Source organism: Triticum aestivum, chromosome 1D, assembly GCF_018294505.1.
Source record: "Triticum aestivum cultivar Chinese Spring chromosome 1D, IWGSC CS RefSeq v2.1, whole genome shotgun sequence".
Taxonomy (NCBI): Eukaryota; Viridiplantae; Streptophyta; class Magnoliopsida; order Poales; family Poaceae; genus Triticum; species Triticum aestivum.
In genome coordinates this window covers 6,752,810-6,823,615 of record NC_057796.1, presented here as the reverse complement: position 1 = coordinate 6,823,615, position 70,806 = coordinate 6,752,810, and the positions used below count along the sequence as shown (strand labels likewise).

The following is a 70,806-nucleotide window of genomic DNA, read 5'->3' as shown; positions in this document are numbered from 1 at the left end:
CACTTTTGAGAAGCATTTAAATTTTGTATTTTTCATTACTTACATTATAGCAAACCCATCGTTTGCTTGTGTTGTATGCATGCCTGCTGATTTCAGTGCTCGAGAGTCTAGAATTCAGAGTATAAAAGAGTACCGAAACCTATCAGTTAACAGTGTTTTGGCTGATGGTGTGCATGAGTTTGAGCTATTTATTATTGTGTAGTTTTAACTTTAGAACCATGGAAGATGTCCCTTTTTTGTAAATAACTTCATGTGGAAAAGTAGTCTTTTCGAGGGAAACAAGGTCAAGATTTTGCATTAGTGGTTGGCAGTGATAATATAATAAGTTCGCATTTTATACCAGCTAGCAAGACTTCACAGAAATTTGTTAGGGGAATTGCAACACTGTTATCAAATACTCCCTCCGTCCCAAAATATAAGAACGTTCTTATATTTTGGGACGGAGGGAGTATTATTTTTCTTATTCCTTTTTGGTTTTAGACAATAACAATTGGACTGCCCATTAATTCTGCACACAGTTTGCAGGAAATGATGTTATTGCTAAGCATCCCTACTGTATATGCCTTCATTCCAGCCAGATCTAAAAGTGCCTCTAGGAATTACTTCCTTCACAGTTCACAGGCCTTTAATTGTCCACAATTATATCTTTTTAGATAATGGAAGGGATTCTTTTAAGGCCTAATCGTGAGGAGGTTGTTTTATCTCACTGCCAAGTGCCATATTGTGCAACCTCATTAGTTATGTAAATGATGCAGGTCTACATTTTTAGAGCAATCCCAGACTATGAAAGCGACCAAACTTCCGATGACTCTGAGGATGAATAGAAGTGAAGATGTGTGCTTGCAATACAATGTTCGATCGGAGCGCAGGTACATTGTTCTTACCATTATTTGCCTAGGTTGAATACTTGAATCCAATATTTCTTTATCTTTTGCCGAAGCACCGATTTGATAATTGGCCAAGCTCAGTTTGCGGATAAAAAAAAATACAAACCCGCTTGCTTATGAGTTATGACCAAACATAACTGTTTTTCCAGCACTGGAGTTAGATGTTTTCACAAAACGCACTGCTGTTTCTCCCATTTCCGTATTGGTTTGAGATTTCGAGCATGGCAACCTTATTTTGTTACTTCTGCTAGCTATGAAAATACATGGGGAGCTGCAGTTTATTCATGAAGTCTAGGACTTCTGTGTTGCCAAATGCCCAAACTAATCGACCAACATCAGATATGTACTCGTAGAAACTGTCAGGATAGTTTTCCTTGTTGTCTTAAATCCTCTCCTCTTCGCAAGGGCTCTGTTTGTCTTTACGTCAGTCAGCCCCCTTAGACTTGATCAGCAGTTCTGAAGTATACTATATAAAATGCTCTTGTATACAGTTCGGATCTATCCATATAAATGCTGACAGTCAAATATGTTTGTTTCTTTTGCAGTTTGTTAGAGAAGCAATTTCTTCGATGATGCTGGAGACTCGGCTAATGCAGTTTCGTGCTGGTTGCATGTAGAATCGCCGCACTCTCGGTCTCAGTGTAGCAGGATTTTTAACCTAGATAGGAGTAGTAGGTAGCAGATCGTGGTGCAGACCTTGTATGGGTTGAACAATGAACTAATGCATCTAGGCTGATGATGATGGTCTCGAGTGCATTTTTCATGACCGTTCCTGTTTGTTTGAGGTGCCTTTGTCTCTGTCACAGATGGGATGGGTTTTCTCTTCAATGGTGGGTGCTGAACAGGTAAGATCATCATATTTTAAAGTTTCAAAATCTGAAACAAAATATACACATATATATGGATGTATATTACATGTCTGTAAGTTTTCATGATGAGATAAGTTACGATGTGAGCTACGAAAAATAAAATCATGAACTTCCATAGTGAATAGTGTGCCGGCTAGATATACATGATTTTTCATCATGAAACTGCACATACATGTAGTGTACATCCCTACGTACATGTGTTCGTTTTCACAATTTGAAACTTCAAAGTTTTTCAAAATTCTTTATAAATTTCCGAAAATCGGGCTCCTTGGAGCCTTAGATCCAGAAGCAATTTCCTTTTTCACAGAAAGGGAAAATGTGAGTTTAAGGGTATGAGTTCGTTGGTGGATTAGGATTGAGAAGTTGTTTATTTGTCAGAAACCCATGTTTAGTGTTTCATCGCAGTTAGTAGTGGAAATTTTAGAGAGAGTTAATTTCTCACGTACAGAGCACCTTCTTTTCCAGACTCCCCATACCCTATGAAATATCCTGAAATGACATGGTTAACTCGTGGCTGCGCTGGTAGGCTCTTTTTTAACTTTGGACTAAAACCACTACAAGTATTTTGGAATGGAGGGAGTACATCTGCTAAAAACAAGAACATACCATTTTAGAAAGTTTTCTTTTTTGGGGACTTTTGGAATTTGTGGTGCGGATTTTTAGAAATTTGTGTGTCGGCTTTCGGAATTTGAAACTTTTGAAATTTCAGTTTTAGAATCTCGAATTCAAGTTTCAACCTTTTGAAATTTGAGCTTTTAGATCTTTTGACTTTGAGAATTCCAAGCTTTCAACTTTTTAGGAAATCAAAATTTCAAAATCACAAAAAAAGGAAAAAGTTAAGACTAACAGGAAAAATAATGCCAACCGCTGCCTCGAACTTCAGAGAAGTTGGGCATGAATGACTGTTTTGGATATTCCTGTGACAAGTACATGATTGGGGTTTATGATCTGAAAAGTGACACCTTTATTCTAGATGACTGTCAGCTATGGTCGAGGATCGATTATGGTAATTTCGACTCGTAGAAGGGCAGGAGAATCATACCGGGTTGGACTAACAAGACTGACAGTTCTTCAGACGATGTAGCAAAAGCTTGGGCTGGAATCCATGTAAAAAAATCTGCCTCTCATTGGCTATAACTGCTTCATATTGAAATATTGATTTAGCAATCAGTGTAGCAACTTTAACATTTTTTGCTATTAATTTTAGGCAATTCCCGGGACAATTTGGTTAGACAGCCATGGCAAGCAGTTGCTTCACTAGCCAGTTCAAGAGGTCGAGTCCCTTCGAGGAAATGAAATCAACCGTCATGGACTAGAGCTGAAGAAAGGAGGTTTATTTGAGATTAAGGGAGCTGACAGTTTTCAGGTACTTTCCTTTACACAAACAGGCTTGCCTTGGTCATCCAAACAAAAAATTTACCTCAAAAAGTTTCAGGTCAGTAAATGATGCAGGGTCTTCTGAAGTTTATATAGAATTTTACATATTTGGTAACAAAAGGAATGGCATGTTAGGTGTTCTATATATTTTTCAGAGCAACTGTGGCTAATCTGAAGAAGGTTAATGCTTATGGTTTTTGCCTTAATGTTTTATTTATCTCTAAAAATGTCTGAAGAGTAAAAATAAATATTTTCTTTTCTTTTGCACAGTTCTTCATTAAGACTAGGACTATACACACCAGCCTATGGAGGCTTCTTTGAATCTGATCTTCAAAAGGAAAAGAAGATATCTCTGAGAACTCTGGTGAGTTTGGGAAGCTATTTCATTTCTCATGTTGTTCACTTCGCGCACTTTGTGTCAGAACTGAACATGAATGATGTGTCATGCAGATTGATCCATCAGCGGTGGAGAGCTTCGGCGGTGGCAGCAGGGTCTGCATCATGGCCATAGTTTATCCCGTAGAGGTTGTCGACAACGGGGCCCACATGTATGCCTTCAACAACGGCAATACCACGATCAGAGCACATAAATAGGGAAAATATAGCTGCTGATTTCCTTAACCTCTAGGATTGATCATATCTTATAGTTTATTGTCAGTGTTAGTAGGGAACTGCCCGAGTATTGCATATTTAGTTTGTGCAAGTCTGCTAAGGGGCCTCGAGTTATGCGGTGCTAAGTCTCTTTTCTCCCCGTTGCAACGCACAGGCCTTTTTCCTAGTGTTATACATCAAGGTCCTGGACCATCAAATCGAACGACCATTGCTGCCGCTAGAATGAGACACCGACGCGTAGCTGTTGTCGCTTCATAACCGGCCTGACCTTGTCGGGAAGTCTTCAGTGACAAATCTATTCTGCTTGTCTATTAAGTGGAGCAAAAAAATATTCTTTGATAAGTATTCTTTTTTATTTTCTTTTATAAGTTCGAAGTTTAGGACTAAACCTGATCTAATTGTAGTATTTGTTTCATCTTTACATTCCCAATTTTGAAAATGGAAAGGGAAAGAAGAGATGTTTCTTAAGAAAAGCTGGTGTCGGGGGCTAGAGAATGCAATTTATTCGGGCCGGCTATTCTTCTCTTGTTATTTACTATTGCAATTACCGAAAAAGGGTTTCCTTCGCTTTGTATACAAAGCAATCAACCGAGACAATCAACGATAGGTGCTGGGGTAGAAGCAGCACAGTCACGCCCAAAAAAATGAAAGAGAAAATATAAGAGAAACAAATGCCGACAGCGGCGGATCGACAAAAAACGAAGAAGCCTCGTGGCCGCTGCATCCACCGGAGATCGCCCACGAAGCTCCGAGCCTCCAAAGCGCCGGTACCAATCAACTCCTCCAAGAAGGGTCGCGACGATGACGACGCTGCTGCCAAGGGTTTCCCCCGGTACCGTGTGAGGAGAGAGGAAGGGTAGCCTCGACGCCCTCCAGGAAGGTCCGGCGGCATCATCATGCGCCACCGCGTCGGTGTCGGCCAAGCCAACAGGGATTTCTCCTGATCCCAACCTTCACCTCAGGCACTCCGGAGCTCACCATCAAACCGACCACCACCCTGCGCCAACCCGGACATGAAGCTTCCTACGCTGTCTCACCACGGCACCGCGAAGCATGGCCTGCACAATGAAGAAGAGGAGCCGGGACTAGGGCAGCGGCACCATCGGCACGCGGGAGGGCCCCACCTCCACCGTCGATGACGGTAGCTGACCGGACACAATAGCAGGAACATACCAGGCCCGTGGCCGCACAGGCCCGTAAAGTTCCCGCCTTCGCGCTGCAGCCGGCACACCGTCGGCGTCGCCGTCCCCGTCCAAGCCGCTCCCCTGCCTCCCGGCACAGAGAGCCGCCAAGTGGAAGCACCACCACCACGTGCACCGCCGGCCACCACCACCAGGTCGCCGGACCGCCACCGTCCAAAGCACCACCGCTGCACGCCCGCGACGGAGAGGAACCATCGCAGCCGCCGAGAGCCCGAAGCCGGACCCCAGCCGCCGCCCACACCGCCCACGGCCAGCGCCGCCTGGCCAGATCCGCCGCCGAATCACGCCCACGCACGCCCCACCAAGTAGTCGCCGCGCCACCACGAAGCACCAGCGGGGCCGACACGCCGGCACCACCAGGAGCTCCCGGATTCGCGCCGCCGAGCCCCGCCACAGCCTGACGCCTCCTGCAGCCCGCCGTCCCGCGCCGGCCGGGAGCTCCGCGAGGAGGAGAGGGAGCGACCCCGCCGCCGCCCACGCCGATCGGGCTTTGCCCGGCGGCACCCCTAGGCGGCGGCGAGGGAGGAGGAGGCCGAAGGAGGGGAGGCTGGGGGCGGAGCTAGGTTTCCCCGGCCCGCTCGTGGAGCGGCGGCGGGGGTGGGGGAAGGGCAAGAACTTTGGATGTCTGTAGGTTACTATTGCAATTTATTCGGGCCGGTTATTCTTCTCTTGTTATTTACTATTGTAATGCCCGTGAGGATATAATAATCTATATTATATTAGATTGTGATTTATCTGCCTATATTAATACAGTTTTGTAAATAGAATCTTGGGATATAAGTAACCTATTACGCCCATATTAAGACAATTATGCCTGTGATTTATGTTATATTTTGACGAGAAGTTTGGTAAGTAAACAAAACTTAAATTGGTTTGTTAAATAAATTAAGTTGATTAATTAGGTTAGTTTAAGCATCGCCATCGTGAAGCAAATTCTGTTGCCCACGAGTTAGCAAGATTAGCTAGGTTCTCTCCCCTAGCACCTGGTTTGATGAGGCCCCTAATGCCTTACTTTCCCTTATTGTAATAGACTCTTTGTTGGTTTCTTCTGAATAAATAAGGGGTTGGAGAGTTCAAAAAGTTGATTAATTAGCTTACTAAAATGTTAGACGAAGGGGGTGAGAAAAAAATGAAACATGAGGCTCCTAATGAAGCAGTTGGTAGTTTTCGTAGGTTTTTTCGTCCCATCTTCGTTTGGTTTTTTTTCGTCGTTTTTTTGGTCTGGTTTTTCTTTCGTATCTCACCCGCACTTAAAACAAACAGCCAACGAGGCTCCCTCAATCTCGATCTGTTTCATCTCAGCCCCGAGCCCCAAGAGGAGCCGCCGCAGCCGAGAGGAGACGCCCCAGCCCCCGAGAGGAGCCACCGCCACCGCCGCCGCCGAGAGGAGCCGCCCCAGCCCCGAGAGGAGCCGCCGCCTCCAGGTCGCCGCCGTCACACACCGCCTCCTCCAGGTCGCCGCCGTCACACACTGCCACAGATCCGTTGATCTCTCTCCTCCTCGCCACTCCTCACTGCCAGCCCCGCACAGATCTGCCTCCACGGCGGGGATTCACTCTATGGCGTTCAAGAGAGGTGGCTGCAGCTGCCATGCTGTCGATCCGGTCCCCGGCGAGGAAGGCACGCCATACGGTGTAACCCCGGTAGGCCGCCACACGATCTCCGCGACGTCGCCTTAACCCCGCTACCCCGCATCCCCATTGGCGCCGCCACGTGTGACATCGGCGAGCCATCCCGCGCGCCGCGACCCCCCTGCGAGCGATGCCGTTCCGGCGACCCCGGCAACTAATTGGGCGTCCACTCTTCCACCTATCGCTCCAGCTGCTGTTTAGGGGGTGGTCATTCCCGTGGGCATCTGGTGGCTGGCAGAGGTCTCCTGGACCAGATCTGCCGACAACTCGATGCACGAAGGAGTTCTCCGTGAGTTCAATCTAGCTATGTAGCCATTGTGGAGAAGTACCCAGGAAGGAGGTGGAATCAGCTGTTGACTATGCCTCTGCCTACGCATCCATCCGTTTAAGGGTGACCACAATTGGTAAGATGTAGGACAACTAGGCCACAAATTGATCTGATATCAAATGGTGTAGATTAGTAGATACAACATATAGATACGGTCCACTGGGATGGTCATAGTTTAATTAACCATCTTTCTTTAATGTTATATACTGCAGAAAGCTTATTTTTTTAGAAAAATTCATAGAAGAAAGCTTATTTTTCATTACTATGACCATTTCTTAAAACAATATACTGCTGGATGTTTCATTTTAAGCAGTATAAACTGTTTTTCTTTTAAAATATGGGTTTAATTGCTGCAAAACAATCAAGATTGTGGACTATATACAGAGGTTCTGTCTTCTTCTTCTGTAAGTAAAAATGAAAACTGGTGGCCGCTGGCTTTCGAGCCGGCTCGGTCTGAGCCGAGCCGTACCCAAAACGAGCCGAGCCGCTTGAAGTAGGCTCGTTGGCTGAGCGAGCCGAGCCGCTTGGTCGCGGTGCACAATGTAAGATGACTTACACACCTAAACTGAGGGAGTACCTGAGAAATGTTAGTTGACCGCTTCGGTTTGTTCATGATCTATTCTAAAGACAGATTATTAGCGGTGCAACATCTTTGTTGGTTCAATCAAATAGTCCGAGTCAAGCCGGTTTGTGGCCAGGCGTGTGATGGTGAGGCGTCTGGAGTTGTGGGCGATCAGTTAAGCCAGCCGCAACGTACGCGCTGCAACACATCGTGTGCGCCGCCAGGGATGGGGCTTGCCTGCTCCCCGGGTATGCTCCCATCGGTGCTACGCACGCACGCCTAGAGGCTCGCTCGCCCTGGCCGCGGGACTACGCCCAGCAACTTCCTTCAAAATCGGCGGCATCGACGAGCTGCATGCATGCATGACTTGTTAGTGGCCGGGTCGTGTGTGCGCGCCCGTGTATAAATACCCCCATGTGATGTGTGGTATGCGCCCACTGTAGTTCAAGTTGCATAAAATAGAAGAGGTCGTGCGTGTGGCACCGTTCATCGGCGTGGCGCCTTTTTGCGGCGAGGAGTTGGTGCATGCGCGGAGATCATATGCCATGATGCACGGCGTTCCACCGGAAACACCGGGTGGTCGTTGAGTATCCCTGGTACATTTACTATATCCCTATAAAAGCACCACAGAGGGCAGATCTATGTATGGCTCTGGGGTTACTATATTCATATACAGTCAGATGTACTCAGTGATACTACTCAGGTGTGCCAACAATATTATAGCTCTGGGGACAATATTCCTACACACTCTAGAGGCCATTTAATTTAATATTATCTTCGTACTATGTTAGTTGGGAGAACATGAGCGTTCTCATAGCTCAGCGACATCTGGCCGTCCATCTCGTTTTCTGATGCGATTCCGTCCGTCGGATCGAGCCTCCGGACGATCTGGGCCGCCGGATCGAGAGGAGACACTGCTACAATGAATAGTAGTCAAAAACGCGTGCCACCGCGTGCAATTCCGGTGCCCCGCTGGGGGCATTTCTGTCATTTTGCATGACTGGGAAAATATCCCATAGCGGCAGGTGTGAGCGCCTGGTCGTCGCTCTCCCCGCAGACCCGCACTCGCGCCGCACCCCTCTCCTCTCCATGCCGCCTCGCCTCTCTCCCTCCCTCCAAACCCTAGCCCCGCCCGCGCCTCCCTGCCCCGCCGCCATCCAGTTCCAGCCCCTGCCCCGTCGAGCGGCCCATGGCGGTGCCGGATCCGATGTCGGGGTCGAGGCGCGCTGCCCGTGCGTGGGGAGAGGCACCCGGACCTCGCGTGGCCCGGAGCTGTACGACGGCGTAGGGCGTGGGTCGTCTCCCTTATCCTGCGTCGTCGCCTGCCTCTTCTACTCCCCTCCTCCTTTCGTTTCGTTGCTCAATCCTCTCTGTAGTCCTGCTCCCTGGTCCATGAGTCGTCGCTGGGTTGGTCGCCGAGGGGCTCCGATGGCGGCGCGCTGGGGTGACGTCGGCTAAGGTGGTTCTCCTCTCGGTTCTTTCCTCTTTTCTGTGTTCGAATTGTCATGTCTGACCAGTTTTGGATCTTGGGTGTCTATTACTTGCAGGTCCGTTGTTCTCCTCCTCACTTGGCCTAGATTTGCTGTGCCGCTGGTCGATCTGTGCTGGTCTTTGCGTTTTCATCAGGAAACTACAGGTCGACCTCTCGTTTTCCTTATCTCTGTTTTTATGTTTCTTGTTTGTCTGTGTGTATTGCTCGGTATGGTGTGTCCGTCGATCATATGGGTGTGGACGGTGGCAAATCAGTGAATTTGTTTGGTTTCTTCTTGTATTGGTTGGGTCCTCTGGTTGGATTTTGGTAGTTCACATTTGTCTCTTTATGTTGATGGAGACGAATGGTGGTGTCCTCCGGTTAGATTTTAGTAGTTCTCGATTGTGCCTCCTTTGTTTGCTTATGCGTGACAGGTGTTTTTTTTCTTAGTTGTCTGGATCTTGCTAGGGCCGGGATTCTCTCTCTATGATTGTAGTGAGATTTTCAGAAGAGGTCGATGTACCAGGGTATGCGCCTTTTGGACTGGTTTGGTGACATTATTCTTTGTCAGGTGACGTGTGAAAAAATAAAGGGTTTGGTCTGTTAATTGGCCTCTGTCGATTGATTTGGTCTGCCTAAGTTATTATGGTTGGGTATCCCTCTGCTTGTTATAATGGTCTCAGTGCTGGATGTTTGCCTTGTCTTAAGGGGTGGATGTTTGGTTAGGAAGAGAGTGTTGGATTTGAGCTCCGCCGGGCTGTTAAGATGTTGTCCATGATGGTTGGCAACTTGGCATGGTTGGTTACAAAGAGAATTTGAGATTGTGTGCTTGATGTGTTTACAGTTCTGCTAATGAGGGTGCCTTCTGGTAGGGGGTGTCTGCTGTTAGCTTCTTGCTGTGAGATTCGGTTATCTGGTGTCCATGCTTTAGGCTTTCATTCTGTGTCTTTGCATGTTGACCAACTGCTCCTGAATGCGTTTCACGCTTGCTATGCTCATCTGGTCTGCTTGTTTTTGCTTGCCACCTTCAGCTATTATGTTATGTTAGTTCTCTACTTTAGTGATTATCTGCACTTCTCAATTACAGACTTCATTTCTTCTACATATGGTTTCTCTGTTTATTAATTTGCCTTGCTTTCTTTCATGGTCCTTACTTTCTGTTTGGCAGCTTGTTTCAGTTACAGCTGAGTTCTTGGGTTCCACTTTGTTGTTGGAAACTACTTACTGGCGGAGCTGCTGCTCGGTTCATAGGGTAAGTCGTGCCTTGCTATGTTTCCTATTGCTTGCTATTTAGTTGTGTTTATTACTATTTATTTCATAAGCTTCTGTGTTCTTCCCTTTGTATGGTCTGGGTTGGTATTTTTCCGGTTGCTCCTTAATAATTAATTATTACAGGCATGTTTATTATCAGTTCTTCCTGTGTGCCTCTGCTTGAGGCTGTTGCGAGCTATTGTCGATTGCCGTTTCATTCTTATGTTCGAGAGGTGGCATCCGATGGTTGTCTGCTTGGAGGGGTGGAGATTGATGTTCTTACTAGGGATGACGTGGTGCGGTGTCAAACCAATTTTTACAAGGGATATATGGGTTTGTTGTTGCAGATTACAATTACGATAGCATGTTAGCGTATAAAGGTGTTGCGCAGTCGGTTCTGGTGCTTGCAGGTGCGCTTGCCCAGCCTGCCTGGCCTCTGGTACATGCAGGCGGGCAGGTTGATGTCGCTGGTATAAATACAAGTGTTCAATTACAATTATTGTATTCACAGCTGGTCAATTCGGTGTCTGGGTTCTAAAGCCCGTCTAGGAGTGTCTTAGATAGATTATGTCTGGTCATTATATTGTTCCCTTGGGTATGCTTGTAATAAACAGCTCTTTGTATGCATGAATCATTATTATTTCATTTAATTGGCTCTACTGTCTCTTGTGCTCCTGTTTGATACTTTTTTGCATTTACCTGTGCTGTCTTTACTTCGCTTTCGTCTTAATATGCAGTATTTGCATATATGTGTGCTCATTGTTGATGATGGCTCGCCGTCGGAGTGTTTTGCATGCTCCTGTTGTTGGTGTTTGTGGTATTCGTAAGAGAAAGGGTATGTTGTCTATATGGTCATTTCCTTAGGTTTTGTTTGGCTTGCATCTGTTCATTTGTGTCGGTTCTGTCGTTTTCTAGGGGATGCCTGGTTCCCAGTGCTCACTCCTGCCATGTCGGCTAGAAATCGGAAGAGGCGTAAATTACTTAGGGGCCTTCGTTGCCATGGTGTTACATGTACTGGTCTTCTTGGTCGGGGTTCCTGTCTTTCCATCCTTAGTATCTTTGTTTTGGCTGTTGTTTCTCATAACAACATGCATGTAGATCTTCGGTTTGAAGGGGACTTGCCAACTGATTGGACTGGTTTTCCTGTCGAGGTAGTTGACAATCGCAAAGGTACTAACTATTATGTTGATGTTAGTTTTGTTTTTTCCTTTTCCTGTCATGACGGCCTCCTTGAGTATTGTGTTTTCTGTAGTTTCCTATAAGGATAGATCTTACTATGGTCCTCCTAAGTACCAGTGCCCTCACTGCAAGGCTTCTTTTTGGTTTGAGGAGAGGGCCAATCCATATTCTTCATGGGTGCTACGTAAAATTGTTTATAACCTTTGTTGCAAAGGTGGAAAAGTCGTTGTTAAACCTTTCAGAAATCCTCCTGCTTTATTGAGTCGTTTATTATCCTGTCATGGTGATCGTGTTTCCAAGCAATTCCTGACAAAGATACGGCATCACAGTTGGACGTTTGCATTTACGTCTATTGTGGCGACGTCATTCGTTCGCTGGAAGGCACGCGGGGGTTAATATCTTCAAAATTTGTGGTCAGGTCCATCATCTTATTGGTTCTCTTTTGCCGATGAAAACGATTGTGCCGTCCAGCCATACCACTGGTCGGCGTTACTACCAGGAGAACTTTCAGGATGGTCTTACAATTTGTCGAGTGGATGAGGCCCCTGATACTTTTACTATTTTTACATGTAGTCCAATGTGGCTTGAAATTACTAAGATGAAGCTTAACGAATATCTAGATGAAATCCAGTCAGGCCATGCCTATGGTCCTATAAACGCTGGTACCATTTTATTTACCCTTTCCATGCAACTACAGCTTGAAATTTCTGACTGATGTTTAAGGCTTTCTGTTTTTCTATCTCATTTGCTGTTGTTTTGCTTTGCTTTGCAGTTCTGTACACCGTCAAGTTTTAGAAGTTCCTCGTATTCCTGTGGAAGTATGTTTTTAGACCAGTGGAAGGTCATTTAATGATTAAGTTTACAAAGCGCACTGAACTTGTGGAGAGAACTGGAATGGAAGCAGAGTTCCCCTTCTGTACGTATGCATTGACTCCAACATCTCAGCTCCCTAGGCCTACAGATATGCCTGAACGCTTTACAAGTAATTTTGTGACTAATCATCTTTTCTCTCGTTTGTTTGGTGGTGATTTTATAATAACTCTTCTTTGCTTGCTTAGATGTCATTGGAGTGATTACTGGAATCTCTGAAGCTGTTCAGTATGTTAGTGCAAAATCTCAGTGCGTTCTTTTTAAAGACAAAGCAGTTTGTTGACACAGACAAAGAGATCTTGGTAACTTCCAGATCATCTGTATTTTCAAACGTCTCCTTCCTTCTATGCTTATTTATGCGTGTTTCTTCTCACATGCCATTGAAACAGTCTGATCAGTTAATGAGTCTGTCGCTGAAAAGGACAATTCACCACAGCTTGGCAGTTCCATGGAGAAAGATAACTTGCCGTTGCCTGATCAGACCTCCGATGCAAAAAGGTGCTCGCCATTTCTTTAATTATACCCAAGTATTTTGCTCGCATTGCAAGATACTCAATCCAGTGTGCCATTTTCAGGCCCCAACCATCTGTCCCTGTCGATGCTCGAAGCAATCCGAGCAAGCGGGGCAGATAGAAGTAGAAACATCGCCTGGGTAATCATAGGGCTTTCTTTTTTCCAAATTCTTCTGGACCTTCTTGTGGTCTTTGTTACCACCACACATTCTCATGAGTGGTTCCCTGTTGGTCTTCGTGCTCTTTCAGTAGGCGAGGCATCTTTTTGAGACCCAAGACTTTTTGTTAACGTTGCTGTAAATGGACGGTTTCTTATTAGTATGCCTGTACGAGCGATTCCCGTGCTTGAGCTTCGGCTCGTAGGCACTTACCGCCACATCACTTGGTTGCTTATGGGCAACAATGGCAGCTATCACAATCATGTTTCTGTCCATCCGGACTATCAGGCTACTTGGCTAGAAGCTGTATTTTTGTCAAGTTTGAATGATTCAGATTCGCTTATTGCAGTCTCATTTCTTGGTTTAAGTCTGTATAATATTCTGTGCTGAGTCCTTGTCTGTTGCATGTGTGCAGGACTGCAGGGTATGAGATCGATGTATACATGCATGCCCTAGACTCGGTGCCCCGGAGTGAAATGGGAGTCGAACGGCTAGACATGCCATACCCTGCGAAGCGCTTTTAGCCCTTTTATTTCAGTTTCAGTCATGGCGATATCCGTATTTAGAGGCTAGCAAGTACTTCATGCCAAGGTTATTTCCTTTGTAAATATATGGGCGATTGATACACTCTCCTTTAAACTTAATCAGTACCAGGACTGTACTTCAGAATCTGATTTACAAGTGTTCCATCTATTTGCTCCCCTGTGTTGTTCAGCTCGTTTTATTTTGTATTCGTGTTCCATATGCTGGGATTAGCAAATTACTTTGACGAGTGCACCTGTCTATTTAGGAGATTGTGAACACTATCTTGTCCTATGAATCATGTTAAGTGCATTGCTAATCAGGTATAAACATGTTTCTAGATGACAATGTTGCCTTCTTTTCCGCAATACCCTGATTACCCAATTCCTGAGGTACATTCTGATTCGTGTCTCTACTGCAGAACTTTAGCTCATAGAGCAGAAAACTCGTATCATCTCTCTATGTATGCCAAATAGAGTAATTCCGATAACATCTCATGCATTTTACCTCCAAATTTTATTAACTCTAAACAATTATCGTTATGATGCTAAAGTCATCTCCATTAACATCTCAAAGTCCTATCCTTTGGCCCGCCGTTCGGCGGGCAACGTGCGGCAAGCCGCGCCCCCTATCTAGTGAACCTATGGAGGAAGGTCTCCTTGGTTGAACTCAGTTAATCAGCGGCAGACGTTGTCTTTGTGTATTCCAGTACATTTCAAAAAAATCAGCTGTTGTGTTGAGGGCCACTGTTTATTGTAAGAGCAACTCTAGCAGACCCCGCATCCTTCCGACCCGCAAAACGTTTTTGCAGTTCGCGAAAAAACGCCTTTGCGGGCTGGCGCGGGTGGCCGCAGTTGCAGACCCCGCATAATAGACCCGTAAAAAAGGATATTCCCAGAATATGCTTTTTTACGGGTTGGGGTTGCGGCGTCTGATCTGGCGCAGGTCCTCCCGGCCCGCAAAACTTAAATTTGCAACTTAATTTGATCTAGCATATTGCATTGCTTTGCTTTATTAACAACATTGGATACAAAAGGCATCACCAAATCTTTGCTAGAATAGCAAGACCAAAGAAAACAAGAACTACAAGTATGCATTTTAGAAGATTTTCAACTTCCATAACTGCTCCCACTAGCTGGACTAATATCTTCTCCATGCATTCGTTGTTAATATGTGGATTCTTGATTTTGCATTCTTCTTTCTTCATCTTTGGTTCGGAAGAAGTAGATGTTGCTTCCCCTCTAGTTGCACATGCAGCCGCATCATTGCCTTCGATTGTACTAAGGAGTGCACTAACATCTATTAAATTTCTTTCTATCAACAAATCAATGTATTGCCCTTCCCAAAACCAAAATGAGCATCCATTGTCCTACACAAAAGAATGAGCAAGCTCGAAGTGAGCCACCGCAATTGAACTAAAGAATGAACTATGAAACGAGCTACCGCAAGTGCACGTACCCCGTTGTTTTCGCATTTGAAGAACACCCATCCGGGGTGCTTCGGCGTGCTCGAAGTGAGCCGCGGCACTTTCCGCGTGTAGTCGTCGCACTCTATGAGCGGCCTCGGCAAGCCACAAAGACAATGCGCGAGCGCCGAGCCCGGTGGACGACCGGACGAGTCCATGCCCGCAAACCTTCGGCGACGGCGGGCGGACGAACTCGTACCTGCATGCGGTGATGCACCCTTGCCTGGGCTGCGGGAGAGGCTCCCCGACCACTCCACCGCTTGAGGCAGCAACCGGCGGCCGGAAAAAGCCAAATCCGGCGGCCCGCGATGAAGTGTAGCAGATCTGCAAATCCGGCGGCCCGCCGACGCGGGGGGGGGAGGGGAGTTCTCGTGCGCGTGGCGGCCTTCCGGCGTGCTCCTGCCGGCTGCGGTCGCCGGAATCTTGGGCGGCGGCCGGCGACGGCGCGAGGGGGAGAGGAGAGGTGGTTGGTGGGAGAAAGCGCGGGATGAAATGACCCTCCACCAACCGCTTCCGCTTATATGCAGGGCATCGCGGCCGCGAGGGGGAAACCCGCGTTTTCCCGGGTTGGGCTCGGGATTTTGCCACCCCCCCTAAAAAAATTTGCGGGCCGGGGCGGGATGCGGGGTCTGATCGGGCTGGTTTTTCCGCCCCGACCCGCATTTTGGCGGTTATTTTACGGGTCGGGGCGGGATGCGGGGTCTGCTAGAGTTGCTCTAAACTCCATATTTATACCTACACTTGATGCATTTTCAGGTTAGAGCGAGACAGAGGGAGGGAGGGAGACTGGACATGGAAATATGGAGGCAACTCTTTTTTTTTGCGGGAATATGAAGGCAACTCAGTATTGAAGATAATCATATAGCCCCATGTATGTTCATGTTACCTTCGTTAAAAAAGTGTGGGCTGATAACATTTTTCCTTTGTAATGTAAATCTTTAGGTAATGTCATTCTCTTTCATGACCTCTTTGAGGACTATGACTTACTAAAAGGATCAAAAGAAGACAACCAAGTTTTCAGATCGTATATGTTTACCATGATAAACCCTTTTTTAGCTATTTGTAATGCACGATATCGTATATGCAGGACATGGTGCCTCTGCCACCGGCCTCGACGCAGAGTCCCCGCTGCCCCGCGCCTGGTGGCACGATGTCTCCCTCTTGGCCGCCCGTCTGTTTCGGCCACCCAGCCGTACTCCCATGAGGCCGCCCTCGTGTGCGGTGTCTGTCCCGCTCTCACTATGGTGCCATTGCTCTCCATTGTATTATTTTTTTTATTTTCCTAGCGCCAAGTTTTTTTTATTAATTTTTGCTATAGTACCAATGTATAGGTGTCAACAGGTTTTCCTATGTTGATCCCAGTTAGTACAAAATGTTAGTTCATGGCATAAAAATCCGTTTAGCCTCTCTTTTGCACGTGCTGACAAATTTTATATATTGTTGTGCAGGTGTAAAATTGGCTTTTGTACAAGAAAATAAGATTCAAGAAGTAGGCATCCTTATCAGAGCAATTGCATTGTAAAGTACTAGTTTGCATTTTGTTTTCGGTGGCTACACTAGAAGTGAAGACTACATGCGTATCAGTCAATTTTATTTTCTATTGCAAAATCTATACTTCCCAATCAAAATACCATGTCCACTTTAGAAAATACCATACTTGTACAGAGGAGAAATTGATGGAAGTATTGAATAGTCATTGGTAGAATTGAGCAAGTGTTGCATAACTTTAACTTTTTTCCTTGCATGTTAATCATGTGTAAATTCATCTCGAAAATCAGTTTGTTCAAAAAGTTTAGTGACCATGGCCAGACGCTTGATTCTTCACTAGGTTGCTGGATCACAACGGTGTTTCACTTAAAAAAAATACATTTAGAGGACATCTATTTTGTATCCATTTCATTTATATTCTTTTGCAAGAATTATTTAAAATTTAGAATATGTGAACTAAGTTTTAGACGTGCGTTGCACGTGCACGCTTACTAGTAGATATAGAGATAGAGATATGAAAATCAGCTTCTAAGCCCAGGCTCATCTGCACTCGCGCTGACGAAACAAATACTAAACAAATTCAAAAAATTCCAAACATTTACATGATAGATAATTTGATGTGTGAGGTCCGCTCCAATTTTTAAATCATTTGGATATCTGAGCAGCTCTCGGCAAAAAAGATAAATTCGGGATTTGTAAAAAAGTTACTGCTCATGCACTGTTCTGACCCAATTTGTCTTTTTTGCCAAGAGTTGTTCAGGTGTCTAAATGATTTGAAAATTGGAGCGGACCTCACGCGCTAAATTTTCTACCATGCAAAAAAATTGGAAGTGTTTGAATTTTTTGTGATTTTTTCTGACCGGATGTAGATGAGTCTGGGCATCGAAATGCTGCACTCATAGAGATAGAGATAGAGATACAGATATGGATATGGATATAGATAGATAAGTACATAGAGATAGAGATAGAGACTGGGCCTTTTTTTCCTTCTTTTGGGCTTTCTAGTTAGGGCTTGAGAAGCCTCCCAGGGACACGGGAGATATATCTATGTCTCGCTTATAGCGAGATGGTAGCGCCCCTCATCACCCACACGCATGGCTAGCCCAGTAGCGTGTTACTCGATGAATCGCGAGTCCTCCTCGTTTGCGCCCTTAGTGTTGGTAAGCGATAATGGTGCTCACGCCTTGCTAAGCTGGGCCTGACCAAATTGTTCGGGTCGTAACCATGCAGGTCCCTTTGGCGAATGGTTGATCGGGCAACCATTTGACTTTTGTAAAAACAATTCCTTCGAATCCGTATAAACACACAAATTTGAAAAACATTGTAAATTTGCAAAGAGTTTGTAGATTTGCCAACGATTCATGAATATGAAAAAGTTCAGAATTTTAAAAAAGGTTATGAATTTGGATTGTTTTGTGGATTTTGAAAAAAATTCTATGGATTTTGAAAAATGTTTATGGATTTAAATATATAATGCATTTCAAAAATTGTGCAAAGATTCGAAAGTTCGTGATTTAAAAAGAAGTTCAAGGGTTTTGAAAAAAAAGATTGATGAATAAGAAAAACATTCAAAAATGTGAAAAAAGTTCATGAATTTAAAAAAATTGTGCATTCAAAAAGGTTCATGAGTTTTAAAAATAATGAATTTTAAAAACAAAATCACAAATTTGAAAAACATTCATGAGTTTTAACAAAGTTACTGAAATTTTTAAAAAGTTCATGAAGTTGTAGTTATTCATAGCCGGCCTGACCTTGTCAATGGGAGGTCTTCATACAAGTGTTCCTAATTATCATCGCCATGTTGCCGTCGTTGATTGCCTAGACAAATCTACTTCGCTTGTCTATTAAGCGGAGCAAACAAAATTCTTTTTTATTTTCTTTTATAAGGTGGAAGTTTAGGACTAAACCTATCTAATTGTAGTATTTGTTTCGTCTTCACGTGTTCTTAGTATTGAAAATGGAAAGGGAAATAAAACGAGATGTTTCTTGAGAAATGCCAGTGTCAGGGGCTAGAGAATGCAATTTATTCAGGCCGTCTATTCTCCTTTTGTTATTTACTAGGAGAATTCAGGAATTTTATTTGTATGTAATAGTCTTATAGTCAAGAGGCCACTAATTCTCAATACAAGGTGGAGCCAAGACCAACCACACAACAGTTGTACTCTCGGTACGGCTATAATTGGCTAGGCGATCTGCAACTCGAAGAATTTTCTGAGGATAAGACTCTAATGCACATTAACTCTTTGATCAACGAAGAATTTTCGGAGGATAAAACTCTCTAATGCACATTAACTCTTTGATCTCCCGAACCAAAGGACCATACCCAGAACACTCCAGTCCACTGTTCGACAAACAACATAGTGCTTCCAACAAGTCCGATTAAACGATAACCGGAAGTATAAATAATGCCAGTAGGTTACAACGGATATAAATAATCTATTATGTCAGATCGTGATTTATCTGTCTATAATACAATTGTTTCCTTAGGGGGCTATTAATATAATTGTGTAAATAAATTTTTGCAGTATAAATAATCTATTACATTAAATTGTGATTGACCTACATATATTAATACAATTATGTAATAAATGTTTATCAAATCCTTTTCATAATTTACCTTATTTTGATAAGAAGCTTTGTAAGTAAACTAAAGTTAAATTAAGATAGGCAAATTAAAGTGATTATCATAGGGGAAGGTTAGACGAAGGGGAAAAGTGAAACATGAAAACTTTAGATAGATAGATATAGATATAAATATAATATAGATAGATAGATATAAATATAGTATAGATAGATAGATAGATAGATAGATATAAAGACATAAAGATAGAGATAGAGACTATGGACTATGGACGTTTTCCCTTCTAGTCAAGGAATTTTTTAGGGCTTTCTTGCTAGGGCTTGAAAAGCTACGAAGGGACGCGGGAGCTATATCTATATCTCGCTTATATATAACGAGATGGTAGCTCCCCTCATCATCAGCAGCAGAGAGCTCTGATTTGGGACTCGGGTGAAGCAAGAGAGCAAGTACAGAAGAGAGATGGCATCCCCTCGCCGCATCGCCGCCGCGCCCGCCGCCGCGCCCGCCACCCTCCTCATCCTGCTCCTCCTCGTCGCCACGGGTATGTCCGGCGAGCTTCCTCCCTCCCAGCGATCGAGCAGTTGTAAATTGTAATTAATCACCGGCGCTTGATTACTTTTGTGGTGGTTGCATTGCAGAGATGGGGACGACGAAGGTGGCGGAGGCCCGGACGTGCGAGTCGCAGAGCCACAATTTCAAGGGCGCTTGCTTCAGCGACACCAACTGCGCCAGCGTGTGCCGCACCGAGAACTTCCCCCGCGGGCAGTGCCACCAGCACCACCTCGAGCGCAAGTGCTACTGCGAGCGGGACTGCTGAGCTTAGGATGACCAGAAATAAAGTAGCTCCATCGGTTTTGCCTCTTCATCTTCATGCATGCATCCATGCATGTTGTTTAGGTGAAGATTGGTCCTGGCTCCGGCGTGTTTGCGGCTTCAATTAGTCTGTGAGGTTAATGTATACTAATAACGATGCATGCCACTGATGCATGTGGCTTCTCTGTGTTGTGATGCGTTGTGTTGGATTCAGTCAGTTTGCAGTTAGTTGGCTTGTCTTTTTCTTCAAAAAGATTAGTTCTATTACGATATAGATTCACCGGATTCTGTACAAAGCACCTCTAAAATAATAAAAATTACATCAAAGTCCATGGACCATCAAATCGAACGATCGTTGCTGCCGCTAGAATGCATGAGACACCGACGCTAACCGACCTGACCTTGTCGGGAAGTCTTCAGTGACAAATCTACTTAGCTTGTCTATTAAGCGGAGCAAAAATATTCTTCTTATTTACTTTTATAAGAATTCTTTTTATTTTATATTATAAGTTCAAAGTTTAGGACTAAACCTGATCTAATTGTAGTATTTGTTTCATCTTCACGTTCTTAGTTTTGAGAATGGAAAGGGAAATAAATGCTGGTGACGGGGGCTAGAGAATGCAATTTATTCGGGACGGCTATTCTCCTTTTGTTATTTACTATTGCAATGCCCGTGATATAAATAATCTGTTAATAGATCGTGATTTACCTACCTATGTTAATACAATTGTTTAATAAAATCATGATATATAAGTAATCTATTACGTTAGATCATGATTTACCTGCCCATATTAAGACAATTATGCCCATGATTTACCTTATATTTGATGAGAAGTTTGGTAAGTAAACTAAATTTAATTTATTAGATAAGTAAATTAAGGTGATTAATTATCATATGGGAAGGTTAGACCAAAACAAGAGGAAAAGATAAGTGAAACATGGAACCTTTAGATAGATAGAGATAGTATAGATAGATAGATAGATAGATAGATAGATAGATAGCACTAGTAGAAAACAGGGTACTTGTCGGGGGGACGGACCCCGGGTAGCCTCATCCGCACCCTATAACATTTCAAGAAATTGGGCCTAGTGCAGCCCCTCAAAGCCAACAGACCATGCGGCCGGCTTCCAGAAGACGGCGTGCCCTTAAAAGGCGGACCGGACCACGCGGCCGCCTCCCAGAAGACGGCGCCCTTCCAGAAGGCAGCTTGTGGAGCGGGCCGGCTCCCAGCAGCCGGCCCGTCCTTCCCCTCGGAGTTTGCACTCACCTACTACGACAAGACGGAGCATAGCTACTGCGCCACCTGCTCCCCTCGAATCCCGGAGAGTCGTGGCTACAGTGTGCGTTGACCAGGCGGCCACCAACCCGCACGGCGCATGACTGTAGCCACACGGTCCATGACGTGGCCCTCATCAGCAAGGACAGAGATATAGTGAAAGGCAATCAACATGGCCCGCAGGCGGCGGGCCCTACCTGTCGGCCGGATTCTCGGCGGCCGGCGGGGCCCTCCAACGGCGGGCCCCAGCAGCCGGCGGAGAACCCGGCGACCTTAGACACTAAAGTCCGGGTCCTACACCCAGTCGTATTACCATTGTACCCCTGGGGGCTAGCCTATAAAACCCCCAGGGCTCACCCATGCAAAGGGTTCAGCCTTCATACCACACACTGATGTTTACTACGCAACTTTATTCTTGTAGATACGTGTTGGGCCTCCAAGCGCAGAGTTTTGTAGGACAGTAGCAATTTTCCCTCAAGTGGATGACCTAAGGTTTATCAATCCATGGGAGGCGTAGGATGAATATAGTCTCTCTCAAACAACCCTGCAACCAAATAAAAAAGAGTCTCTTGTGTCCACAACACACCAAATACAATGGTAATTTGTATAGATGCACTAGTTCGGCGAAGAGATGGTAATAAAAGTGTAGTAATGATAGTAGATAGTGATTTTTGTAATAGTAACAATAAAAAGACAGCAAGGTAGCAAGTAACAAAAGTGAGCACAAACGGTATTGTAATGCTTGAAAATGAGGCCTAGGGTCCGTACTTTCACTAGTGCAATTTCTCAACAATGCTAATATAATTGAATCATATAACCATCCCTCAACGTGCGATAAAGAATCACTCCAAAGTTCTTATCTAGCGGAGAACATAAGAAGAAATTGTTTGTAGCTATTCTTTCTGATCGATCTATCCAAGAGTTCGTACTAAAATAACACCAAATTATGCTTTCCGATCGATCTATCAAGAGTTCGTACTAAAATAACACTAAGTTATTTTTTCCGATCGATCTATCAAGAGTTCGTACTAAAATAACACCAAATCAAATTCAAATTCATAATACTCAATCCAACACAAAGAACCTCAAAGAGTGCCCCAAGATTTCTACCGGAGAAACAAAAGATGAGAACGTGCATCAACCCCTATGCATACATTACCCCAATGTCACCTCGGGAATCCGCAAGTTGAGTGCCAAAACACATATCAAGTGGATCAATACGATGCCCCATTGTCACCATGGGTATTCATAACAAGGCATACATCAATTGTTCTCAAATCCATAAAAGTATTCAATTCGATAAAACGAAATCTCAAAAGGAAAACTCAATTCATCACAAGATAGAGAGGGGGAAACACCATATGATCCGACTATATTAACAAAGATACATCAAGATCGTGACATCCCAAGAACACGAGAGAGAGAGAGAGAGAGAGAGAGAGAGAGAGAGAGATTAAACACATAGCTACCGGTACAAACCCTCAGCCCCGAGGGTGGACTACTCCCTCCTCATCGTGGTGGCCGCCGGGATGATGAAGATGGCCACCGGTGATGATTTCCCCCTCTGGCAGAGTGCCGTAATGGGGTCTAGATTGGTTTTCGGTGGCTACAGAGGCTTGCGGCGGCGGAACTTCTCATCTTGGGTTACCCGCGAGGTTTTTTGGAACATTTGGCAATTTATAGGGCGAAGAGGCGGTGCGGGAGGCCACCGAGGTGGGCACAACCCACCGGGGCGCGTCTGGGGCCCAGGCGCGCCCTGGTGGGTTGTTCCTCCCTCGGGGCACCCCCAGGTGCTGCTCTAGCCCATTGGATGTCTTCTGGTCCATAAAAAATCCACAAAAAGTTTCGCGGTGTTTGGACTCCGTTTGATATTGATTTCTTGCGATGTAAAAAACAAGCAAAAAACAGCAAATGGCACTGGGCACTGGGTCAATAGGTTAGTCCCAAAAAAGATATAAATTTGCTATAAAATGATTGTAAAACATCCAAGAATGATAATATAACAACATGAATACTTCATAAATTATAGATACGTTGGAGACGTATCAGCATCCCCAAGCTTAATTCCTACTCGTCCTCGAGTAGGTAAATGATAAAAGAAATAATTTATGAAGTGTGAATGCTAGCAAAGTGCACAAGTTTAATCAATGATAATTCAATCACTTTCCCTAGCATCATAACAGCAACTCTTTCCCATAAAACTCATCATGACAAAGTAGCAATCAATCACATTTTAAGGTTCAAAAAATGAATTATCTTGAAACTCAACAACCTATATTCTTAGTCACCAAATAATTGCAATTCAACTTATTCAACAGAGTCTAAGTAAGAGCTCCACATACTCAACCATCATATAGTCTTCTATGATTGCTAACATTCACCGCATACAGATGAGCAAAATGTTTCAATCGGACACACAGAAAGATAGAGGCTTATAATTTTGCCTCACAATGTATTCACCTCAAGGGTGATGTCAACAATAATAACTCATGCTACCCATATCCAACTGGATATATGTGCCTAGATCTTTCCTCACCACATGATGCTTGCCAAAATAGAAAAATAAAAAGGAATAGAGAGAAAAACCTTGACCCTTGCATGAAAGTAAATACATAAAAGTAAAAAGTAGGCCCTTCGCAGAGGGAAGCAGAGGTTTTCATGCGCTTTTTGTTTGTATGCTCAATCCCTTAGTGCAAAATAACATCACGTTATATTGCCCCTTATGATAGCAAGCTTTATTATACAGCTTGTCTCTTTTATTCTTTGCCATCACAAGTTCGTACAACGCTCAATTTTCTCTTACACTAAATGATCTAACACTTTTAGAAGCAATTTTGCCATATTGCACCGATGACAACTTACTTGAAGGATCTTACTCAATCCTTAGGTAGGTATGGTGGACTCTTGAAAATAAGATTTGGGTTTAAGGGTTTTTGGATGCACAAGTAGTATTTCTACTTGGTGCGGAATTTTTGGCTAGCAAAGATGGGGGGCAAGCACCACATGTTGAAGGATCTATGACAATGTAACTTCTATGTGAATATGAACAAACATAAATCATTACGTTGTCTTCCTTGTCCAACATCAACAATTTTGGCATATAATATTTTGATGGGGGCTCACAATCAATTTCCAAGATAGTGTATTTGCATGTGAAAGTTCGCTTCCTTCTACTAATCATTCATGAATTGATTGTATGACCAATATTGTGATTGTCAAGCTTCAAAAGATTTCACTTTCTAAACCCAATGTGAAGCTACCACTAGGCATGATATGAACATATAATTTCAGCTTCATTATATTCAATTTATTCAACAATTTACTCATAGGATATAAGTGAAGCACAAGAGTAAATGACAAGCTACTCCAAAAAGATATAAGTGAAGATCAAACGAGTAGTTAAGTAAATAGGTAGCTATTTGAGGACTCTCTTATTTAAAAACTTTCATATCTAAGTATTTTATTAAAACAGCAAGCAAAACAAGACAAAATGACATTCCAAGAATAGCACACATCATGTGAAGAAGCAAAAACTTAGGATCAACCGATACTAATCGATAATTGTTGATGAAGAAAGGTGGGATGCCTACCGGGGCATCCCCAAGCTTAGATGCTTGAGACTTCTTGAAATATTATCTTGGGATGCCTTGGGCATCCCCAGCTTGAGCTTTTGTGTCTCCTTAATTCCTTTTCTATCACGGTTTCCCTAAATTTTAAAAACTTCATCCACATAAAACTCAACAAGAACTCATGAGATAAGTTAGTATAAACCAATGCAAAAACCTCATCATTCTCTACTGTAGAAAATCACTAAAATTATTATTCAACATTGCATACTAAATTCCTCCGCATATTTAATACTCCTATCCTCAAATAGAATCATTAAACAAGCAAACATATGCAAACAATGAAAACATAACAGCAATCTGCCAAAACTGTATAGTCTGTAAAGAATGCAAGAGTATCAATACTTCTTTAAATCCAAAAATTATGAAAATTTACCTCACTGTAGAACATTTATCAGAGCTTATTTTGCAAAAAAATCAGCATTTTATCACATTTTGACTTTTCTAGGGAATTTTTGCAACAGCGATAAACTTTCTGTTTTGAAACAGCAACATGTATACTTGCAAAATAAGCATGGTGAAGGTTATCCTTGACATTTTTATTGAAAAGAAAGATGCAAAACATTATTCTAAATAAAAGCAAGCAAATCCTAACAAAAGAAAATGACGCTCCAAGTAAAACTCATATCATGTGACGAATGAAAACATAGCTCCAAGTGAGGCATCCCCAAGCTTAGTTGCTTGGATCTTCCTTGAATATTACCTTGGGGTGCCTTGGGCATCCCCAAGCTTAGGATCTTGTCACTCCTTATTCTCCTCATATCGATATCTCACCCAAAACTTGAAAACTTCAATCACACAAAACTTAACGGAATTTCGTGAGATAGGTTAGTATGATAAAGAGCAAACCACTCACTTTTGGTACTGCCAAAGACAAGATTCATAATTGTTCTCACACAATGCCAACTATACCCTATCATTTCTATAATTTATATTGAGCAATATAAGCCACAAAAACTAGAAAGTAAGCAAACTATCCATTGAAAACAGAATCTGTCAAAAACAGAATAGTCTGTAATGATTTGAACAACAACCATACTTCTGCTACTCCAAAAACTCTGAAAATTTAGAACAACCTGGGAAATTTGTATATCAATCTTTTTTTAAAATAATCAGGATTTTATCACGCTTCTGTAAAAAACAAAAATTATTTTACTGGGCGCAAAACTTTCTGTTTTTCAGCAAGATCAAATCAACTATCTCTATAGACCATCCCAAAGGTCTTACTTGGCACTTTATTGAAACGAAAGCTATAAAACATGATTACTACAGTAGCCTAATCATGTGAACACATAAAAACAGTAGGCGTAAATGTTGGGTTGTCTCCCAACAAGCGTTTTTCGTTAATGTCTTTTAGCCAGGCATGTGATTTCAATGATGCTCGCATAAAAGATAAGAATTGAAACATAAAAAGAGCATTTTGAAGCATATGACTAGCACATTTAAGTCTAACCCACTTCCTATGCATAGGGATTTTGTGAGCAAACACCTCATGGGAACAAGAATCAACTTGCATAGGAAGGCAAAACAAGCATAACTTCAAGATTTTCAACACATAGAGAGGAAACTTGATATTATTGCAATTCTTACAAGCATAAGTTCCTCCCTCATAATAATTTCCAGTAGCATCATGAAGAAATATAACAATATAACCATCACATAAAGCATTCTTTTCATGACACAAAAGCATAGAAAATGTATTACTCTCCACATAATCAAATTTCTTCTCATCAATAGTAGTGGGAGCAAACTCAACAAAATAACTATCATAGGATTGAAAATTAAGACCATAATGACAAGTTTCATGGTTATCATTATTAAAAAAATTATGAATTTGAATTTTTTTTGTGGATTTTAAAAACAAATTCCACAGACTGAAATATATACATGCACTTCAAAAACAGTACAAAGATTCAAAAGTTCATGATAAAAAAAAGTTCATTGTTTTGAAAAAAAGATTGAGAATAAGAAAAACATTCTAAAATGTGAAAAAGTTCATGAATTTAAAATTTTCACACATTCCAAAAGGATCGTGAGTTTTAAAAATAACAAATTTGAAAAACAAAATCACAAATTTGAAAAATGTTCATTAGTTTAAAAAAAGTTAATGAAATTAAAAAAAGTTCATGAAGTTATATTTATTCACACATTTAATAAAAAAGTTCACAAATTTGAAAAAAAAATCCCGAATTGAAAAAAAGTTCACCAACTTGAAAATATGAATTTCTAACATCTAAAAACGAAAATGCAAAAAATGAAAAACGAAAAGAAAATTGGCAAAGGAAACGAAAAAATGAAGACCAAAGGAGGGGCTAATATGGGTCGGACTGTTAGGATAGATGCGAGTGAGGGAGGGGTGCGCGCGGGCATTTTCGGGACTTCCTATCTGCGGCAGCGAGCGGGCACCAAAGTGAATGTCGAGCTATCGCATAGGTTAGTCCCTCAACTGAGCCAGCCAACGAAGGCAGCGAGCGGTGTAAAAAAGGAATGAATAAGCAACGCGACCGTGATCCTGTAGACAGGCGTTGCTAACCACTGCACCTGATTCACATTGTTGGTGAAAAGGCAATGCGAACACTTTAGACCTAGTCACACCGGCAGATCGGATTATTTTCCTTTTTACTGATCTTTTCTTGTAAGTTCTGATTCTATTTTTGACAAGTACGAACGATTATGACAGAACACAAACGAGTTTTAAAAAAAATAAAGCAATTTTTCGAATTTGCAACCAAATTTGAAAAACATGAACAATTTTGAAGTTGTGGACGAATATTCAAAAAATAGGAACACCTTTTTTTAATTATGATCAATTTTTTATTCAAACAAAAAAGTTTTTCGAAAATGTGAACAAGTTTCTGATTATTTATTTTTTCAAAAACATGAACATTTTTCAATTTCTGAACAAATATTGGAAAAAAAAGAATATTTTTTAATCCGAATTTTTTTTACAATAACGAAATGTTTTCACAAAATGTGAACATTTTTTCAATATTTCAATCATTTTAATAAAAATTATTTTTTTTAATTTGTGAACAAATTTTGAGAACAGGTACATTTTGGTTTTGTTGACTTTTTTAAAAAAGGGAACATATTTTTAGAATCATGAACAACTTTTAAAGATGTGAACAATTTTTCAATCTGTGAACAAAGTTTAGAAAATGGTAACTTTTTTGAATTGGTGAACAAATTTTGAAAAAGCAGATCAATTTTTGAAAACATGGACATTTTATGAACAGGGGACATTCTTTTCCATATGTGAACAAATTTTGAAACAATGAACAAAAAAGGAAATAGTATTATTTGAAATTTGTGAGCACTTTTGAATTTGTGAACAAAATTTTAAAAGAAGAAAGTTTTTTGGAAGGAGAACAAATTTTGAACTATGCGAACATTTCTTTAAAATCAATTTTATTTTGAATTTGTGAAAAAAATAACATGGATTTTTTTTTCAAACAAATTTGAAATCGAAAAGAAAAATAGAAACAAAAAATGCAGAAGAAAATCGAATTAGAACAGAAATACAATAAGTAAACAAAAATTAAATAAAAAGAAACAAAAAAAGGAAAAAACGAATTTTTTAATAAAAAAAAGTGAAATCCTGTTCAGGAACTTTCTAGTAGGTTCCCAAAACCGGTCAGGAAGCTTCTAGAACATTCCCAAAACCAGCTAATGTATCGCGTGCCTATGTTAGGAAATTAGGCTGGCCCATCTCAGTCGCCAGGTCGCTCGCGTTTGTGAGAAGCAGGGATAATTTGTGAGAAGCAGGGAAATTAGGCTGGCCCATCTCAGTCGCCGTTAGGAAATTCCGACATTTCCTATTTGGCACCCCTTAGGCTGCGTTCGGTACACAGGAATTATGCAGGTTTGATTTCCACGGGAATATTTTCCTGTAAGCCCGTTCGCTCCACAGGAATCAGCATTGTTTGTTCCATAGGAAAGTGCCCTCGGTCTGTACTTTCCACGGGAAAGATAACATCTACTCAAACCAAACGAAACGCCCGGTTGGAAACCTATGATTTGCACTGTTCACCCACTTTCACTTCCTATACTTTTATTCATTCCATTGCTTTGCTCTCCTGCAGTCCGAACGCAGCCTTAATCTGTTAAAGGCAGAGCGGCACACACTTTTCCTAAGAGCTGGGTCGGCCCGTTTCTCTTTTTTTCTGCTAAAACAAGTGCGAAGGGTGGGTTCGCGGGGATTCGAACCTGCGATCTCCCTGTACTAGATAAAGGGGTATTACCTATTTGACGCATTCTGCGTCAAATTGGCAGAGGTTCGCAGAGGAGAGTAACGCGAAGAGCTCGGTGGGCCGGGGCCCATTTAGCGTTTAGCGCTGGTAGTTTTCTCCTGGTTATGGGAACCTTCTAGAATGTTCCTCGAACGGGTTTCCTTCTATCTATTACTTTTTTAGGCTGGTTTTCTTTCAGGTTTTTGCTGTTTCGGTTTTCCCTTTCTGTTTCTTTTTTTCGTTTTTATCTTTTCTGTTTCTTTCTTCTTTTATTTTCCTTTTTCTGTTTCTTTTTTGAAAAATTCACAAATTTATCAAATGTCCAGAATGCAAAATTGTTCCCAAATTTGAAATATTTTCAGGGTTTTCAAAAAAATTATCGTGTTTCCAAAAAATGTTCACAAAATTTAGAAAAATGTTTGTGTTTTAAAAAACTGTTCCCAAATTATTAAAAATGTTTGCGTATTCAAAACGTTCGTAAAGTTGAAAAATGTCACATTTTCAAAAAATGTTCGTAAATTTCAAAACAAATTTACGTTTTTCAATATAATGTTTGCAATTTGGAAAATGTTCGTCTTTCTGAAAAAAAATTGCACGTTCAAAACAATTTTCGTCTTTGTGAAAAATGTTCACACTTTCTAAATAATGTTCGTCTTTTCTGCAAAATATTCGTGCAATCAAAACAATGTTTGCTATTTTCCAAAATGCTCGCACAATACAAAAAATATCCATTTTTTTTCAAAAATGTTTGTGTCTTCAGAAAAACATTCAGTTTTGAAACGTTTCATATATATTATTTCGAAGTGTTCGTGCTTGCAAAAACAACTCGAAATTTGAAGTATTGGTAGTTTTTAAAGAACCGCGCTGCGTATATCTCAACAAAGTTTTCCTGGTCTGTTAGTTAATGTCGCGCATGCTTCAACTGGACGTCCCGAGTTTGATTCCATGCGCTCGCATTTTTGCTTATGGTATTTTCGATTCTGCGATACAGTGCACTCTGGGCCGGCCCATTTCAGATAGTATGCTGCATGCTGCATAACGCGCCACATAGGAGCTCCCAGATAAAGATGCCCACAACGCCTCCTGTGATAACTTTTTCTTTCTCTTCCTTTCATCCCTCATGTTTTGTTCTTTTTTTTTTCTTTTTTCGATTTCCTTTTTTTTTCTCTTAAATCCGTGAACTTTTTTCAAGTCGTTGATATTACTTTCCAATTTAGTGATTTTTTTTACAAAATTTTGAACTTTTTTCAGAATCAATGAACATTTTAAAAAGTTGATGAATTTTTTTCTGAATTTGAGAACGTTATTTCAAAGTAAATGAACTCTTTTCAAAATAAATGACGTTTTTTCGTATTTCTGAACTTTTTTGAGAATCTATCAAACTTTTTCAAAATGGATGTATTTTTGTAATTCGTGAAAGTTTTTGAAAATGAATGCAATTTTTTCATCATTAATGAACTTTTTATGATTCATGATTTTTTTTTTAAATCTGTGAACTTCCAAATTTTGTTAACATTTTCTTCCAAAAAAAAATCACGTTTTCCTAATATGTATGTGCAGTAAATAGCACGCGACATTTTGTTCTTAAACTGCTCACGTTGTATCATTTCAACTGTGGCTAGGAGCTCTAGTGGTTATATGACCTGCATATCTGCTAGACGGTGTGAACTCGATTCCTGGTAGCGCTAAATAAGTTATGGGCTGAATGCATGATGTCAACATTTTATTATTAATTCTTGTTTCCTTTTTTTTGTTTATTTATCAATCTTACCAATTTTCATTGTTTTTTTCTTATTTTCACTAGTATTCGCATATTTTCTTCCTTTTTTCTTTCTTAGTACTCATCAGTGTTTCTTTGTTTTTATATATTTCTTTCTTGATTACACTGCTTTCATTTTGTTGCACTAATTTTCTTCTATTTTCTTTTTTTCTTTCATTTGTTTCTAATTTTCCCTTGTTTGTTTCTTTCTGATTAACTTTTATTACATCTATGATTTTCTTTATGTTTTCGTATAAAACAGGAACATATTTTATACATGTTCAAAATTTATTCAAATCCATGAAGCATGATTTTTCTGTACATGTTGAAAAATATTCAAATACATAATCAGCAGTTTTTGGGAAATTTATATTTTCGTGTAACTTTTTTCCACAAACATTCTATATTTTCTGTATACATTAGTAACATTTGAATACACATTTTTTTACCTTTTTTAAATAAATCATTAACGTTTTCTTCAAACATATACTACTGTTTACAACTTTTTTCCATCCACATTTTACAATTTTAGTATATGACTTATACATATGCTTACGTTTTTAAATACATGATTAACGCTTTTTAAAGCATTTTTATGTCTACCTCTTTTCACACACATTCTATATTTTTATACATTAGGAACAGTTTTAGAGACATTTAGCATTTTTCAAATACATTATTAACACTTTTTCATATATATGTATTGGTTGCTACATTTTCTCATAGACATTGTACATTTTTCTATAAATATTTATCATTTTTCAAATGTTGTTAATATTTTCCAATTATGTATGTCAAGTATTTTTATAATATATATATTTAGAATATTTCGTAATATACGAGTTTTTTAAAAATAAATTAATAACGTGGAAAAAATCGCTGCCGCATTATGGCTGCTGCTTTGATGCGAAGGCTGTGCTACGTCTCGCTATAAGTGAGACATACTCGCAACCTGCTAGAGATGCGTCTATATATCGCTCAAAGTAATTTCAACGAACACCTCCGCGATAGAAGCAAGATTCGCACTATCGTGAGCTAGTGCACATACCCATGTTATTTTTATATTTTCCACTTTCAAAATTTGTTTTATATTTTAAGTATTCAAAGAACATATATTTGAAAATTAACTAAGTTAGATTTTTAATTATTTCGAATATGCATCACATATAAAAAAAATGTTTGTGCAATTTCAAAAACAATATTCACCAGTTTAAAAATACATTCACCTAATTAATAATAAGTGTTCTGTTCCAGCAATTTTGTAAAAATGTTTGTGACATAGAATTTTGTTCACCATGTATTACAAATGTTCACTGTGCATTTATAATATGCTTATTATGTATTTAAAAATTATTCAACATGTATTGAAAAATCAGCGTGCATCCAACAAATGTTCAACGCGTATCTATCAATTGTTTAACGTGTATAGAAATATCTTTAACATGTGTTCAGAATTATTTTTTATGTGTATCGGAAAAATGTTTAATATGTATTTAAAATTTATTTATAGTATACTCTAAAGATGTTAATTGTTCTTGAAAAATATTTCAAGTGTATTTAAAAAATATTCATACACCAAAACTGGGAGTACTAACAAAATTCATGAATATGAAAAGTAAAAAAATAAAGTTGATTGAAAATAAAAATAAGAATAATAATGACAGAGAGATAACTGAAATAAAAAAGAAACAGAAAAGAAAAGCAAAACCTTCCTCGAACCATAAAAATCAAATAGAAGCACTGCAAAAACCGTGTAAATTGCCCAGCCCACCTCAGCGCTCGCTATAGGCTAGAATGCTGCTGCATGCTATATACAGCATTTGTAGCTTCCAAGCGCCTGAAAAAAGTTACTAGAAAGCCGGCATTTTGGATACAAGTGAGTGCATAGATGGACCAGGCCCGTTGTGTTTTTTGCTGCAGTATTTTGTTCCTCGTTTTTGTGGGTTTTGGGTTTCATTCGGTTTTTGTTTTGCTTTTTTCATTTTTTTTTCCTTTTTTTTCATTTGCATAAATATGTTCTATGTCGTATACGCGAAAATTTTGAGAACACACGATGAACATTTCTATAATACACAATGACATATTTCAATCACACGGCGGATATATTTCAAATACGCGATGAACATTTCTCAATTATTATTTTCAATTTTCATAATATTTATATTTCCTTCAAATATTTTAGGACCAGAAAAACATTGGTTTTGCATGTTTTGTCCATTTCCTTTGGTGTTTTGGTTTTGCATGTTTTGTCCATTTCCTAGAAACACACTCCAAATAGTATTTCTAGCAGTTTTCTTTATAAGAAACTAAAAAGGCCATGGTTTGGATATTTGGCTTGACCATCCACATAAATATCCTCCTCATTTGATTTCATTGGAAATGTTTAACATACTGACAGAACTCGAAATCCGAGTTTTTTTTTGGCGGGGAAGGTTGAAAGAAATTCCTATTGGGTAACATTCCATGACCCAAGATTGGGTGGAGAATTAAACACATGTGGAGTATCAACTAATTAACGGTTCGGTAGCTTGGCGGTGTCACTTTTCATTTCTTCATGAATAAGGTACATTTTCAGTCTCCGCAAAATATAGTTACATTTTCGGTATCGGCCTTCCGTTCCTGTTGGACACTGCATCTCTGTCTCGACATACAAGTAAGTCGTATTTATCAACATGCGTATTATAAACTGTATGTGTATTATAATCTATATGTCAGATTCGTTGTCTACTCGACATGGCAAGAACTAGCTAGGTGGCAATTATTAATTGTATTGTTCAATTAAGTTGTCAACTGCTCTTAGCCCCAATAAGCTCATATCAGATAGCCTTGATGGTATTAATTAATTGTGCTTGGTTGCCAAGTAAGTGACCGGTGCTACCTGTGCATTACTTTGTTGCTAGGTAATGTCAAAACCAGATGGTATGCTTCAAACTGCATGCAATGGGTTGACCACTAGTTATCTATAAAAAGCACACCTTTACACCACAAAATCCATCATTCCCAAGGATCTCCTTGTCCTTCGTCTTGGCTCCACAACACCACAACTGATACTAGTAAGTAAGAAAATAATGGCTCCGGTGAAGGTGTACGGGTTGCCCATGAACGGAAGTGTGGCACGCGTTCTGGTATGCCTAGAGGAAGTGGGAGCCGAGTATGAGGTCGTGGCTGTCGACCTACACACCGGTGAGCACAAGAGACTGCCGCATCTTGCTCGTAATGTATGTTGCCGCCATGTCCCTCTTTGATTACATACATACTATGTATCTATCTTCTTGCCTCTTTGACTATATAGTTGTGTTGTTGTAAGGCTAATTAGATGCATCAAGTTACATGAATCAACACTTTGCGAAAGCTGATAGGGATCTTTTTTTTTCTTGTCTCTGCTGTCCACAGCCCTTCGGCCAGGTCCCTGCGTTCCAGGATGGAGACCTGATCCTTTTCGGTGAGTAGCTTCCTTGCTTAATTTGTGTGATATTGTAATGATGGACACTATCATTTACTATTGATAGCGCCATGGTAGATGTCTCAATCGAGGTAGTTATTTTATCAGATAATGGTAGGTTGTAAAATGCCAAAGTCATGTCTCCTTTTTCAACTAGTTAAGCACATCCTCTAAGTCACTAGGCTAGTATATAGTTCAGGAATTTTTCCTAGTTATATTGCTTGGATATTGTTATTCCTTTTTATATAAAAGATAAGAATAATACTTCAAATAACTAGTGCATCATGAGTGAAAAGGGCAAGGCCCCATCTCGCACCACTGAATTATTCCAAATGTGTTATGATTTGGAAAAAGAGATAAGCAAAAAACGCCTTGCATTGCAAAGGATTGGATATGTGGTAATTATTATTATTTTGGCCCTTGGTGCAAATAAATAAATAAATAAGAACATGAATCCATATAATGTTTTTAGAAAATCAGATCTCTATAACTAGTTGAATTGTTTGCATGTATAACTAGCTGATTTTTGACAGAATCACGGGCAATCTCAAAGTATATACTCCGAAAAGAATCATCAGATTTACTGAGGGAAAACAACCTCTCTGAGTCTGCAATGGTTGATGTGTGGCTTGACGTCGAATCCCAGAAATTTGACAGCGTCATGCTGCCAATCATCTTTCAAGGGCTTGTCATCCCGGTTTACATGGGTGGGACTAGCGATCTTAAAGTTCTTGAAGAAAACCTAGAAAAACTGAAGGAAATCATGGAAGTCTATGAGGAACGCTTGTCCAAGTCCAAGTACTTGGCAGGAGATTTCATCAGCTTAGCGGACATTAGCCATTTCCCAATGGTTCACCTATTGCATGAAACTCCATATGCATCGGTGCTCGATGCATATCCACATGTGAAAGCATGGATTGCTGGCGTAATGGATCGTCCTACTGTGAAGAAGGTCATCGGGCTTATGAAGACATTTGGTTGATAGAAACTATACAATAATTTGTGCACATTCGAGATGAATGTTGGTGGAACATGATGTGGTTGTGGTTTGAAAATCCTATGATTTCAATAAAGGGGACAAAATATGTAATACCTAGTATGTCACTACTCCAAGTTAATGTAATTGTCATTTATCAATCATATGTTGTTGTTTGGTAGTGTGTTTATTCTTCCCATTTTCCTATTACTACATTTTAATTGTAGTGATTAAAGCATTAAAAATGTAGCAAAAATGTGTTGTAAGCATATGTTATGCATTTGGTAGGCTTTTCTAGTTCTAGCTGCATCTTAACCACCGAGATGTGGGGGCTATGTAGTAGTGGAACAGAGAGGCCTTGGAACTATTAATTTGTTTACATATGCACGTAGGTTGATGAGGACAAAATTAAAAAAATACAAAGAAACAATCGAGAGGACCAAAAGTTCAAGTACCAAACTAGATATCTTCTGCCCTTCATCTTCCATTCCTTCTTCGCCTCTGATAGGCCACTCTGCCTTGAGTTGGAAACAGAGCTATAAGAGTCAATGTTTTTTCAGGACTATATATTCCATATAAAACCCTCTTTGTGGAACATGTGAGCATATTTTAACCAAGGTCGTGGCTTCAAGCTTACATCATGGTGTATAGATAAGATGAAGTACTGTGACGCCCCCGATTTGACCGTACACTAATCATGCACGCCAACGTGTACGATCAAGATCAGGGACTCACGGGAAGATATCACAACACAACTCTAAAACATAAATAAGTCATACAAGCATCATAATACAAGCCAGAGGCCTCGAGGGCTCGAATACAAGTGCTCGATCATAGACGAGTCAGCGGAAGCAACAATATCTGAGTACAGACATTAGTTAAACAAGTATGTCTTAAGAAGACTAGCACAAACTGGGTTACAGATCGAAAGAGGCGCAGGCCTCCTGCCTGGGATCCTCCTAAACTACTCCTGGTCGTCGTCAGCGGCCTGCACGTAGTAGTAGGCACCACCAGTATAGTAGGAGTCGTCGTCGACGGTGGCGTCTGGCTCCTGGGCTCCAGCATCTGATTGCGACAACCAGGTAGAAGGGAAAGGGGGAAAAGAGGGAGAAAAGCAACCGTGAGTACTCATCCAAAGTACTCGCAAGCAAGGAGCTACACTACATATGCATGGGTATATGTGTAAAGGGCCATATCGGTGGACTGAACTGCAGAATGCCAGAATAAGAGGGGGATAGCTAATCCTGTCGAAGACTACGCTTCTGGCCACCTTCATCTTGCAGCATGTGGAAGAGAGTAGATGGTAAGTTCACCAAGTAGCATCGCATAGCATAATCCTACCCGGTGATCCCCTCCTCGTCGCCCTGTTAGAGAGCGATCACCGGGTTGTATCTGGCACTTGGAAGGGTGTGTTTTATTAAGTATCCGGTTCTAGTTGTCATAAGGTCAAGGTACAACTCCGGGTCGTCCTTTTACCGAGGGACACGGCTATTCGAATAGATAAACTTCCCTGCAGGGGTGCACCACATAACCCAACACGCTCGATCCCATTTGGCCGGACACACTTTCCTGGGTCATGCCCGGTCTCGGAAGATCAACACGTCGCAGCCCCACCTAGGCTCAACAGAGAGGTCAGCACGCCGGTCTAAATCCTATGCGCGCAGGGGTCTGGGCCCATCGCCCATTGCACACCTACACGTTGCGTACGCGGCCGGAAGCAGACCTAGCCCCCTTAATACAAGCGCGAGCTTACGGTCCAAGGCGGCGCGCGCCACTCAGTCGCTGACGTCAAAAAGAGCTTCGGCTGATACCACGACGCCGAGTGCCCATAACTGTTCCAGCGTAGTTGGTTAGTGCGTATAGACCAAATGGCCAGACTCAGATCAAATACCAAGATCTCGTTAAGCGTGTTAAGTATCCGCGAACGCCGACCAGGGCCAGGCCCACCTCTCTCCTAGGTGGTCTCAACCTGCCTTGTCGCTCCGCCACAAAGTAACAGTCGGGGGCCATCTGGAACCCAGGCCCACCTCTACCGGGATGGAGCCACCTATCCTTTCAGCCCCCTCATCAGAATCACTTGCGGGTACTCAACGAGCCGACCCGACTTTAGTCACCACATGTGTCATGTATATAAAGTATATAGTATATACCCGTGATCACCTCCCGAAGTGATCATGGCCCAGTAGTATAGCATGGCAGACGGACAAGAGTGTAGGGCCACTGATGGAACACTAGCATCCTATACTAAGCAGTAGGATAGCAGGTAAGGGTAACAACTGTAGCAACAATGACAGGCTATGCAGCAGAATAGGATTAACCGAAAGCAGTAACATGCTACACTACTCTAATGCAAGCTGTATAGAGAAGAATAGGTGATATCTGGTTATCAAGGGGGGGCTTGCCTGGAAGCTCTGTTGTACAGGGAGAAGGGTCGTCGGTGACGTAGTCGTACTCGGTGGCATCAGCGCCGGTCTCGGGGTCTACCGGAGAAGAAGAGGGGGGGAAGAAACAGTAAATACGGAGCAAACAAAGCATCACAAAACATAACGATGCAATATGCGGTGCTAGGTATGCCCTAACGCGGTAGTAAGTGATACCGGCGAAGGGGGGAAACATCCCGGAAAGTATTCCCGGTGTTTCGCGTTTTCGGACAGATGAACCGGAGGGGGAAAGTTGCGTGTTTGCTATGCTAGGGATGTGTTGCGGATGAACGGGCTATGTATTCGGATTCGTCTCGTCGTTCTGAGCAACTTTCATGTACAAAGTTTTTCCATCCGAGTTACGGATTAAAAGATATGATTTTCAAAAAAAATATTAATTTCTGGAATTTAATTAATTATTTAATTCGAAATTCGAAATTTAAGTCAACAGTCAACAGGGGTTGACTGGTCAACCTGACCAGGGGGTCCCACTGGTCAGTGACACATATTAATTAAACATATTAATTAACCTAATCAGGATTAATTAGGGGTGGGCCCCACTGTCATTGACTGATTAATTAATTAACTAACAGTTTAATTAGTTTAGTTATTTGATTAATTAGACATAATTAATTAAGTTAATTAATTAATTATTTAATATTTTTACTTATTATTATTATTTAAATTCTTTTTTTTGTTATTAAACGTTCTGGAGTGTGGGCCCCCATGTCATAGGCACAGGGGCCATAGCGGGCGTGGGGCGTGCGGGCGCCAGCCCGAACGGGCGCCCGCCCAGGCCAGTGGAGGCGTCGGGCTCCTGCGGCTGCAGCGAGGTGCGTCGGGCTCCTGCGGCTGCAGCGAGGTGCGTCGGGCTCCTGCGGCTGCAGCGAGGTGCGTCGGGCTCCTGCGGCTGCAGCGAGGTGCGCCGGGCAGGAGGCGGCAGTGGGGAACGGCCACGGGTGGAGCGGTTGGGGCGGCGGCCATGGTGGAGCAGGGAGGCAGCAGGACGGTGTAGGATGGCGGCAGCCGTGAGCGGGCGCCGGAGCGCGTGCGGCGAGGGGCGCGGCCGTGCTCGACCGCAAGGCAGAGACGGGGCGGAGGCGAGCGGACTGCACGGGCGCAAGGTGGACGAGCGCGGTGACCGCGGACGAAAGGAAGGGGAGGCGGAGGCCGAGGGCCTCACCGGCGTTTGCAGGGGCACATGGGCGTCGAGGCTCGGGGGCGACCCGTGGGGAGGAGGACGGGGACGATCGACGGAGACGGGGAGGTGGTCCGGGTCGCCGGCGACGAGTGCGGCAGGGCGACGGGGTCGAGGGCGCGGCGCCGGAATGACGGCCTCGACTCGGGACGAGGAGGAGGTGAGGAGGCGAGGCAACGGGGTCGAGGTGGCGACGGCGTAGGGCGACGGGGCACCGGCGAGCGCGTCGAGTGGCGGGGGCGAGGCGGCGATGGACGTCGACGGGCGATCCGGGCGGCGGCCTCCTCCTCCGATCCCGATCCAATCGGGGGAGAGAGGAGGAGATATTTCGAGGAGGGGGGAGTGGGGTGTCGGTGGGGGGTACGGGGTACCGGAGTGGGGGGATATGGGGAGTGGGGGCGGTTGGTCCGGTTGGGCCGGTGGCCTGTTGGGCCTGAGCCCAGTGGGAGGGGTGTTAGCCCTTTTGTTTTTTTTGTTTTTGCTAGTTTGTTTTTCTCTTTTGTATTTTCTTTCTTTTATTTATTTTCTTTTCTGTTTTATTTCACTTTAAATCATTTAGGCATTTTACAAAAATGTGTTTATTACACCATATTTACATATGCAAAATATGGCACCTCCCGAACAATTTTGTTTTAACTTTTGAAAAGTTTGACGTCTGACATTTATTTAAACTTTTGAATTTGAAAAGTTTTTGATCCAACGCGAGATTAGCAACGGTAACCGGGGTGACGTGGCATCATTAACGTGGAATTACTGTAGCATGATTATCCGGGCGTCACAAGTACTATGCTCTACTAGCAGTCAACCTGGGAAGCAGATTGTCATGTGCTGCAGAGGAATAGTGAGTTCGATATTATCTCTTCATGGATGCTCTACTAAGGTCCATTGCATATTTATTCAAACACGTACTTTCTAGAGAAGCATCTTTTACGGACTCATATTTCCGCAATCCAAACCCAAAAACAAAAGGACATAATTAGGCAAATTAAATAAAACAAGTAGATGAGACAATCAACACAAAAAAAATAGACCAGTTAAAGCAATACGAATCATATGAAAAAAATTTACAGCATTCATCAAGATTAAATCTATATTTCAACACAAAAAAGATTAAATTCGCATGTTGGGACTTCCCAGAGAGGAGTGCCCTCCAAAAATCAGATATGGTGGTGGGCTTACCATATTCTTTAGTAAAACGTGAAACAATAGTCCAAAATGTCATCTATTTTAGAACGAAGCAAGTGATCTGCCTTGCGAAAATGTTCTATTAATTAGAGCGATATTATACTCATTGCACTTGTAGGATCCAACAAAGGCAGCAGAATATACGCAAGTCACATGCTAACATAATTCGACAATGATCCACTTGGTTGCTTAATTATTAATACATGATGAAGGAGTCCGACCTAGTGGGCTGGCTGATCAATCATGCACCAAGGAGAGATAGAATACCGGCAAATTGCAACTGGGGATGCCTACATTTACCTAATTAACAACTTTTTATTGATTAATAAGTTCATAAATCATACTCCCTTTATTTATGTATACAAGGCAACTTCATATTTTTATGTCTATCCTTGAGCATCAGTTTTACCAACAAAAAGTAAGTTATATGCCACAAAAAGTATGTCATTGGATGCACATTTCAAAGGACATATAACCCATATTTTGTTGTGCAAAATTACAAGTCAAAGTTTGATATGAAAAACAAAGTGGCCTTGTATAAAGAAAAGAAGGGAGTACTATGCATGAAAATGAACAAACAAAAGGACCATATAACACTGCTGGATTTATGTTCTCTTTTATCGGTCGTCATCAATGATAACCGGAAACCGATATTTTTGAAAATAAAAAACCCAGAAGGATCATATAAAACCCGCTGATGATTAAAATCCAAAGCTCGCCTCAGCGATCACCTTCGCCCTTGCATCTCGACGTCCCACTTGTGTATAGGCCACCACCATTTGTTTGTTAATTCGATTCGATCGCTTGAATTGGACATGGAAGTTAGTAGGGGGGCGGTGGATCGCAGCATGCATGTTAAACAAGTAAAAGGTGCACCACGGACAAATAACAAGATCTAGCAGCCACTTGTGCATGCACAAGGAATTAAATAAAAGCCAACACTGATCTAGATGTAGTTGCAGTGCAGGTTCCTCGACGACCCTTGGCGCCATGAAAGATGCATGATTTATATACAGATAGATATATATATATAGAAGAATGCTAGATGAATATATATACAATCTGACGCACGTAGGCATCACAATTCCATGGATCGATCTCCAGCCACATGCGTGCGCTCCAATGATGACACCATATATGTTGATCCCGATTAATTTGGACATTCATCTTTCAGACCTTTTTATTAAACTAGTCACTCGATCGCATCCGGCGGCGAACCAGCGAGCGACCGCCACCATATATGTTACTAGGGCACACAACAACCAGCCAGCGACACCCACACAGCCCGCCACACGCCACTAGCTAATCTCTTCTTCTTCTTCTTCTTCTTCCTTCCGCGATCGGTCCAGCTCTGAACTGATCGCCATGGGCAGCGTCGCCGCCGCCGTGCAGGAGGACTCCCCGTCGTCGAAGTCGCCGGAGCTGGAGGCGGCGTTCCTGGAGCGGTGCGCTGCGTCGGGTGACGCGGCGTACGGCGAGCTCAGGGAGCTGCTGTCCCGCCTCCACGACCCGGCCACGAGGCAGGAGGCCAGGGTCTTCCTCACAGGCCTCCGCCGCCGCTCCTGCTCCGACCCCGGCGGCGAGGAAGGATTCTTCCGGCGGTACGGGTTCTGCGTCCGGGAGCTGCTCCTCCACGACTCACGCTGCGGCCTCCCCATCACCACCCTCTCCTCAGGTACACCACCTCCTCTCAATCAAGCATCAAATTATCCACCCATCTCTCTCTCTATCCGTCGATCATTCTCAGCTAAGAAGAGAGCCAGCGAGAGGAATATTCCTGTCATTTTTATGTGTGTATTGTTTATGTGTGCTCTGTTCTTTCTTGCTGTCATTGTCTGATGACGATTAAAGACTAGGACGTGGAGATGGTGGATTTTTCTATGCGTGTTAACAGCACCCAACCACAGCTTAGGTAGCCAGGGTCAAGTCAACCTCCGGGTCTTTCCAAAAAAAAAAAAAACAGAGGTTGCACTAACCTCCACATAGTACTACCTACTGTAATTTGGCATGGTTCACGCCAGAAAAGAAAAGAGAAATACACAACCTTTATCTCTGCAAAAACTTAGAAAAAAGTCTGCAAAAATACAACCGCATTGCGATCGACAAGCACACCATCTTTTTATCTGTTTCTCGCGGATTTTCTGAGAGATTTTGAGTGTGGAGAGAATTTTTCATTTTAGTGGAGGATGATGCATTCCAACGTCTGGTCAATAAAAAAGATTGGGCCATTTATCAAAAGAAAAAGATTGGGCCAGGGATAAACAAAGACAGCCTCGGCCCGTGAGATTTCCGTGGCCCGCTAGAAACCCCAATTGTCCTGCCAAGCTGACTGACCTGACCCTGAAAGAAAAGGACAGCAAAAAGCTTCATTGGATTGTCCGCTATAAAGAGCTTTAGTTATGGTGCTCATGTATACTATTACAATTTTCATTTTTTTTCACGACTAATTAGTTGTCATATTACTAGTACTTACAAGGATAGTATTTTTTATAAATTTATTTTATTTTATTTTATTATTAACAAAAATTCAAGCAGACACAAAAATGTTTGCCCCTCAAATATTTTAAAAACGTGTATTTTGCAGCATAAGGTGCACTCTTTAGTTACTGTTATAGCTAGTGTGCCAATATTTAGAGGACATACACGTGAAATAAATGCATGCTAAAATGTCACTATTATAACGCTTTCTTTTCTTTTATTAAAGTCGACACACAAATATAGCGACATTTGATCTGGACACGAAATGATTTTATCCACTTTACCCTAAGCTAGGATGCACTATTTGAGAATCGAAGTAAAGGAGCGTTATTCCCCCACAAAGAAGTTGGAATTTAAAATAAAATAAAATAAAATAAAACTATGTCCTAATCTATGCAAAAAAGGGGAAAACAAATATCCAAAAAGAAAATAGTGTTTCTTTTCAAATAACTAGACGATGACTTTGAACTGATATGACTAGACTCTTGGTGGAGGTATGTACAGTGTAATCCAGCTGTCCTTTTTATGTGGGATTTTTTGAAGAGAATTTATCTTACTGGATTTTTTTAGTCTTTTAGTGGATGCATTGCAACGTCTGGTCAACCTCAAGATTGGGCCAGCGGTCGATGCGGACAGCTTCGGCCCATCACATCTTCATGGCCCACAGTCATGAACTATACAGTAGCTTCTCACGTGGAGAAAAAGTTCAACTAAAAAAACGTGGAGAAAAAGTGGCATAATTTGCACTACTTGTTGATTCTTGCCGTACAAATCTAGAGTGCGCAGAATTTAGAACACATGCACGTTGAATTAAAGTTCATAAAGCCACTGTTACAAAATGACTTCTATTATATGAAAAATGCGGTTGATGGATTTTTTTTGGAAATCAACGCAACCACAAAGGCGGGACCATGATTTAATTAGATGTATTTCACACACAGAGAACACTGCTAATTATAATCCTTTTGGTTGGTGACTGCTTACACGGTGACATTTATACTGTTGATTTAGATGAGGACGAAAATGAAAATGTAAATGAAGAAGCAAACTATAAAATTGCCTATCTATCCCTCTCGATCAGATTATTCATCTATCTATCTCTCGACCAGTTGATCCTTCTCAACAAACAAGCTAGCAGGCGAGAAGAATTTCCATCTGTTATTTGTCTATATATGTCTGTTTTGTCTTTGTTATCGTAGTCGGTGACAATGAGAGACTATGACCTGGCGATGCATTTTTTTTTCCGGGTAAGGTGGTGGATTTTTCTATCCATGCTACTAACAACTAACTCACATCTTAGCTAGGCAGACCCAACCTTCAAGTCTTGCTTATAGTTTTCAGGGCAAGTACTCATGTTGTTCACAATACATTATTATATAATTATTTCTCACAAGTAAATTGTTGTTGTATGTACTGTATCCAAGAATAAGAATTTGCATAAACTTGTCTCGAAACAAATCCCCGGCTAAATTATACGTAAAAGAAACTTGTGTAACGTCGACGTAATCTGGGCCACTAAAATTTTCTTCAAAAATAAATAATCAGATGGATATTTAAGAGTTATAGGATTAGCAGAATTGAAAACGGCAATGAAGCGTGTGAGACACACGGTAATGAACTAGTGGTTTTTAGCATAAGGGGCGCTCTTTAATTATTGTTGTATAGCTAACATGCACGTGACCTGCCAAGTTAATGTTAGCTACAATGTCACTGTTATACTGAAGTTGATGTGTAATGGGGCCATGTGTTGATTAGGCGCACTTTGCACGTGGAAAACACTGTTAGTTTCATTGTTGTGGGGACAATAACGACATATGATTTAGAAGAAACTAATATTATCCACATGAGTGAGTTGTCGTCGTACACTTGACATACCAAGTTAATGCATGCTAAAATGTCATTGTTCTAAAATGTTCCATTCAAGCCAATGCGTTTGTACACTTCGCATGTGGAAAAACGTCGTTAACTTTGATTGTTGTGGGGGACAAATATAGCAACACCTAGACGGTAAATTTTGTTATCAGCATACATGATTCATCAATAGTCATGCACCAACTCTTAATTACCATTGCTATGAAGATGAACACATGGGGCAATCATTCATAAACTGAAAGACAAGTATTCACATTAAACTGTACTCAAAATTCTCCGGGAAAATTAAATATGTATGTTAGTTTAGTGGCGCATGCCAAGTCAAAGTTTTAATAATTTCTTGTCCCATCCATAAACTGTACTCATTTCATAGAAATGGCGGCAAAGTCAAGAAAGAAGTCCCATGCACCGCACATGGGGATTGAAAAACAGCACCATATATACATCTTTATATTGTTTTCGTAGAAAAATGAAAGCCATGGATTGAGTTCACCGAGGTGTCTATTTTATTTTACTTTTCTCCATCTGACTGATAGCGCCTTCAAAGGAGCAAAAGTCACACACCACTACATACCAATCCTATGGACCACATATTAGCATGTCTATATAATTATCCACAGAATTTGGGGAAGAAAGTGCAAAATGGAAGATGAAGAAAGCCATATAACACCAACTTGGTGGCTCACCTAACCCACATGCATCATGAGGTTTCAATTTTCCTCCCCTTTTCAATTTCAAAAGTCTAAGGAGTCGGATGTACTACTATTTGATGAATCAAATTAAAGGAGCATTATTGCGTCAAATAAAATAGCCACGTTATATTATTAAAATTTTCAGATACTAGTAAATGATACACAATAGAATATGTATTATTTTAAGATGAAAAAACATTTGCAGCCACAAAAAGTTCTCAAGCAAAATGATGATGCTGAGAATCTCAGCAGAATACGAATTTATGTTTGTACCCTTGTTGTCCACCGCGAGATCTAGTGTCTTTGCCGCTCGCCTGCCATTGCTTTTCCACTTTGCCTTTGCCATTGCTTTTCCACTTTGCCTTACCTCACAAATCGACAGTTCTCATGCATCAACTTCTACCATTCATGAATTTATTTGAGGGAAAGAAAATTATTCGTATTAGACTTGGATCAACTTTTGATAATACATTTTAATCTTTCCATTCCTTATAAAAAGGCTGAAATATAGCATAATTTTGAGTGGCTTGCTGAGAGATGTAATGCATTCCCTCATTTTAATGCGATAAATTATGGCAAATCAAATATGTGTGTCAAACTGAGTTAAAATTAGTTTGCCCCATCCGCTACTCATTCTACAACTTTGGTGGTGAGAGGACAAAAGAAGTCATGAAATTTCCATGCACCACACACGATTATTGAAAAAACAACACCATTTTATATGAGTGCTGAAAAAATGACACTATTTATTTTTATTTATAAGTACATGTCTAAATTGTTTTTGCCAATGGAGAACAAATAGGTGTGGTCCGGGTTCATCAGAGGTCTATTTCACTTATTGTACTTCCCCACCTTCACATGAGAATATTGTACTTCCCCACCTTCACATGAGAAAAATTAAGAGACAAAATAATACCAATCCTATGGACCATAATTTTAGAACATTTATTTGCAAGATTTGAGGTTGCAAGATTTGAGGAAAGAGGAACAAAACATAAAAAAAGAGAGTAAAGGAAGCTTGTATGTAACACCAACTTGGTGGCTCACCTAACCCACAATCATCACGAGGTTTCAATTTCTCCCCCTTCCCACTCTAAAAAGCCTAAGCTTAGATATACTACATCTGTAGCCTACCAAAACGTCTAATATTTTGGTACAGAGATAGTGTACTTCTCCCTCCGTTCTCAAATATAAGTCTTTCCAGAGATTCCAACAAGTGGCTACATACGGAGCAAAATAAGTGAATCCACACTCTAAAATGCGTGTGTCTACATATATCCGTATGTTGTAGTCCATTTGAAATGTCTAAAAAGACTTATATTCAGGAACCGAGGGAGTACTTTTTAATAAGGGATCGCAAATAAAAGGAGCAGCATTATTGTGTATAAAAATATATCGGACTCATAATTCCAGATTTTTAAAAAAGTGCATTATGGCACATGTATAGTAGTAGTGTTATTTTATATAAGATGAAAATCATTTGCAGCCTAAAAAAATATTCAAGCAATTATGTACTCCGAGTAAATAGGAATGGACGGTTCTGCCCTCGTCGTCCACGGCGACGACGTCTAGTCCCTTCGCCCCGCCTCCACGGGCCGGGCCCCTATATATCCAGCCGGCCTCCTCTCCGCCATTGCTGTCCACCTCATTGACCTCGCACCTCACCTCACCTCCTGCTTGTCGTCCCACTCGAGCCTCGCATCCAGAACGACCATCTGACCCGGAATGGCTGCGGCGGCGGAGGGCGTGGAGGCGTTCCTGGCGACGTGCGCGGCGTCGGGCGACGCGGCGTACGGCGCCGCCAAGGCCGTGCTGGAGCGGCTGGACGCGCCGGCCACGCGCGCCGAGGCCAGGCGGCTCCTCGGCGCCGTCCGGCGCCGCTTCGCCGCCGGCGGCCCCGCGGCCGGCCTCGAGTGCTTCCGCACCTACCACTTCCGCATCCACGACGTCGTCCTCGACCCCCACCTCCAAGGTCCCTCCTTTTTCCTCCCATCCGCACAAAAAATAAATATACAGTAAATCTGCCGCCATTGGCGGGTAAGGCTCGGCGATCTGCGCGCCGGAATCTCGCGGCCCCGGTCGAAAATCACGGCTCGATCCGGCTGCCGCCGCCGGAAATCCCAGTTTCTTGGCAAGATACTTTTTCCCCCAGTTTTTATTATTACTCACCACTGCTTTGCTAAGTGCAGTGCTATCATCAGCAATAGCCTAACAAAAAAACAAATACAGTATAGAACAAGGAGTCAAGGATTCAGTTTTGCCAAGAATCCGATGATCCATCCACCCATTGGGGAGGGAGGAAAGGATAACATTTTACATTACTTGAGCAGCGCACACGACAAGGATCTTGTTTGTTTGCTGCCATGCCCATCGGATCATTTGGGGAGCCCATGTGGCCACCACTGCCTGATGCAGAAGTGGTGGATTCGGTCCCCATCCTCTTCATCCGGGGAGCATCTTGCCTGGGTTGCTGAGTAATTTGGACACTCTCCGTTTGGCCCTTTGTATCGAATGGGAAATGCCTTTCGTCATCCTTGTCAAGTGTTCCGGTTCAGGATTTGCTGCAGGATAATAATAATCTTAATGCGATTGTGACGTGCCTGCTTGCATGAGGCTTTGATTTGCTAGTATATTATCTCAGGGAGGAACCGGAGGTCTGGGTGCTGGAAACTCGCGGTCCGGTGGAAAATTACGGGCTCGATCCGGTTACTGCCGTCAGTAATTTTGTCCTTGTCGTCAGTAAATTGGTTCGGTGATAAAACATTTTCCTAGCTCAGCTGATTCTAGTTATTAAATTGTCATTATTGGCAGCTCAGTGGAGAGTATTATTGTGTTATCGCCATACTAGCAAACACACCGAAGATCTGACTTTGCGTGCCCAGTGACTGAGCCACCCAATTGGAAGGAAAATGATTACATTATTAATTAAATAATAAGGGCACAATTATGGGTTCACTGCATAGTATATAGCACAAATGTATCTATCTTGTTTGTTGCGATGTGTATGGGATCTTTCAGAATCGGCGTATCCTATGATTGTGCTGGAGTGCTGACCATGTGGCCGTTGCGTGATGCTGTTGACTGCTGTAAGCTAGCGTTAGGTATCTCTGTGTGATGTGTCCATGCCATATATCTATGTTTATGTTTGCGCAATGATTCGGTCCCCATGCTCCATTGCTCCTTATCCAGGGAACAGCTTGCCTCGGTTGCTGAGTAATTTAGGCTGTCCGTTTGGCTCTTATATCAAGTGGGAAATGCCTTTCTTCATCGGTCTGACATGTTTTGGTTCAGGATTTGCTGTTGGACAATCTTAAGTTAATATATCTCATCCTGGGCACCTTTTTGAGAGATTCCTCAATCATTAAGTGTAATATACACGTAGACAATCTAGAAACAGGGAGACATTTTTTAATAGGTCAGATTTCAAATTGAGTCAGACCTAAGAACTACTGGGGATAGTTAGCTAGTTGCATTCAGATATATGGCTTCAGTTGGACCACCTTGGTCTGTTGAACACATGCTAACTTATTGGCTTGTGGAGGTATGGTCATTAAAAGGATCAAGGGAAACACATATGAGATTAGAACAGCCTGAGGCATTGGCCAAATGATTCATTTAAAGGAGTATTTTGATGGCCTTACTCCTTAGACATTTCTACTGCATTTTAGATATTTCGAAGAGAAAGGTTATCTATTTTTTTTTTTTGGCAGAACAAACCTGCCCACCACCTCCTATCATAGTAAGAATAAAAACATGGCAGTTGAGCCTGAGATACTTATTGCCATAACAACTAAAATATAGCATACATACAACATATCTCTAGTTAATTAATATTGTAGTATATAGATTGACGTAGCCTTTGCACTGGAACAGCTATGATTTTACAAGATTCTCACATTACCTGAAGTCTGGACCTGACACGATTGTTAATGTTCTTGTGTATAAGTTGTCGTCTTTAGTTGGTGCACTAGTAAAAGCTTTCCCAGTTCACTATGCATTAACTTTTTCCTGAACAAGTATCTATTATTTGGTTTTCATATCTTGACAAATTTATCAACTGCTTCTAGGATTCCAACAAAGAAAGAAGCTAACAATGATGGAGATACCCAGCATTTTCATTCCAGAAGATTGGTCATTCACTTTCTACGAGGGTCTCAACCGTCATCCGGATTCCATCTTCAGGGATAAGACAGTAGCAGAGCTGGGATGTGGCAATGGTTGGATATCCATTGCACTTGCAGAGAAGTGGTGCCCTTCGAAGGTTGGCACCTCTTGTTCCATAGATATTTATCTTATCTCGTTTGTTGCAAACGTGGGACCTGCGGAAGTTAGACATTTACTCAGGTTACTTGATATGAAACTTTTAGGTGTCTGCCAGTAGTCTGCTGGTGGTCTAATTTTCTCGGTATACCTGATGCCGTCAAGCATATTGCTTTCAAATTTTGAGCAAGGCATTACCACCACATATTGTTTCTACAATGCTGAACAATTACTCTCCTTTGGAAGGAAGAAAAACAAGAATGACATGCACCTTAGTAGTTTAAGCCACAAATACCAGCGAATCAAATTAGTTTGCAGTCAGCTTGGCATTACCTTACTTGCGCATTGGTTGTTCTTTTGAAGGTCTATGGTCTGGATATAAACCCAAGAGCTATCAAGATTGCATGGATAAACCTTTACTTGAATGCACTAGACGATGATGGTCTCCCAATCTATGATGCGGAGGGGAAAACATTGCTTGACAGAGTCGAATTCTACGAATCTGATCTTCTTTCTTACTGTAGAGATAACAAGATAGAACTCGATCGCATTGTTGGATGCATACCACAGGTATGGTCAGGTTTTTACCAATTTTCCGTGAATGGGGATTATAGTCGATCAGAACTTGACCAAAATGCCCTTAATATCTGCCTTTCAGATTCTTAACCCCAATCCAGAGGCGATGTCAAAGATTGTAACTGAAAATTCAAGTGAGGAGTTCTTGTACTCATTGAGCAACTACTGTGCTCTTCAGGTAAGTTGAGATATGTCTTCTATTTAAACTTGAGCCATTCAGTTTACCTGTTACTAAATGGTTACACATGTCAGAGTGCCCAAATCTATTTTTTTTCTCAAACAACAAAAGGAAAAGAGAATTTTTAAATTGTATCCCATGCAAGGACTTTTGGATCATTGAAACATATAGTATTAGAAGTCAATGTTTGTTCATAATCTGCTTACAAAATATGCGTTTGAACATTTCTTTTTTACTTGTAGGCGCATGTGGTCCTACCTTTACATAAGAAAATGAAGTTTTTGTAGAAATAATGTATGCTTTGCTTTGTTCTTAACACATGGTTCCACCAGTAGAATCAATTTAACTCTAGGTAGTTAGGAACCTAGGATGGAGAGCACTGGCAGTATATATATAATATATATTGATAGGGGTTAGCAGACCAAATCCTTGGTACTAGGATTGCTTGTTTTGGCAGTAATCTGTAATAGAACTCCACCTCAAGTTCCACCTATTGCATAATTTTTGGTCTTACAACCTGTATGGACAAACGCGGTCAGCACCCCAGTCTTTCCTATAAAAAATGGCTGATGGAATATGGAAATTATTAGCAGCAGTATTTACTATTAGCCTGTTAAAATTTTCCTTTCCTAAAAGAATGACAATTCTTATGCCATGATGTTACACTGCATTACTCAAGTCAATCTTTGTTACTATGGCTGAATGTACTGTTCTAGCTTCCTATTGTTAATTTTGCTTGTTTGTGAACTTACTGCATCCAGGGCTTTGTTGAGGACCAATTTGGCCTCGGGTTGATTGCTCGTGCTGTTGAAGAAGGGATATCTGTGATAAAGCCTAGTGGTCTTATGGTATTCAACATGGGAGGCCGGCCAGGACAAGGTGTCTGTGAGCGCCTATTTCTACGCCGTGGATTTCGCATCAATAAGCTCTGGCAAACAAAAATTATGCAGGTAGCAATGCTTTGACTAACTAGATGTTAACTAATCCCAGTGTTTTTCCATGCCAGCATTACATACTGGTTAGCGAAATATGCTCTTCATGTTGCACACCAATCTTCAGCGGGCCTAGAATTTTTATTTACTACTCCCTCCGTCCCATAATGTAAGACGTTTTTTGACACTAGTGTAGTGTCAAAAAGCATCTTACATTATGGGACGGAGGGAGTAGCTTACATTTTTATATTACAAAACCATTTGTGTTGAGGATTATTACCAACTAGTTGGTTCTTTGCAGGCTGCTGACACAGACATCTCAGCTTTAGTTGAAATTGAGAAAAATAGCCGACATCGCTTTGAGTTCTTTATGGATCTTGTTGGGGATCAGCCTGTGTGTGCACGCACAGCATGGGCATACATGAAATCTGGTGGCCGCATTTCACATGCTTTGTCTGTGTATAGCTGCCAACTTCGCCAGCCCAACCAGGTACCTATGCTCTCTGATTAGGTTTATAAAACAATAATATAATGGCTGGACTGGTACTAACTCGGAGAATTTCAGGTGAAGAAAATATTTGAGTTCCTTAAAGACGGATTCCATGAAGTCAGCAGTTCCCTCGATTTGTCCTTCGATGACGACTCTGTTGCTGATGAAAAGATTCCTTTCCTAGCATACCTAGCTAGTTTCTTGCAAGAGAACACGTCTAATCCTTGTGAGCCTCCAGCTGGATGTTTAAACTTCCGGAATCTTGTTGCCGGATTTATGAAGAGTTACCACCACATCCCATTAACTCCTGACGTAAGACTTGGTGTTTATTCCTGTGAATTACGTTTGTTTATTAGGAATTCATAAGATCAACCTATTTGGTGCTTCTCACTTATGCTTCATGTGTCACTCCTTTTTCTTTGCTGGTGCACCAGAATGTTGTTGTGTTCCCATCCCGTGCTGTTGCAATAGAAAATGCTCTTCGATTGTTCTCACCGGGACTTGCAATTGTTGATGAACACCTAACCAGACACTTGCCCAAGCAATGGTTAACATCTTTAGCAATTGAGGTACTTTGATCAATCCTCCCCTCTCTTTTTGTGTGTGTTTGAAACTTGGGAAAAGTACATGTCTGATCTGTGAAGAAAAAGTTATGCTGACAAGAATTTTGATGCTATTGCCCTTTCAGGAAAGTAACCATGCTAAAGACACAGTAACTGTAATCGAAGCACCACGCCAATCAGATTTGCTGATTGAGTTGATCAGAAAACTGAAGCCTCAGGTTGTTGTTACTGGCATGGCTCAGTTTGAGGCTATCACCAGTGCTGCTTTCGTGAACTTATTAAGCGTAACGAAAGATGTTGGTTCCCGATTATTACTAGATATTTCAGAACATCTGGAGTTGTCTAGTCTGCCAAGCTCAAATGGTGTACTGAAATATCTTGCTGGGAAGACCCTGCCTTCACATGCGGCTATATTGTGTGGCTTAGTAAAGAATCAGGTGGGTGTAACTTTACCGCAGCAATTAATGTACATTTGATTCACATTCCATGTTATATCAATCAGTCTGGAACTGTAATTGAACTATTTGTGCATTCCTATATCTACTTAGAAACACTGTTGAAATGTACTCATTTGTGTTTGCTTCATCTTACTTGCAGGTTTATTCTGATCTGGAAGTTGCTTTTGCTATCTCTGAAGATCCAACTGTTTATAAGGCATTGTCACAGACTATTGAGCTATTGGAAGGCCATACTTCTGTCATCAGCCAGCACTATTATGGTTGCCTTTTCCATGAGCTGCTGGCGTTTCAAATTGGCGACCGGCATCCACAACAGGAGGTAAACATGGCTTGCCTCTTCCAGTTCTCCATCTCAGTCAGTTCTGACCACAAGATGCTGAATGGCCTGTTTAAGTGGACACTGCTCTCAGAACGAGCCAGCTAGTCCATGAATTTGGATTACTTCCCTCTTAGCTGGGTACTTTGATTATGCCACAGTGAGCTCCTCAGTGTGTTTCGTTTATGCTTTTCATCTTTTCTCTCTAATTTTTGGTTGCTCTTTTTCAGAGAGAACCTGCAGAAGTGATCTCTAAGGAGATGATAGGGTTTTCAAATTCAGCTATGTCCACATTAGAAGGAGCTGAGTTTTTCGTTCCTGGTTCCAAGGAATCCGGTGTCATACATATGGATCTGGACCGCAGCTTCTTACCAGTACCTTCTGCAGTAAACGCCTCCATTTTTGAAAGTTTTGTTCGTCAGAACATCACTGATTCTGAAACCGATGTCCGTTCCAGCATTCAGCAGCTGGTGAAAGATAGCTATGGCTTCTCAGCAGATAGCTGTTCGGAAATTATATACGGGAACACCTGTCTCGCGCTCTTCAACAAGCTTGTTCTTTGCTGCATGCAAGAGCAGGGCACCTTGCTTTTCCCCTTGGGCACCAACGGGCATTACGTCAACGCAGCAAAGTTTGTGAACGCAACCACCTTGACTATTCCAACAAAGGCAGATTCAGGCTTCAAGATTGAACCAAGTGTTCTAGCCGACGCACTAGAGAAAGTGTCTCAGCCGTGGGTCTATATTTCTGGCCCCACAATCAACCCTACTGGCTTTCTGTACAGCGACGACGATATAGCAGAGCTGCTTTCTGTCTGTGCGAAGTACGGAGCTAGGGTGGTGATAGACACCTCCTCCTCTGGTCTGGAGTTCCAAGCCGCCGGCTGTAGCCAATGGAATTTGGAAAAATGTCTTTCTAATGTGAAGTCTTCAAAGCCCTCATTCTCTGTTGTCCTGCTCGGGGAGCTCTCCTTTGAGCTGACCACGGCTGGGCTTGACTTCGGGTTTCTGATTATGAGCGACTCGTCCTTGGTTGACACATTTTACAGTTTCCCAAGCTTGAGTCGGCCACACAGCACGTTGAAGTACACTTTCAGGAAACTGCTGGGTCTTAAGAACCAGAAGGATCAGCATTTCTCTGACCTCATCGTTGAGCAGAAGGAGACGCTGAAGAATCGTGCCAACCAGTTGATCAAGGTATGCCTTTTGCGATATCCCGGGTTTAGGCTCTCCGTTTTCTTCCACTGACCAGCTCTCAGATGATCCCCTTATATCCTTAGTTTAATTTGAGTACTTCGAGTTCGACACGCATATCTGACACATTCTTTCCTCTTGTTTTATTTTCCTGTGATATGATGAACAGACACTTGAGAGCTGTGGCTGGGACGCCGCGGGCTGCCATGGAGGCATCTCGATGCTGGCAAAGCCAACCGCCTACATTGGCAAATCGCTCAAGGTGGATGGCTTCGAGGGCAAGCTCGACAGCCACAACATCAGGGAAGCCCTCCTCAAGTCCACCGGGCTGTGCATAAGCAGCAGCGCGTGGACTGGGGTTCCAGACTACTGCCGGTTCAGCTTTGCTCTGGATAGCGGCGAGTTCGACCGGGCGATGGAGTGCATCACCCGGTTCAAGGAGCTGGTCCTCGGTGGCAGTGCTAAGGTGAATGGTAGCAACTAGGGTTGTTGGGTGGGTCAAGTGGGTGAAGAAACTGTAAAACCTGAAGGGGAACAAACTCTTATCTTTCTTTGCCCGTATGAACAACTTTGTTTCGAATCAAAAAGGGAATAAAAGCGTGGCATCACTGGTGTAAATGCATTTGGCAATTAGCTTCTTGTGTTCTGAAGAATGTACTGCATGTCTCCTTTCTATCAGAAGGTGCTTTTTTTTTGTGTGTGTGTGTGTGTGTAACATTTTCTTTCAGAGGTAGTAGTGTTGGATATAATTAGCCAAAGAAAAGGAAGACCTGTCAGGTACATCCTTTTACTTGTCTGATGAAGAGCATAGCAATAGTTTTTGAAATTTCAAAACAAATTCAGAGTATGATTGTTGTGTTACAGAGTTTAAGGTACTACTGTGCTCCATTTCGAGTTTTGATTTTAACGAGCTGGGAGATGGCATTTTTGTTTGAAATGGAAATGGAAAAGGAGAGGAACAGTCTAAATTGTGCTCTCTCCGCAATTACTTGTTTGGATTTTACGTTGCATTAGAATTAAGATTTTTGACGGAATATTCACACTATATAGGAGAGGAACAGTCTAAATTGTGCTCTCTCCGCAATTACTTGTTTGGATTTATGTTGCAGTAGAATTAAGCTTTTTGACGGAATATTCACACTACATAGAATATCTCGACTCTGAATAGTTACATGCAAGTCTATATAACATAGAAAAACAGGCTGTCCAGGACGGGTACTTGTGGGGTGAACCTTTTTCAGATGGAATTAACCAGAATGATGCCCAACTATGATGGAGCTTAGCTCCATAGAGGAAATGTTGTTTAGCCGAGTAGATATGGCTTGGCTACTGCCTTAACCCAAGTTATTTAGTTACTTGCCATGGATAGAAGTTTCTTCCACACTAGAATTTTTATGAATCTTCTTATGTGGATCCGCAAAAACTATATTTTGGTCTGCCACATATAATGGAAGGCCGAGCTATTGCCTATTCCAAGATTGTGGATAAATTTGAACCCATTTCACCTACTCATTCATGGGGTCCTTAGATTTTTGTGTAGTCGAGTGTTGGTTTGATTTATGCTACTGTTCTTTTCACGGTCATATGATTATACATGGACAAGAAACATGCATAGTAGCAATTATCTTTGTTAGGGAAGTGTTTTTGCCCATAGTAGCAAATACATTTGTTAGGGAGGTGTATCTGGCCATCTTGATTTGTATGCTTTGCAAACACAAGGTGAGATAGAGTTTAAACACAAATTTGTGCACGCAAAATGTATATTTATTCAGATTATCTGGCCACTTTTTGGAGTGTCGTATGATTAATCTCACGAATCTTAGTCCGTAAAGATTTTTCTCTGTCCAAATCATGTCCAATGAACAACAAAGAGGAAAAATGATCTCACGATGATAGGTATAATTTTTACAAAGAAGAGGATAAATTTTGTTTATTTATTGAAATATTATTTCCAATAGAAATGTTAGTACTGCAGTTTTTTTTGCTTGATTATACTCTTATATCTGGTTTGATGTTAAAAGAACTAATATTGCATATGCATCTTTTATACGTTGTTCCTCCTTTTCTTCTATCTTAATTGGTGTTGTAAAGGGCCAAGGACCGCACACCTCATTGGCCTAATCGCCGTAGGATGTTCACCACGATGCGAGGCTCGCTATAGGGACCCGGGGTCGATCTTGACATACTTGTAGATCTCGAGCACGTTGAAGATCGGGCCCGTTGATGACTTATTCGTCTTCCAGAATGCGAATGATAACACAAAGGGATGGACACACTATCGTAGCCTGGATAGTAGAGCCAGAACTTTCCTAGTGCATTCTTGGCAATGTAGATGGTGGCTTTTTTTAAGGGTCAGTTCTTTTGGTGGCTTTTAGAATAAGCTGAAATAAGCTGCCCCCTATCCAGCTTATTCTAGAAGCCCAACCAAATTTATTTATTTTAGAAGCATAGTAGTTGAGACTTGATTAGTAGGCTTTTAAAATGAAAATTTTGGTTGAGCTTCTAGAATAAGCTAGGTAGGGGGCAGCTTATTCTGGAAGCCCAAAAAAGCCAGGAAAAGAATTGGCACTAAGTCTTGTAGGCCAGGTATGAAGACCTTGAATATGTGTGTATCAGGGATGATGAACTCCTTGATCTCGGCGAAGTAGGAGACGACCAAGCCATCGCCTGGGAAGCCTTCGAGGTTGAGCCAATAGGTGTGCTCGTCAATGATGACTATGATGGCGGTCTGCATCACCTTCCCTGATGACCAATTGTTAGTGGCAACAAACACCTACTTGTCAGTGGACACGTTGACGGTGCCACACACCACGTCGACTAGGTAGTTGGCTCGCCGCGCCTTGTCTGACTCCCAAATTCTGTCATACGGATCATCAAATCTGGAATTCTTAAGCACCATGATGTTCAGCCGTTGAGATGAAATAAAATAATGTAACATTGCATGTGCATCTTTTACACTTTGTTCTTCTTGTTCTATCTCGTGATTGTTAATTGGTGTTGTAAATGCAATATATTTGTTCTTAATAGGGAGGGGGCATTGCCCCCCCACCCCATCATTTGTGTAGGGAGAATTGAGCTAGTGCTAACAATGATCACCACCCTCGTTGGATGCGTACCTGAGGCAAGGCTCGCCATGACCGAAGCCTCTGGTGAGTTGGGCTGATCTCGACATATCTTGAACGTGTTGAGCGTCGACGACTTATTCGTCTTTCGGAATGCGAATGACAGTACATGGGTACGGACACTTGCCCAATGCATTCTTGGCAACATTGACGATGTCCTTGCTAAAGTCAGGTAGGCCAGGAATGAAGAGCTTGAACCTGTGTGTATCGGGGACGACGGACTCCTCGATATCGGCTAAGTAGGAGACGGCCCAGCCATTGCCCAAGATGCCATTGAGGTTGAGCCGGCAGGTGAGCTCGCCAAGGGTGCCTACGACGGTAGTCTGCATCACCTTCTTTGTTGGCCTCTCATCAGTGGCTACGAACACCGGCTTGTCGGTGGACACGTTGACGGTGCGGCGCGCCTCGCCGACTACTGATCACATGAATTTGAGTATGACCTTGATTTCTTCAACGGTGTAGCCAAGCAACTTGGAGGTCATTGGCGTGACCCGTCATTCGCATGCCAAATTCGTAAGCTGTCTCACCTTCATTGAATTTGATGTTTGTGAACTCTTGAAGAAGCACTTGCAATTTCGACATGTGCCTTCAATTTGATGTTTGCGAATTCGCTCTAATGTTTCACAAAGCGCTGGTGCTCGCATTTTTCTGAAACTATTATTTCAGGATTTCCGGCGATGAGTGTCTAGTGGGAGGAGACGTTTTCATCAACTACGAGACGCCTGCGGTGACTTTGTCAATCTCAAGATGGTATAACGACTCGGTCTCTTTATTGCATGATAATATATGGTACAACTGTAGTGCAGCAGCAACCAGTTATATCGATCATGAGCTAATGATACAACACTTTTTATGAAATTGTGTACCTCCATATTGGACATTCTGCATTCATGAATAATCCGAACTCCTGACAACGAATGTTGATCTCATGTATAATCTGGCTGTAGATAGCTTTACTTCCTCCATTAATCTGTTTAACTACCGCTTCTGCGTGTTTTTGTTGAGCCGGTCGGGTTGGGCTTGCGATTTTCAATTCGGGCTTTGCGAAGCCCGGCCCAAAACCCGGCCCGCGTATGATCAGGTCTTAGGTTCCTTGCGGCAACGGTTGACGTGTTTGACCGTTTGGATCAGGAAAAATAAGCAATAATATGTTCTCCTTTTTCTTTAAGAAAAAGAAAAGAAAAGAAAAAAACGAAATTCCTCCTCTCCTCTTCGCTTGGGGCCTTCGATATTCTTGCGCTGCGCAATCCCAACCAACAGAGAGAGGAAGGTTTCCCATGGCGGCGGCGGCGGAGGACGTCGGCGTGGCCCGGCAGGCGGAGCTCCGGCGCGCCGAGGGCAACGCGTGCTTCCGCAAGGCCCGCCTCGGCGCCGCCATCGACTGCTACACCGAGGCAACCCCAACCCCAAAACCTCCTCCTTCCTCCCCCAATCCCCTTCTTCCCGGCCGACGATTCGATCCCTCAAATCCCCTCTGATTATCGGATTGATTGATTGGTGGGTTGGCTGGTTGGTTTCCAGGCGATTGCGCTCTGCCCCGGCGTCGCGGTCTACTGGGTGAACCGGGGCCTCTGCCACTTCCGCCGCAAGGACTGGGCCAGGGTCGAGGAGGACAGCCGGAGGGCGCTCGCGCTCGACGACACCTCCGTCAAGGTGACTCACACAGATTATCATTCCCCTTTCTTCAGTTCATGTCTGAGGAAGAAGGGCGTAGATTTGTACAATGTGCAGGTTTCAGAGCTTCATCTGTTCTTGCTTCTGTTGCTGATGATGCAGGGGCACTATCTGCTAGGGTGTGCTCTGCTCGAGAAGGAGGAGTGCGCTCTCGCCGTCAAGGAGTTCGAGAAGGTCTGCAGTTTCTGAATCCTCGCTGTACTTTCTGAACCAGGCTCTGTATATTATACTAAGATCATCACGTTTCTGCCATTATATAGTATAAGAATTGGTAGATTGTAAGCACCAGTCTGACTGACGATTAACATCAACATGGTCTAGAATATCTCTGAATCCAACCGGTGATCTCACATGTGTCTAAACCATGCTTCCTGATTACCCTTGTAGCTTACATGCCTTCTTCACATGCATAAATTATGTAACCACACCCCCACTGGGACGCTGACCCTTTGTGTCCTGTTCTGATTGTAGTCTAACACATTTTTTGGATGTTATTGTCTGCGTGTTCCCAAATATTGCGGAACTTGAACTGAACCCCCTGTCCTCTTTGACGTTAGTAATTACCATCGGATGAAATGGTTTCACTATAACTTGTTATGGGCTTGCGGTCTTCTTGAGAAAGATGGTGATTTTAATATGTACTACCTTGGTGTCTTTCAACAAGCTCTCCTGATTACTCCCTCCGTAAACTAATGTAAGAGTGTTTAGATCTAAACGCTCTTATATTAGTTTACAGAGGGAGTACATAGGAGGTGAAATGACAGTTGGAGACACATTTAATTATTGACCTCAGCTAATTGGCTGACATTGACAGTTATTTTGGCTTGACAAATTGATGGGGAACAGGCTTTGGATCTCTTGAAGTCTTCAAATTCAGGGGACAAAATGGCGGAGGACATTTGGCAGGTTCTTGCCAAGGCCAAGTACCTAGACTGGGAAAAGCACTCCACTCAGCGAGTTTGGAAGATGCAAAGTTTAAGGTACGTTGTATACTGAAATTACCATGGGAAAGTTGGCATCAATATGCTGCAGATCAAGCCAAGTGCATGTATTTAGTGTTGAGGGTCAATTCGGCAAAATTTTAACACTTGCTGTGATGCCTTACAATCAAGACACAGGTTTCTATAACACTGCTGCTATAACATGAATGTGCAGGGAAGCATGCGAAAATGCTCTGCAGGAGCATCACTTTCTTAGCGGCACACTTTCAGAAGACTCTGATGGGACAACCAATGAGTATTCAGACCAATGCAAATTGTTATCTGAAGTCTTCACAAACGCTATACTTGCCGATACGCCAGGAGATGTAAAAGCACTACTTTTATTGATGTTGTGTAACTATTTTTTGTTTTGTTCAGTGTTGTTTTCTTCCCTCTGCGTTCTTAAGTTGTTCCCACTCTGAATACCTAGGTGCCCGACTACCTTTGCTGTCAAATAACTTTTGAGATTTTTAGAGATCCAGTTATCACACCCAGTGGTGTAACATATGAGAGAGCCATACTGCTTGAGCATCTTCGCAAGGTGCGCATTCTTCCTAATCTGGTATCGGTTCATAGAGAACCCTTGATTTAATTTATTTTGTCTACTGGTGTTTGCTAATATCGTCCCCTGAAATTCCTTCTCACAGAATATCCCACTTACATATTTATTGCCTGGTTCTACAATGATCATAGACTTAGATGACTCTGTATAAGTACTGCATAGTTGAAAGAACTGTTTTTCTTTTGCTATATGGTTGAAAGAACTGTTATTAAAGGAAACACCACAGAAACTTGAACAAATGAACAGTAGATGGCGTAGCTAAATTGAACTGGTGCACTATTTGATTGGTTTAGGTTCAAATTTAAAATTTCCTTTACATATAACTTGGCATGTGTGGTACATACCGGTTCAATTTATACACAAGAGCAACAATTTTACGATGTTGTAAAACTCACAATAACTTTTAGGTGGGCAATTTCGACCCGGTGTCACGGGAGCCCTTGAAGGAGCATCAGTTGGTTCCGAATCTTGCCATCAAGGAAGCAGTCCAAGCATACCTCAAGGAGCACAGCTGGGCCTACAAGTCGAACTGAAGCTGTCCTGTTACCGCTTAAGTGCTAACAAGATGTGTTGATAGTATCTGAGTTGCAAAGGGGGATCCATTCTTCACTTTTGTGTTGGGCTGATTGATTCTTTGTAAATCCTGGTGAACACTTGGCAATTGTACATAACCAGCCAACACAGTGGAAGCTAGCGCAGCTTGACCTGATTCTCTGTAGCAGTTTACCTATAGGCTAGTTATTTTCAGTGCCAAGTCTCTGCGGAACTTGGCTCTACGATAGTGGTTTGTGTGATCCTGTAGATTGATCATCTGTTTAGTCCAGTAATAATGTGACTTTACACTTTGTCTTTTGTTGCCATTTCTGCATTGTGAATTCGACGATTCATGGTCTGTTTGGCAGACACGAATTATGGAGAAGAATTCCCATGTTCGAAACGAGGTCCTGTAAATTGTTATATTTCTAGATGGATCAAGTGTTTTTCAAATTTTAATCAGGGGCAACTTTGCCATTTCCTTGCAGAAATTATATAATAGTTTTATGCAAAATTCTTGTGGGATTTCCAGATGACATGTCTTTTGGATGTTTGTATATTTTGATGGGGACCGGTGAGTATTGCGCCCATGTTAAAAAAATGTGTATCATGCTAAAAATTGTTTTTCCTTTTTGGAGTTTCTTCTTATATGGAAAAATAAATAAACATAAACAACACGAGCATAACTATAGTAGTGTTAGATACCTCCTTCTCTGATCTGGAGCTCCAAAGGCAGAGATGGCTGGATTATATGAATTTGGTAGGTTTTCTTATGAACTTTTTATATGGAAATTTTGGAAAGTCAGTAACGACGCATTGCCAGAATTCTGTTCTTTTGGCCAAGAGAAGTGAACAGATGTTTGAGCCTGAGCTGTCTCTTTGTTCTTCTTGCCCAGAGGACAATCCTGACCTTGCAATACATTTCGTGTCGTTAATGGTGAAGATTTTTTTTCGAACTGAGGAGCTTTCGCTCCCAATTTTATTTCATCGAAATGAAACCGATAAAACAGCCGCCAGACCACAAGAATGCAGGTATCAATCCAGAACAACAAAGAAACATGCCACCCAGGTAAGCAGTGGCGGAGCTACGGCAAAATGCCAGGGCGGGCCAGACTGGGCTTTGAGTCATACATAGGCACGGTTTTACTCACCAGACTACTCTTTTACTCATGCAAATGCTTTGGATTGGGCGGGCCATGGCATAGTTTCGCCCCAACGTAGCTCCGCCGGTGCAGGTAAGCACCCATAACACGATGCTTAGCAGCTCAAAACGACATAGCTATACTCCAAGACAAACAAACCACATAAAAGGGTAATCGAACGATGACCACCTCATCCATATAAAGGGTAGTGAATCAGATAAAAGGCAACGGCAATGTATCAAACATATCTCATGTAGCATCACCCCACTTCAATCCTGCTGTGAGCCATAAGACTATAGGACACCATCCCCTGCTCCCATGGAAGAAGTCCACAGCCACCTTAGCGAGCTTAGATGCCACGGCTTGAAGTACCTGGCACCCTTCGTCTCTCTGCAAATTAGACCAATATGACAGCCAATGAGCAGTTTGACAGGCAATCTATAAAGTCCAGAAAATTGCTGCTACACACACAACCACCAGATTCTTTACTTTTCTGGAAAACTATCTATCCAGCTACTAAAATCTTCCACAACACTAGGTATATCATTTACACCGGTCACAGATTTAATGATGCCCCACAAGAACTTAGCAACTACACATTTACAGAACATTCACAAAAGGTGATCTGGAGTTCGATGGCCTGTCCGGGGTGTTGCCCCGGTCTGATTCGTTTAACGGTAATGGTTTTGCTTTTGGTGAACCACCTTGGAGGTCCGCAAAGCTGCATATCAGCGATGGAGCCGCTTCGAGCTCGGGTGTGAAGGTGATCTGTCATTGTTTCCTTTGGTGGCTGCTATGGTGGTCCCAGAGGCCTGTGACGGGCGTTGGTGTCAAGTTCAAAGGTTTCTTCGGTCTTGATTGTAATTTTACTTCTTGGTTGTTGTTCCTTTGTGTAAAGGCTACCGTTTTGCTGTCTTTTCAGTTTTGTCAGGTTTGTTTATACGTGGCTTGTACTATGATCCTTATGATATAAATGAGACACATATTACCATGCAAAAAAAAGTCTGTAACAGCAGCAAAATCCTTCCCTCGTGACCAAAGGAAAATTGTTCTGCGTGGGGGGATTGCTATCTGTTGGACTGTTTGGAAAGCCAGGAATAGAGCTTGCTTTGATAAAACTTTCCCGATGATCCTGCTTCATTAGTGCAGTATTATAAGCTATGCTATTATCTTGATGCTTGGAGTATATTGCAGAAAAACAAAGGTGGTGCAGATCGAGCAAGTTGCTGAAGAAATTTATGTTAGAAGTCATGGCTGGAATCGAAGAAGAATTCGTGTATGGTGAAGTTCTAAGTTTTGCCAGCATGCATGTGTAGCTGCATGCTTTGGTTTTATCCTGTGCTTTGCTCTGATATTTTGAGCATGTCGTTTCTTGGATGTGAAACTGATGGGTTATATGCCCCTGTAATGCTTTGGGGCCTTGGTTGGCAGCTTTAGATAGCTTCTTTTGGGCACGGCTCTATTGGACTGGCTTAGCTGGTGTGCTCTTTCTCCTTTTTAAGTTTGTTTTGATTTAGAAATTTGCAAAATTTGGTGGCGGGCGTAGGGTGGTGTGCGGCTTCACGCCGACGCCGTCGCCGTCGCCACCACCTCCTCCTCGCATGACAGAGGAGGAGGAGGCCCGACTCCTTCAATGTGTCATGAAAGACTCCATGAACACGCACGACGAGCGCCACTGGGTGGGCCTGGAGACCATGATGGCCCTCTCCACCGCCGGCGACGTGGCTGTGCCGGAGCTGGAGATGGTGAGGAGGGAGGAGGTGCTGGAGGAGGAGCCCGTCGCCGCGTTCCACCCGGGCCTGGTTGGCCGGCGGTGGAGCTGGTCGTGCACGGCTCCGGAGATGGCCGACGCCGTGGGGGCATGAACTGGTGCCCCACGCCGCCGTGGTCACCGGAGCGGGAGGCGTCGCCACGGGAGGAGGTGGTGCAGGCACCTCCCGCCTTCCAGCAACCTCTCGTGTACCAGGCACCGCCGTCCCACCTCTGGACGCCGCCGGCCTACGTCGACCTCGTCAGCGATGACGAAAACGGCGGCCACTGAGAAGACGGCGACGGGCACAGCAGGAGCGCGCGGGCGGCGGATTTCTTTTGTTTTTTTTTATGTTAATTATGTCTATGTGAACTGTGGAACTGGGCCGTTTTGTGGCCGTGATGTTTAATTATGTTTTATGATTTTATGTTTGCGTTTATTTTTTGGCATTTTGTTTTAGTTTTTGCCTTTTTTTAGTTACGTCCACCCCGGACATGATTTAGGGTGCGGCCGCGCATTGGGCGCACCGACAACCCAACTACCCCATTGCCGCCCCAAACGGACGAAAACATGCCAAACCGGACGTCCGATTGTTGGCCTCACAAGTGCGGTGGCAGAAGTAAGTCGGGGCCGACTGTTTTGTGCGCCACGCAGACCAAAATTCTGTTTCAAGCTCAGCCAACAATATTAAACATTTTGAATGATCGTACAAGTCACATGAGGATTTTTTTTAGCGGGGTAAATGAAGAGGATATTTATGTGGATGGTCAAGTCAAATGTCCAAACATAACCCTTTTATTTTCTTAAAGAAAACTGCTAGCATTAGTTTTTGGAGTGTGTTGTACCTATAAACACCAAAGGAAATAAAGAGGAGAGAAAAAAACATTTTTTCACAACGAAGGCGAAACTTTAATGATTAAGAAACATCAAAAGAAATCCTTGAAATTAGGGTTTATACTGATTATTTGTGGGGACTTCTCTAATCTGCTTTAACATTTTATGTATATATAGTACTTCCACACAAAGTCCCCACTGGCTTACGAAAGATACCCTTCACAGAATATGAATAAAGCTTTTCCGCAAAAAAAATGAATAAGAATTAGGAGTACACGAAAGATACATTTTATGTATATAAAGCTTTTCCGCAAAAATAAAGTCCCCATCAGCCTTTGTTTAGAATTAGGAGTACACGAATTAACACACATCCTAGATTGATATATTGCGAGTAAGAAAACATATTGCCAAAGAAATTATTCACCAAAAAAGTAGTACATGATTTCCATGCAAGCAGCCTGCACTTCTTGATCATCTGATCTGTTTGACTTTACAGCCAACAAGCTTGCCCAACTGTTGAATTCCCAACAGTAGAAATTTTTCCGACTTTAATTCATTCCATGGGAAACTGAACGGACCAGGAGCACAGATGCTTCCAGCTTCACTTGCAGTTCCTTTTATCAAGATAGTCACCTGCACATGGATCCAAAAAACAGGGTAAGATAGGTAGCTATATGTTAATCGCCTCAGCGGTGAGGTGGTTACTAATACTCCAAAATCGACTCGAGTTTTGATTTGTGTGACGGAGTAAAAAAAATCAACATTACTCTATCAGGTAGATTTAAAACCTAGTCAATTTAATTCTTTGCCGAAGTTAGAAAAAAGACACTTTTAATATGCTGACAAGAAAACTTGACTACACAAAAAAAACATGACCACATATTCATTGTATTGGGTTGGAAAGTTGTGTGGAAAAGGTTATACCAAAAAGGAGTAATATGATCGGATCAAAATCATGCACTTGTCATCTAAAAATAAGTAGAAAATCATGAACTTGTGACATGTGATCTAGAACTGCTTACAAAAACCATTTGGTGGTGCCGGTGCAGGATGGGTTTCAATTGGACGGGCGAGCACGATGATGAGTAATTGAAGGAGCATTAGCAGCAACAGTGGTAACACGATAGACCAGGGCCCTCTGCTTCTTGCCATCTTCTCAGAACTTCGGCAAGAACGGGGAACCAAAAACGGTGTTAATAGCTGCTAGCAAACTCGGTGGAGAATCTGAGGCATAGATCTGTGTGGCTTATATACTCCTGGCTTCCGAGTGGATGCAGAAGACTGGGTCTCGGGCTTTCTGGCAAGGTCGGAATTTTTAAGATTCGCAAATCAACTAAATGTCGAGTCACACCTAACATGAAGCTGCTTGTTATTGATTCACTTACTATAAAGCCAGCTGCTTGGACAAAGATGGTGACTTGAACAAAGTCAAATCAAAATGCAATTCTCTGGAAGCAACTGCTGAATCAACGGCCACACACATCGGTTGGTGGAAGAAAATATTAAACCATTTGTTATCAAGTTAAGCACCCCCGAGTCCATCCTGGAATTTTGATTCTGACTTTGACTACAAAATTAACTGACAAACTATAATTTTTTAATTAACACATTAATAATCAAGATAATAACAAGTAAGCCCGACCTATACAAGAACATCATTAGAAGTGAGTCTAGAAAATGTCCAGTTGCTCCACTATAAGTTATTAAGTTTTGCATAAATTATATGAAATAAAGTTGAAAAATGTGTGGTGCCAAGAAATCAAGAACCCATTTGTGAGTAATAAGCTCAAAGAAGGTGTGCTTGATGGCAATCAAGTAGGATCATTGTGCGGAATGTCCACATATGATTTCTAACAAAGTTAGAAAACGAGAGCTTGGAGAAGCTCAACCATTCTGTCATGACCGAAGAGAAATACAAGCTTCTCCATGTCATTGATGGTTGGTACCTTGTCTTCAAGGAAATGAGCTATGCAGGTGTGCGCACAAGGAAGTGGAATCGACTCCAAGCTCTATGAATTACATCTCCATTATTCCGTGCACCTAATAAAAAAAATCTGCAGCTGGTGAACTAGCTTCAAAGGCCTCTCTAAGTGCATTTTGACGGTATTTCCAAGACTCCAATCTTTGAGCGTCACTTAGGTTTCTCAATTCCTTGTGATTTTTCTAAACAACTGTCATTTTTGGGTTCACTGGAGAACTGATTTTTACTAGAAACATTCATTTTGACATTATGTGGTGTGTCACACTCTTTCTGCTCTCGGAAAATTGCAGTTGACTTGGACTTGTTTCAGCCATCGACAACTGGTCATTTCGATCGATTATCCTTATCCTAACTTCAGTTGTAAACAAAACACAATTATGTCTACAACACATTAGAGCGGGTATAATAAGGTGATGCAAGCATGATATAAGAGATTAAATATTTTTTTTGTTGAGTTGGTGTACAGAGAAGAGAAGCATGCCCTAGACTAAGAGCCAGCTGCATCATGGCCTTCAATTTTTTTGTAAGAGCGAGAAGTGGCCTGGGTATTAATAAAGTAGTATATATTTAATCTAATTATTATATGTTTTGATATGTTGGCTCTATTATTGCATCACACATCGACACAATGATTGGGTTTTAAAAACTATACTGCAAGACTTGGACTACAGGATGGGTGCAAGTGTTACGGGCGATTGGTCATCTGCATCAGCCGCGTCAGCCTTACTTAACATAAACATATTTAAGTCTAAACGATGCATGTCATGTGACACACATTTCAACGGCTGATTTTGAAAAGTTGCACATGACTTGAATCTTAATTAGTGGAGTCCCGAGTTCCAACTACATCCATACAACTAGATTCGTTTAGTTTGACGGGATCAACAACTACAAGGAAATGTTAGTTTGACGGGATCAACAACTACGGGAAATGTTCAACAGCTACTTCATTGACCGGCCAAGAATGGTTCTACAGGCGCACCTCTAAATTTTTCTTTCTAATCATGATACATAGGAAAGTCACAATGTCACATCAGATAGCCTTGCAAATTATACTAAACAATCGCCTCATGATCTTTATCATTATTATCTATTATCCATGGAGTCACTGTAATGCCAATAGTCATCTTCGGAAATTTTACTAGACATGCATCCTTATCTCAATGATTCCCAAAATATTCAACCCAACATAAGAAACGCGTAGATGAGCAAGACTCTATTCACCACGAACATAATATGAAGGGATACATCACATAATTCAACTCTGTTAACAAAGCCCATAATCACAATCATCATCGCAAACTTTCATAATCAAACGGTGAAATCACTGAATTATTTTTCTAGAAACCAATGCGCACTATTTTAGGGAGCGTTAGGGGCTGGAGGGGTTATTTGGGTATTCGCTTGCATGATTTTCACCATGGGGCATACACGTTTCATGTTGCCCCGGATCTAGAAATTTCCAAAATATTTTTTTTCTTCTACAAATGTCATGTTTATTTTTGTACAATTCAAAAAATGATCGAGTTTTATAAAATGTGTACATTTTCAAAAATATTCATTTTTTTCAAAACTTTAAAAATATGTTTGCAAAAGTTTAAAAATTGTTTGTATTATCAAAAAATGTTCACTTTAAAAATATATTATTTTGTGTCTTTTAATCAAACTAAAAACAAGAAAGTAGTGCTCGCTACAGCAGCCAGTCGCTACACTAAACCGATGGGCCAACAAAGTTGGGCTGTAACCCTGTGTGGGAGGCCGACATTTCGACGCAACGTGCGTCATATAGAAGTTCCCGCCATGGACCAGGGCCTGGCAAAGGAATATCACCATTAACGTTCTAGATTCAGACAGGGGCGTAGCGAGCTGATAGTGTAGGCCCTGCAGAATCCCACTAATCCATGACAAGGTTGTCTAATTCCCAACTAATTAGATCATCACATGTGACACCACTGTCCGGTGCTCCTGCCTCACGCGTCGCCGCTACTTTACCCGTTGATGACGAGGGTGATGAGGTTGTGATGCTTGTGCTTGGCCACTCCTCCTGGCATCCACTATGGTCGTGACATTGGAGTCGTTGGTGTACACACTGTGATGAAAGGCTAGCTCACACAGGCAATAGAGGTTTCCAAGTCTCGAAGGAATTCCCCCTTCACGTGGGCAATAGAGGTTTCCAAGGGCCTCCATTGATTTCCAGTTCAAGATATGTGAGACGTGGGCAATATGGTTTCCAAGGAAGTCGGCATGGAACATGTGAATAGACGTATAATCTCTCAAACCCATGGAAACCCTCTCCTAAGCACAAGCATGTACAGTGACCATGTCATTCTCATCATTTTCTAAGTACAGTGATCAAAGTGACTATTACCAATGAGTTTCGATATCCAGAGTGCATTTTACTCCAGCAATAATAAGTAGGTAGATAGTCCTACTCCTAGTATTTCAGCTTAGTTCACACACTTGAATATATCCACCATGTGATGTAAGAACATTTCATATCATCATAGGTCGGGCGCCAGAGGGTCTTAGAGAAGGAGGTAGGCTCGTCATCCTCGCGCATCAGGTTGACTATGATCATGTTGTGTCACCGCCCTGTGCCCAGCCACCTCGCCCCGACTGCCGCCTCATCTCTCGGCTGCTCCAACATGTTGGCCTCCTGGACCACCTTCACCACCTCTGCCATGCACGACCGGCGTTAGGCGTCTATGTCGATGCACTTCCCCGCCGTCTCAGCCACCTTCTCACACAGGATCGCCAGGTCCACCACTGCCTCGATGTCTCTGCTCTTGTAGTAGAACTTGTCTGGTGTATTGTTCTTTCCCATGTTAGTAACACAAGACACACATGCATTCCACTCAAGAATGAATGAATCTAGACGGCTAGGTGCTCAATGTGACTGGCCCATGGACCTGTGTTGCGGAAGTGTAGGCCAAAGGTCATGTCGGCGGAGTTCGGTGGCCGCTCCGAGATGATCCCAAAGCTACACAGGTCGCTCTTCTCTGACAGCAACTGAGAGATGTAGTCTGAATCTTCTTCTGTATGTTGTAGTTTGTACTATAGTAGCAAACTGAAACAAGAATTTGAATGTGAGCACTGACTCCGGATCCAGGTATAGCCCATGTATCGCCGACATTGGTGGATGAGTGGGACTCCTCCACAACGACTTCGACATTCCAAAGTTGGAGACCTTCAATCTCACCTGCTTGTCTAGCAGGATGTTGATTGTCTTGCGGCCCGGAGGACAATCTACAGTGTTCACCTTTATGCAGATACTCGATCCTTGCATGCATTAACAGAGTATGTACGCTTGCTTATATCTCAATGCTTATCATAAATTGTACATATGTTTGATTCAATCAACTTCCACAGGCTCGAAATGATGTACTATTACTATATATACTAGGCAAATGCCCTGCGCGTTGCTGCGGGAATTTGTATAAAATAAAAACTGCACAGAACTAGTCAACCTAGCTAGTGTGTTTATAGTTTCTCATGTAGCAATACAATTTTGCATACCTCAATTTTCTTTCATGGAGCACCGTAGAGTCAACTACATCCATGCATCACTTATAGTTTCTCTTATAGCAATATAATTTATTTATCACTATTTGAAAAATAAAAAAAATGAGTGTCTCTCTGTATAAGTCTAAAATGGAGCAGAACAAAACAAAACACAAATGTGTACCGCAATTTTATTTCATGGAGCACCGTAGTGTCAGCTATGTGCATGCGTCATTTTATTTCTGAACTACAATAGACTTTACGCGGCAGTTACTGCATGCATATTTGCATGCAAGCTTCAGTTACTGGATGCCCTTGGTGCAGCTGCTATCAATGTATAGATCTGATGGCTATTGTAGATTGATGTAGTATATCCAATGGCTAAATTATTTTGGTTGATGTGGCTCAAGGAGAAGGCAGAGAATTCCTAGTAGTGGGGGCTAGCTATTAGGATGTAGTAGGTGATGGCTTCACAAAATATATAAGCATGTGTATGAATTTACAAATTGAGTCCTCTACAATCTCAAGGCGCTGGATCCAGCTAATGTGCTTGTCTCGACCTGCAAATGTCTGGTTAAAAAATACATGATGAAATGCAGGTTTAAGTATTACCAATTAATTTGCAGTGAATATCTATTGATTATGCAGTGAAATAAAATCAATTTTAGTATCATCTTCAACAGATTAAAAAAATACATGATTCTTACCCTAATAAGGGGTAGGGGGCAAGTGCCCCCCTCCCATAATATTACAAATCTTGAAAGTGAAGACACCTGCAACAAATTGCATGAATTTGTGTCAAGAATTACTAGTAGTATTTAACACATA

At 42.1% G+C, this 70,806-nt stretch overlaps 4 protein-coding genes and 1 long non-coding RNA gene across 7 annotated transcripts in view; all 5 read left to right on the top strand.

The window, feature by feature from the left end:
• The window catches only part of LOC123179825 (uncharacterized), a 15,886-nt gene extending 12,041 nt beyond the window's left edge, over positions 1-3,845 (top strand). Inside the window, exons 3-8 of one of the 2 annotated variants that reach the window (XR_006490597.1) lie at positions 756-869; positions 1,433-1,732; positions 2,730-2,863; positions 2,964-3,122; positions 3,404-3,497; positions 3,584-3,845. This is a non-coding gene — a long non-coding RNA (uncharacterized lncRNA). The remainder of the gene's footprint in view (positions 1-755; positions 870-1,432; positions 1,733-2,729; positions 2,864-2,963; positions 3,123-3,403; positions 3,498-3,583) is intronic. The other variant, XR_006490598.1, reaches the window with a different exon arrangement.
• A 15,455-nt stretch (positions 3,846-19,300) lies between these two features.
• LOC123162234 (defensin Tm-AMP-D1.2) lies at positions 19,301-20,013 on the top strand. The gene is made up of 2 exons (XM_044580015.1): positions 19,301-19,506; positions 19,604-20,013. The coding sequence occupies exons 1-2, from the start codon at positions 19,425-19,427 to the stop codon at positions 19,780-19,782; spliced, it is 261 nt and encodes an 86-aa protein (XP_044435950.1). The 5' UTR covers positions 19,301-19,424; the 3' UTR covers positions 19,783-20,013.
• Positions 20,014-33,737: 13,724 nt separating this feature from the next.
• On the top strand, positions 33,738-35,093 carry LOC123162224 (glutathione S-transferase 1). Its single transcript, XM_044580007.1, has 3 exons — positions 33,738-33,887; positions 34,063-34,111; positions 34,645-35,093. Exons 1-3 carry the CDS (start codon positions 33,738-33,740, stop codon positions 35,091-35,093), a joined length of 648 nt encoding a protein of 215 aa, XP_044435942.1.
• Positions 35,094-41,151: 6,058 nt separating this feature from the next.
• Positions 41,152-54,531, top strand: LOC123179822 (methionine S-methyltransferase). Of its 2 annotated transcripts, none has more exons than XM_044591713.1 (12): positions 41,152-41,565; positions 49,000-49,193; positions 49,556-49,762; positions 49,851-49,946; positions 50,708-50,896; positions 51,180-51,368; positions 51,444-51,680; positions 51,803-51,937; positions 52,057-52,368; positions 52,529-52,708; positions 52,936-53,901; positions 54,068-54,531. In XM_044591713.1, the coding sequence occupies exons 1-12, from the start codon at positions 41,256-41,258 to the stop codon at positions 54,380-54,382; spliced, it is 3,330 nt and encodes a 1,109-aa protein (XP_044447648.1). In that variant the 5' UTR covers positions 41,152-41,255; the 3' UTR covers positions 54,383-54,531. The 2 variants fall into 2 exon arrangements, with proteins under 2 accessions (XP_044447648.1, XP_044447649.1); XM_044591714.1 differs by lacking the exon at positions 41,152-41,565 and adding an exon at positions 46,571-46,904.
• A 3,659-nt stretch (positions 54,532-58,190) lies between these two features.
• LOC123179821 (E3 ubiquitin-protein ligase CHIP) lies at positions 58,191-61,081 on the top strand. Its single transcript, XM_044591712.1, has 7 exons — positions 58,191-58,414; positions 58,542-58,673; positions 58,797-58,868; positions 59,541-59,674; positions 59,850-60,000; positions 60,105-60,215; positions 60,644-61,081. The coding sequence occupies exons 1-7, from the start codon at positions 58,298-58,300 to the stop codon at positions 60,767-60,769; spliced, it is 843 nt and encodes a 280-aa protein (XP_044447647.1). The 5' UTR covers positions 58,191-58,297; the 3' UTR covers positions 60,770-61,081.
• The last annotated feature ends 9,725 nt before the right edge of the window (positions 61,082-70,806 follow it).

Excerpts from the sequence above, each read along its gene's own strand:
- LOC123162234 (XM_044580015.1), top strand. The coding sequence starts at position 19,425 with ATGGCATCCCCTCGCCGCATCGCCGCCGCGCCCGCCGCCGCGCCCGCC. Across the intron at positions 19,507-19,603 it reads GCTCCTCCTCGTCGCCACGG|AGATGGGGACGACGAAGGTG; the intron begins GTATGTCCGGCG and ends GTTGCATTGCAG.
- LOC123179822 (XM_044591713.1), top strand. The coding sequence starts at position 41,256 with ATGGGCAGCGTCGCCGCCGCCGTGCAGGAGGACTCCCCGTCGTCGAAG. Across the intron at positions 49,194-49,555 it reads AGAAGTGGTGCCCTTCGAAG|GTCTATGGTCTGGATATAAA; the intron begins GTTGGCACCTCT and ends GTTCTTTTGAAG. Across the intron at positions 49,947-50,707 it reads GCAACTACTGTGCTCTTCAG|GGCTTTGTTGAGGACCAATT; the intron begins GTAAGTTGAGAT and ends TACTGCATCCAG.
- LOC123162224 (XM_044580007.1), top strand. The coding sequence starts at position 33,738 with ATGGCTCCGGTGAAGGTGTACGGGTTGCCCATGAACGGAAGTGTGGCA. Across the intron at positions 33,888-34,062 it reads TGCCGCATCTTGCTCGTAAT|CCCTTCGGCCAGGTCCCTGC; the intron begins GTATGTTGCCGC and ends TGCTGTCCACAG. Across the intron at positions 34,112-34,644 it reads TGGAGACCTGATCCTTTTCG|AATCACGGGCAATCTCAAAG; the intron begins GTGAGTAGCTTC and ends GATTTTTGACAG.
- LOC123179821 (XM_044591712.1), top strand. The coding sequence starts at position 58,298 with ATGGCGGCGGCGGCGGAGGACGTCGGCGTGGCCCGGCAGGCGGAGCTC. Across the intron at positions 58,415-58,541 it reads CCATCGACTGCTACACCGAG|GCGATTGCGCTCTGCCCCGG; the intron begins GCAACCCCAACC and ends GTTGGTTTCCAG. Across the intron at positions 59,675-59,849 it reads TGGAAGATGCAAAGTTTAAG|GGAAGCATGCGAAAATGCTC; the intron begins GTACGTTGTATA and ends ATGAATGTGCAG.